Source organism: Pongo abelii, chromosome 16 (genome assembly GCF_028885655.2).
Source record: "Pongo abelii isolate AG06213 chromosome 16, NHGRI_mPonAbe1-v2.0_pri, whole genome shotgun sequence".
NCBI classification, from domain to species: domain Eukaryota; kingdom Metazoa; phylum Chordata; class Mammalia; order Primates; family Hominidae; genus Pongo; species Pongo abelii.
The window spans coordinates 13,734,152-13,805,989 of record NC_072001.2 but is presented as its reverse complement, the minus strand read 5'-3'; the positions used below and the strand labels follow the sequence as shown (position 1 = coordinate 13,805,989).

Sequence of the window (71,838 nt, the reverse complement as noted above, 5' to 3'; positions counted from 1 at the left end):
GCCGATATGGGCGGATCACAAGGTCAGGAGATCGAGACCATCCTGGCTAACAGGGTGAAACCTCGTCTCTACCAAAAATACAAAAAAATTAGCCGTGCATGGTGGCAAGTGCCTGTATTCCCAGCTACTCGGGAGGCTGAGACAGGAGAATGGCGTGAACCCGGGAGGCGGAGCTTGCAGTGAGCCGAGGTCACACCACTGCACTCCAGCCTGGGCGACAGAGCAAGACTCTGTCTGAAAAAAAAAAAAAATAAATAAAATAATAATAATAATAATAAAATAAAATAACAAGTGTTGGCAAGGATATGATGAAATTGGAACTCTGTGTACTCTTAGTGGGAATGTAAAATGGTGCCACTATGGAAAACAATATGATGAAAAAAGTTTTTAAAAGGGGAAGAAAATGGATATACAAGTAGTATTATAAAACAGATGAACCTCAAAATTATTCTGTAATTTTCCACACACAAAAGACCACGTACATATTGTGGGATTCCATCTATATGAACTTCCATGACAGACAGCACTACTCACTGGTGACAGAAGTCAGAAATTGGCCAGGTGTGGTGGTTCACCCCTGTGATCCCAGCACTTTGGGAGGCCAAGGCGGGCGGATCAGTTGAGGTCAGGAGTTCGAGACCAGCCTGACCAACATGGTGAAACCCCATCTCTACTAAAAATACAAAAAATTAGCCAGGTGTGGTGGTGGGTGCCTGTAATCCCAGCTACTCAGGGGGCGGAGGCAGAAGAATCATTTGAACCCAGGAGGCGGAGGTTGCAGTGAGCTGAGATTGCGCCACTGCACTCCAACCTGGGCAACAGAGTGAGACTCTGTCTCAAAAAAAAAAAAAAAAAGAAAAGGAAGTCAGAAATTGTTAAATCGTTTGCTTGGGTGAGGTGGTCTGCAGGGAATAGGATGAACTGAAAAGAGGCGTGTAGGAAACTTCTGGGGACTTGGAAATATTCTGCATCTTTGTCAGGCTGATATTGACACAGGCGTATTATGTCAGTCAGGTTTCAACCAGAAAAGCAGAATCAGTAGGAGATACATATTAGGAGATTTACTGCAAGGAATTGGCTTATGCACTATGGGGGCTGGCTCAGCTAGTCTGAAATCTGGAGGGCAAGCCATCAGAAAGCTACTGTCCTGTGGCTGGGGGCAGTGGCTCACGCCTGTAATCCCAGCACTTTGGGAGGCTGAGGCAGGCGGACTACCTGAGGTCAGGAGTTCGAGACCAGCCTGACCAACATGGAGAAACCCCATCTCTACTAAAAATACAAAAAATTAACTGGGCGTGGTGGCACATGCCTGCAATCCCAGCTACTTGGGAGGCTGAGGCAGGAGAATCACTTGAACGCAGGAGGTGGAGGTTGTGGTGAGCCAAGATCACTCCATTGCACTCCAGCCTGGGCAACAAGAGCAAAAACTCCATCTCAAAAAAAAAAAAAAAGAAAAGAAAAGAAATAAAGTTACTGTCCTGTTTTTAGGTTTCTGTCATGGTCACAACAAATTATTACACATTTCTGACTCTGGTAAACTGAAAAAGCATCCCCCAGCAAATACCTGTGTCAAATCCCTGGAACCTGTGGCTGTTACTACTATGTTGAAACCCCATCATCAAGATGATGGTATTAGGAGTGGGGCCTTTGGGAGGTGACAGGTCACAAAGGTAGAGTCCTCATGAGTGGGATTTGTGCTCTTATAAAAGACACCCCAGAGGGGGCCAGGCGCGGTGGCTCACGCCTGTAATCCCAGCACTTTGGGAGGTTGAGGCAGGCAAATCACGAGGTCAGGAGATGGAGACCATCCTGGCTAACACGGTGAAACCCCGTCTCTACTAAAAATGCAAAAAATTAGCCTGGCATGGTGGCAGGCGCCTGTAGTCCCAGCTACTCGGGAAGCTGAGGTGGGAGAATGGCGTGAACCCAGGAGGCAGAGTTTGCAGTGAGCCGAGATTGTGCCACCGCACTCCAGCCTGGGCGACAGAGCGAAAAAAAAAAAAAAAAAGACACCCCAGAGAACAGACTTGTCCTTTCTGCCATGTGAAGACACAGCCAGACAACAGCCACTGAGAACCAAACAGTGGGACCTCACCAGACACCGACTCTGTGGTGCCTTGATCTTGGGCACTCAGCTTCCAGAACTATGAGTAATACATTTCTTCTGTTTATAGCCACCCAGTCTATGGTGCTTTGTTATAGGAGTCCTGACAGACTAAGACAGTTACCTTATATGAAGAAAAAGAGTCTTAGCAGATCTAAGTTCTTGAGATGGGATCATCTTAGATTATCTGAAGGGGCCCTAAATCCAATAAGCAGTGTGCTTACAAGAGACACTCAGAGAGCAGACCCAGAGAAAGAGGCAGTATGAACACAGAGGCAGAGATGGGAGTGAAGCAGCCACACAGCCACAAGTCATAGAATGCTGGCAGCCCCCGAAACTGAGCAGGTAAAGAATGGTGGAGGCAAGGCCCTATTGCTGCCTTGAATTTTGGCCTTCTGGCCTCCAGAACTTCAAGATAATTAATATCTGTTTTTTCGGCTGGGCGCGGTGGCTCAAGCCTGTAATCCCAGCACTTTGGGAGGCCGAGGTGGGTGGATCACGAGGTCAGGAGATCGAGACCATCCTGGCTAACATGGTGAAATCCTGTCTCTACTAAAAAATACAAAAAAAATTAGCCGGGTGTGGTGGCGGGCGCCTGTAGTCTCAGCTACTCAGGAGGCTGAGGCAGGAGAATGGCGTGAACCTGGGAGGTAGAGCTTGCAGTGAGCCGAGATTGCGCCACTGCACTCCAGCCTGGGGGACAGAGCAAGACTCTGTCTCAAAAAAAAAAATGTTTTTTTGTTGTTTGTTTGTTTGTTTTTTGAGACGGAGTCTTGTTCTGTTGCCAGGCTGGAGTGCAGTGGCATGATCTCAGCCCACTGCAACCTCTGATTCCCTGGTTCAAGCGATTCAGGCATGCACCACCACACCTGGCTAGTTTTTGTGTTTTTAGTACAGACGGGATTTCTCCATATTGGTCTAGAGGCCACTCACATTCCTGGATCCTGCCTCCCTCCCTTGACTTTTTCCATCTTCAAAGCCCTCAGTTGGCACTGCTCTCAGGCTGCTCTGGCCTCACACCTTTCTCTGACACTGTGCTTCTGTCCCCTCTTCCACCTTTAGGAGCCCGTGTGACGACATCCCCCTCCCCCAGATAATGCAGGGTAACGTCTCTATCTCAAGTCAGTTGACTAGCAACTCTAATTCCATCTGCAATTTTAACTCTCCTCTTGCCATGTAAACTAACATAATCACACGGCCCAGGGATTAGGAAGCAGACAGCTTTGGGGCTACCATTCCGCCTTGTCTCAGGAAGCTGGAGCTCTGCCTCAAGGTCCTCCAACCCATTGAATCAGGCCCAGCTGGACTGCCTGGGATCATCTCCTTTACTTAAAGTCAACTGATATGAAATTTAATCACATCCAGTAAATACCTTCTAGCAACACGAGGTGTGTGTTTGATAGAACAGCTGGGACAGCCTCACTAGGCTGACACAATAAAAAGACCACCACAACCCACCCTGTTAACTTGGCACCCATACATATCCCCTTAAATCATACTTGTCTTGGTCTGTTTTTTTTTAATTTATTACTTATTTATCTAGAGACAGGGTCTCACTTTGTTGTCTAGGTTGGCCTTGAACTCCTGGCCTCCAGCGATCCTCCCACCTGGCCTCCCAAAGTGCTGGGATTACAGGTGCAAGCCATGTGCCCGGCCAACCAGGAGGAACTTTAATTCCTTCTTAACTGATCCCTCCATTCCACAATAGCATGATCTCAGCTCCTATATTTGTACAACCTGATGTCTTATTTCTTGCCACACCTTGTTCAAGCTGGAGTGGGCACCTGACCCAAGTTGACTTGCCGTAGGAACCTTGGTTGGGAGCTTAGAGTTGGAACTTTCTCACTCACATCACAGCCTCCTATCTTCAGGACTTTTGTTTCTTCTGCAGTGAAAACGTGGACTCCAACCAAGAACCCAACCACACATCTCCCTGGTGCCCGCCTGGATCTCTCACCTCCTGCCCTGGGGCTTCCCTGTCACCAGGAGGCATCAGAGTCCTCTGAAATCACACGTGAACCATGCAGCTGTGCACAGAGTTAACATTCCCTGCACCTTTGACTAATGAGAGGCGCTCACAGGCAGATTCCTCTCTTTCCTTCCTGATGCAGTCCACATGGCTTCTAGGGACATCCGAGAGGTGGGGCAGGCACGCTTAGCAATACCATCTTACTGAGATGGCCCCACATCCATCAGCGCTCCCCCTCCTTCTCCTCCTCCTCTTCCTCCTCCTCCTCCATCTCTCTCCTCCTCCTGCTAGGGCACTCTCTGACTCCCACTACGGGCACTGCACCCCATCTCAGAGTGGAGGCACCTACGGCTTTGTCTCAGGCTGTATTTCTGGGGAACCCAGGCCAAGGCTGGAGCCAAGAACTGGTCACGTGCATTTTGGATCTGTGAGCATCCACCTTCCAACCACTACAGGAAAAGCACAGCAAGGAAAGGTGAGAAAGCAGAAGTAACAGGTAGAAAAACAAACACCAGCGGAACAGGGAGACAACTCCCCCAGAGCAGGAAACACAGCATGCATTTCTGGATTAAAATTCCTCCATTCCCTCATCAGACACCAACCCTGTGGTGCCGTGATCTTGGGCGCTCAGCTTCCAGAACTGTAATGAATTTCTCCTGTTTAGAGCCACCCAGTCTATGCTGCTTTGTTACAGCAGCCTTCACAGACTAAGACAGTTACCTTATATGAAGACAAAGGGTCTTAGCAGATATAACTAAGTTCTTGAGATGGGATCATCTTAGATTATCTGAAGGGGCCCTAAATCCAATAAGCAGTGTGCTTACAAGAGACACTCAGAGAACAGACCCAGAAAGAGGCAGTGTGAACACAGAGGCAGAGATGGGAGTGAAGCAGCCACACAGCCACAAGTCATAGAATGCTGGCAGCCCCCAGAAACCGGGGAGGCAAAGAATGGCGGGGGCACGGCCCTATTGCTCCCTTGAATTTTGGCCTTCTGGCCTCCAGAGCTTCAAGAGAATGAGTATCTGTTGTTTTAAGCCACCAGGTTTATGGTAATGTGTTACAGCAGCCACAGGCAACAGTATAAGGACTTCCTTATAATAAATCACTTTTTTTTTTTTGAGATGGAGCGCTCACCAGGCTGGAGTGCAGTGGCGCGATGTCAGCTCACTGCAACCTCGGCCTCCCAGGCTCAAGTGATTCTACTGCCTCAGCCTCCTGAGTAGCTGAAATTACAGGCACACACCACCACGCCCAGCTAATTTTCTATATTTTTAGTAGAGACGGGGTTTCACCATGTTGGCCAGGCTGGTCTCGAACTCCTGACCTCAGGTGATCCGCCTGCCTCGGCCTCCCAAAGTGCTGGGATTACAGGTGTGAGCCACCATGCCTGGCCAAATTACTCTTTCTTAACTTAATGATGCCATGAATTGATGTGGTGGCTTTGCAGCATGTGGAGCTGGCTAAGCTGACCCACATTTACTAGAGTTCTTCTTCCTGTGTTTCTGGAAGACCATGAGGGAGGTGTTGGCGGAGGCTTGGGGAGAGGCAGGGAGCTGCGACTGTGTTGTGGCTCACACGTGTTTTTTGTGGGTCTGACAGCTTACACTGTTAACACCACCATGGCCAGGACCGCCACTACTGCCTTCTTCTTGTCAGCCTAAAATAATCAAAAGGAACAGAATCTAGTTTAGAGAGTTTATTCAAGCAAAAAGTTTGAGGATGGGCTACCTGGGAAGCACAGACTCAAAGAAAAGAAGTCAGTGTTCCAAAGTGTAGATGTTTGGGAATGCTTATTTAGACAAAGGTTAGGGAAGTGTAACAAAATTTCAACATCTTTCTGTGGAAGACTTCATGCATAGTTATGATGATCTGATTAGTCAAGTTGGTCTTTTTCTTCCAGGCAAGGCATATTTAACATTCCACACTGAGGATGTACTAGTGATAGGGTCTTGAGCACCGTCTGGTCCACATTAGGTACCGGACAGTAAAAGAGGCAGTTCATCTACAACAAAACCAGTGATTGGAAGTGGGGAGGTCTGGTCTCTGGTCTCTCTTAGTCATTTACAGAACAAGAACAATGAGGAAGAGAGTGAATCTGAGAAGAATTGCAGTCATACGACCTGACAGTCTCTAGGGCTCAACTTCCTCCCTGGCATAATAAATCCAGACAGTCCTGAAGTTTTACCTTCGTTGACTCTCTGGATCCTCTGGCTCCCGAAGGAGGCATCTGGCTCATCTTCATGATGAGAGGCCCTAGCTTCTGCAGCACCTCCACACCACCAAGGCCAGAAGCAGCAAGAACTGACGCAGGTTTGGATCCCTCCCAAACCTCCTGTGGACAGTAGGCTCCAGCGTCGGATGCAGACAACAGGCAGCCCTACGGAAACTGACTAATCAGTTTACACAATTAACTGTGTAAGAGCAAAGCCCTGCAGCAAGTCCGCGATTATCCACATGTATGGGTGTATGGGTAATATATATATACACACATGTATATGTATGTATATGTGTGTCTCACACACACACGTATATTAATGGCTCTGCTCTTGGACTGATACAGATTTTGGTACAGAGAGGGGATGCTGCTGTAGCAAAACCTAACAGGTGGGCGTGGCTCTGCAACCAGGGTTTGAGGAGAGTGTTGATGACACTAAAGTGCTTTGAACACACTGTTCTTAGACTTTGGACTTTGAGGACATTGCTGAAGAGGGTTTAAAAGAAAGTGAGAAGAATGTTATTGGAAATTGAAGGAAGACTTTTACTAAGTAGCAGCAGAAAGTTTAGCCCTGCTGTTACCTGAAGTTACATGGATAGGACAGAATATACATAATAAACGGTGACCTAGCTAATGAGATTTTCCAAGCAAAGTATTGAAGATGCTGCCTGGTTTCTTCCTGCTGGTTATAGTAAAATGTGAGAGGAGAGCATTAACTGAGAGAAAGATTTTAACCAAAAAGGAGACAGAATTAATGGTTTTGAAATGTTTTAGCCTCCCCATATGGCAAATGATGCTAAAATAAGAAAATGACTATGGAGCAAGGATAAACTATATGGCACTGCCAAGAAAATGCGTTCTAGAGACGATACTCAGGATGTGATTGGAAACTCTTTTATTTTTGAGATGGAGTCTCGCTCTGTCGCCCAGGCTGGAGTATAGTGGTGTGATCTCGGCTCACTGCAACCTCCTCCCGGCTTCAAGCGAGTCTCCTGCCTCAGTCTCCTGAGTAGCTGGGATTACAGGCGTGCGCCACCATGCCCGGCTAACTTTTGTATTTTTAGTAGAGATGGGGTTTCACCATGTTGGTCAGGCTGGTCTCGAACTCCTGACCTCGTGATTCGCCTGCCTCTGCCTCCCAAAGTGCTGGGATTACAGGTGTAAGCCACCGAGCCCAGCTGGAAACTCTTTTTGTTTTGAGACACGAACTCACTCTGCCACCCAGGCTGGAGTGCAGTGGCACGATGAAGCTCACTAGACCCTCGACCTCCAGGCTCAAATAATCCTCCCACCTCAGCCCCCGAGTAGCTGGGACTACAGGTGTGCGCTACCAGGCCTAGCTAGTTTTTTTTTTTTTTTTTTTTTTTTTTAATATGAGACGTCTTGCTCTATCGCCCAGGCTGGAGTGTAACGGTGCAATCTCGGCTCACTGCAACCTCCGCCTCCTGGGTTCAAGTGGTTCTCCTGTCTCAGCCTCCTGAGTAGCTGGGATTACAGGCACGCACCACCATGCCCAGCTAATTTTTGTATTTTTAGTAGAGATGGGGTTTCACCATGTTGGCCAGGCTGGTCTCGAACCCCTGACATCAGGTGATCTGCCCACCTTGGCCTCCCAAAGTGTTGAGATTACAGGCGTGAGCAACCACGCCCAGCTGGAAACTCATTTTGTTTTGTTTTGAGACATGAACTCACTCTGCCGCCCAGGCTGGAGTGCAATGGCATGATCAAACTCGCTAAAGCCTCGACCTCCTGGGCTCAAATAGTCCTCCCACCTCAGCCCCTGAGTTAGCTGGGACTACACGTGTGTGGTACCATGGCTGGCTATTTTTTTTTTTTAATTTTGAGACAGAGTCTCACTCTATTGTCCAGGCTGGAGTGGAATGGTATGATCTCGGCTCACTGCAACCTCCACCTCCTGGGTTCAAGTGATTCTCCTGTCTTAGCCTCCTGAGTAGCTGGGATTACAGGTGTGCGCCACCATGCCCGGCTAATTTTTGTATTTTCAGTAGAGACGGGGTTTCACCATGTTGGCCAGGCTGGTCTCGAACCCCTGACCTCAGATGATCCACCTGCCTCGGCCTCCCAAAGTGTTGGGATTACAGACATGAGCCACCGTGCCCAGACTAATTTTTGTATTTTTTGTAGAGATGTGGTTTCACCACGTTGGCCAGGCTGGTCTCGAACTCTGGGCTCAAGCGACACCTGCCTCGGCCTCCCAAAATGCTGAGATTATAGGTGTGAGCCACTGAGCATCTGATGTCAAAAAGATTAATAAATGTTGCTTCAGAGTACTCTTTAGTGACACTAAAGGCTCTGTGAATAGATTCAGGGTGTGTCTCACAGAATCTCTCCAACAATAGGGTCTTTTTTCCCTTCTTTTTTAGGATGAAGTTTTGCTCTTGTTGCCCAGGCTGGAGTGCAATGGTGCAATCTCGGCTCACTGCAACTCTGCCTCCCGGGTTCAAGCGATTCTCCTGCCTCAGCCTCCCAAGTAACTGGGATTAGAGGTGCCCACCATCACGCCTGGCTAATTGTTTTGTATTTTTAGTAGAGATGGGGTTTCACCATGTTGGCCAGGTTGGTCTCGAACTCCTGACCTCCAATGATCCGCCTGCCTTGGCCTCCCAAAATGCTGGGATTACAGGCGTAAGCCACCGTGCCTGGTCCCAGTCCATTTTACACATAGGATAGGGCGATGTGCATCACGGCCTTAGCTTTTCCACACACATGAGCAAAGGAACAGCTCTTAGATTCAGTGTAAAGATGTCTTTTCATTCAGAAAACTCAAGCAGTTTGAGACTCATCCAAGTTGTTACAAAGTCAGGTTTTCCTTTCTGTGCAGTATTCCATTGGGTAAATTGAAGCTGTTTATTCATTCACCAGCTGATGGTCATATGGACTGTTTCTAGTTTTTGGCATTTATTTGTAAAGCCACTATAAGCATTTGTGTACAGGTTTTTGTGTGAATATACATTTCATTTCTCTTGGGTAAACACCTACGAGTGGGATTGCTGGGTGATAAGTTGTTTAACATTGTAAAAATATGTTTAATAAGGATATGTTTAACAGTGTAAAAGACCGAAAAACTCTTCCAAATTGGCTGTACCAAGGCTGGGCACAGTGGCTCACGCCTATAATCCCAGCACTTTGGGAGGCCAATGCAGGATTGTGCTTGAGCCCCAAAGTTTGAGACCACCCTGGGCAACATAGCGAGACCCCATCTATATTTTAAAAATAAGGCCGGGGGCAGTGGCTCACGCCTGTAATCCCAGCACTTTGGGAGGCCCAGGTGGACGATCACTTGAGGTCGGGAGTTCAAGAACAGCCTGGCCAACATGGTGAGACCCCTGGGAGGCAGAGGTTGAGGTGAGCTGAGATTGCGCCATTGCACTCCAGCCTGGGCGACAGAGCGAGAATCTGTCTAAAATAAATAAATAAATAAATAAATAAATAAATAAATAAATAAGTAAATAAATGAAATACAAATTAAAAGATCATTCAGATGCTGTTTTACTTATTCAATTATAAAAACAGAAGTGACCCCTGGATTCTGTTGGGAAGCACCATGCTGGTGTCTGGCTCCACCTTGTTTGTGGGCCCCCATAGGAGGGCACCTGGCTCAAAGCCACCTGCAGCTTTAAAGACATTGTGTGACCTAAGAAACCTCCTGGGATGTACTGCTAGGAAAGTCATCTGCAAACACACTCCAGGTGAGATCGCACCACTGCAGTCCAGCCTAGGTGGCAGAGCAAGGCTCCATCTCAAAAAAAAAAAACAAACCAACAAAACAAAAACCAAAAAAACCCAAACTGGCTGGACCATCTGCATTTCCACCAGTAATGTAAGAAATTTCCAGTTGCTCCACACCCAGCCCCACACTTGATACAGTTCAATGAGTTTTGTCACATGCATGTACGTGTGGAACCAATGAAGACACAGAACGCACCCATCACCCCCAGAAATTTCCCCCAACCCACTTTCAGGTAACATGTCATGGCCAGAGGCAACCACTGTTGCAATTTCTATCACTGGAGACTAGTTTTACCAGTTCATTAACTTCATGTAAATGGAATAATAACGGATCCTTTTAAGTCTGGCTTTTTTTTCGGCATAAAGTTCCTGGAATTCCCTTATGTCGTTATGTGGATGAGCTGTGTGTTTTCACAGCTGAATTGCATTCCACTGCGTGCATATACTTCAGTGTTGATCCATCTACCTCTTCACGGTCATCAGGATGTTTCTAGCTTTTAGCTTTTATGAATATTCAAATACAAATCTCTGCGTGGATGCATTTAAAAATTCCTCTTGGATAAATACCTAAGGGTGAACTGCTGCTTCTCAGGGGTAGATACATGTTAACCTTTGTAAGAAAATGCCATATAGTTTCCCCAAGTGCTTGTACCATCTTGTAATTTCCAGTTGCTCTAAATCCTTGAAAATTATTTGACATGCTGGTTTTTTATTTTAGCCATGCCAGAGGCTGTGATGCTCATGTGGTTTAACTGGCCATTTTTGTGCCTTCCTGGCCTCTTTGTGCTCATTAAAAAAAAGTCTTGGGCTGGGTGCAATGGCACACGCCTGTAATCCCAGCACTTTGGGAGGCTGAGGCCAGAGGACTACTTGGGCCCAGGAATTCACATCACCCGGGGAACACAGTAAGACCTCGTCTTTTTAATTTTTATTTTCTTTAATTTTTGAATCAGAGTCTCACTCTATCACCCAGGCCGAAGTGCTATGGTGTGATCTTGGCTCACTGCCACCTCTACCTCCCAGGTTTAAGCAATTCTCATGCCTCAGCCTCCCCAGAGTAGCTGGGACTACAAGTGTCTGCCACCATATCTAGCTATTTTTTGTATTTTTAGTAGAGATGGAGTTTTACCACGTTGGCCAGGCGGGTCTCAAACTCCTGGCCTCAAGTGATCGGCCTGCCTCGGCCTCCCAAAGTGCTGAGATTACAGGCATGAGCCACTGCAGCTGGCTGAAAACCCATCTCTTCCAAAAAAATATAAAAAATTAGCTGTGTATGGTGGTGCATACCTGTAGTCTCAGCTACTCAGGAGGCTGAGGGAGGAGTGCTTGGTCCCTGGAGGTTGAGGCTTCAGTGAGCCAAGACTGTGCCAATGCACTCCAGCCTGGGCAACAGAGCAAGACCTTGCATCAGTGAAAAAAAAAAAAGCTTGTCTTACTAATTTTAAATGCCTTCATATACTCTGAACATAGTTACTTCTGGACACCCTGGGCAACAGTGTTGCCTCTGGGCATGACATGGTTCCTGAAAGGGGGTAAGGGGAAATGTTCTCTCCCAGTCTATGGCCTGTATTACCATTTTCCTAGCAATGTTTTTTGGTGATGTCAAATTCACCAATATTTCCTTTTTTTTTTGAGACGGAGTCTTGCTCTGTCACCCAGGCTGGAGCGCAGTGGCGTGATCTCGGCTCACTGCAACCTCTGCCTCCCAGGTTCAAGCGATTCTCCTGTCTCAGCCTCCTGAGTAGCTGGGACTACAGGTGTGCACCACCACCCCCGGCTGATTTTTGTATTTTTAGTAGAGATGGGGTTTCCCCATACTGGTCAGGCTGGTCTGGAACTCTTGACCTCAGGTGATCCACCCACCTTGACCTCCCAAAGTGCTGGGATTGCAGACGTGAGCCACCGTGCTCGACCCCTTTTTTGATTTTATGTAAGAAATCTTTGTCTACCCCAAGTTTGTGGTGTTACTTTCCCATGTTTGCTTTTAGAAGCTTTCTAGTTCTAACTTCCATATTTTGTTGTTTCCAGTTCTACTTTCATATTTTTTTTTTTTCTTATTTTTTTTGAGACAGTCTCGCTCTGTCGCCCAGGCTGGAGTGCAGTGGCACGATCTTGGCTCACTGCAACCTCCGCCACCCAGGTTCAAGCAATTCTCCTGCTTCAGCCTCCTGAGTAGCTAGGATTACAGGCGTGCACCACCACGCCTGGCTAATTTTTGTATTTTTAGTAAAGACGAGGTTTCACCACATTGGCCAGGCTGGTCTCAAACTCCTGACCTCATGATCCACCTACCTCAGCTTCCCAAAGTGCTGGGATTGCAGACATGAGTCACTATGTGTGGGCTTTTTTTTTTTTTTTTTAAAGACAGTCTCGCTCTATAAAAAGAAAATATGGAAATATTTAATAGCATAATTTTATTCAAAATGTAACTGGTTAGCTCACAAAAATTGCTCAGAAATATTGCCAGGCACAGTGGCTCATGCCTGTAATCCCAGCACTTTGGGAGGCTGAGGGGGGGGGGCGTGGATCACCTGAGGCCAGGAGTTCGAGACCAGTCTGGCCAACAAGGTGAAACCCTGTCTCTACTAAAAATACAAAAATTAGCTGGGCGTGGTGGTGCACGCCTGCGATCCCAGCTACTCGGGAGGCTGAGGCAGGAGAATCGCTTGAATCCAGGAGGCAGAGGTTGTAGTGAACCGAGATTGTGCCACTGCACTCCAGCCTAGGTAACAGTGAGACTCCGTTTCAAAAAACAAGGAAATACCAAACAATAATATGTACCAACAGTTGGCCCTAAGTGAAGTTGGCCTTTTACATTTATCACTATCGGTTGAAGCTATTTTCCATGTGGAACTTCTCAGGCACATAAAACATATATACATTTCTTTCTTTTTTTTTGTTGGAGACAAGGTCTTGTTCTGTTGTCCAGGCTGGAGTGCAGTGATGCAATCATGGCTCACTGCAGCCTCGACCTCCTGGTCTCAAGTGATCCTCCCACCTCAGCCTCCCAAGTAGCTGGGACCACAGGCATGTGCCACCATGCTTGGCTAATTTTTTTTTTTTTTTTGGAGTCTTCCTCTGTCACTCAGGATGGAGTGCAGTGGCATAATCTAGGCTCACTGCAACCTCTGCCTCCTGGGTTCAAGTGATTCTCCTGCCTCAGCCTCCCAAGCAGCTGGGATTACAGATGTGTACCACCACGCCTGGCTAATTTTTTTGTATTTTTAGTAGAGACGGGGTTTTACCACATTGGCCAGGCTGGTCTTGAACTCCTGACCTCAGATGATCTGCCCACCTTGGCCTCCCAAAGTGCTGGGAATACAGGGGTGAGCCACTGCGCCCAGCCCTTGGCTAATTTTTACGTTTTTTTTGTAGAGATGGGGTCTCATATGTTGCCTAGGCAGGTCTTAAACTCCTGGCCTCAAGGAAGCCTCTCACCTCAGTCTTTCAAAGTGCCGGGATTACAGGCTTGAGAGACTACACCCAGCCAAAATATAAACATTTCTAGGACAGCTAAATCTAAGACAACTTTTAGGGAAGACAACATGTAAAACTCTATATAAAAAGCTTCCGTGACTGAAGGACAGCAGCAAAAGGATAATAAAATAATTTTAAGTCCTTTAATTTATTTTGAATATCAGTAATTACATTTTCAAAATATGATATAATTTAAAGGTATCAGTACCATAAATCTGTATCTTACAGTAGGAAATATAAGAGTAAACAGCCTATATACACTTTGTACTACTGACATAATTTTATGTACACAACTCTATACAGTATCTACTAATCTCCAGAAAACCCACCTACAATCCATCTGTCTGGACTGTGGGCAAGTGGTTCTTTTTGAGTCAGGGTCTCACTCTGTCACCCAGGTTGTACTGCAGTAGTACAATCATGGCTTACTGCAGCCTTGACCTCCTGGGCTCAAGTGATCCTCCCATCTTCGCCTCCTGAGTAGCTGGGACTACAGGCACACACCACCGTGTCTGGATACATTTTGTATTTCTGGTAGACATGGGGTTTCACCATGTTGCCCAGGCTGGCCTCAAACTCCTGGGCTCAAGTGATCCGCCTGTCTTGGCCTCCCATCGTGCTGGGATTAGAGGCATGAGCGACTGTGACAGGCTGACTGTGGACAAGTTTTACAAATAAACCAAAATAAAAATATTCTCCCTTTTCAGCTGCACATGGTGGAAATGTACATGTATGATGATAAAGTCGGAGATATTTATTACACTGAAGACATTTAACTTTGTTCCATGCCAGCCATGAGTGACAGCGCTAGAGATTCCACTGTGGGAAGAATAAAAATAAGGTTAAAACAATAGGTTTAAATGTTGAAAAAAATTTTTTTTTTTGAAGACGGGTCCCATTCTGTCACCCAGGCTAGAGTGCAATGGTACGATCTTGGCTCACTGCAACCTCCACCTTCCGGATTCAAGCAATTTTCCTGCATCAGCCTGCTGTGTAGCCGGGATTTCAGGCATGTGCCACCATGCCTAGCTAATTTTTGTATTTTTAGTAGAGACGGGGTTTTGCCATGTAGGCCAGGCTGGTCTCCAACTCCTGACCTTAAGTGATTTGCTCGACCTCCCAAAAGGCTGGGATTAGAGGCATGAGCCACTGTGCCAGGCCAGGAGCTTTAAATTCCTAAAAAAAATTTTTAGGAAGTCTAGCTTTTGAAAAGAAATAAGTTACAAAAACTACACGATAGTGAAGTGTGACAGAAATCTATTCTGCCATCGACTTTATTTAATAGGAGTTTTAGAAATCTGTTGTAATAAATGGTATACCAGAAAGTAAGATCCTCAGGGCTTACAAATATTTGATATTCACTCACCTCACTGTAATGCTTAAAAAGCAATTCAAAGCATGGGACAACTGCTAAGGGACTATTCAGTTTTGAAAATGGTGAGAATTTCTAATTCTTCATGTGATCAGTAACAAAACAATGACACATACACTTAGTTACAAGGAAATACAGAGGTAGAAATATTTTAACATGATATACTCACAATGGGGAAAGGATCCTCTACAGACGGCTTTGTTTAAAATGGTTACAAGAAACATATGGCAGTTTTTAAAATCAGACTCCATTTTCTCTATAGATTCCATTCTAGGAATAAAAGTAAATTTCAATTAAGTAAGTGCATTGCGGGTATATAAGTAAGCTTCAAGATATCTGTGGAGTTAATTTCAAATGTATTTTGGTTTAATTATTTAAAATCCTAAATCTAAAGATTATAAAATAAAACACATAACGTCCTACCCTACTTCAAAATAAAAAATGTCAAAGTGTTTCAAAGGAAGTTTCATTAGGATATAAAACTGTGCTGTTTCCAGATAGTATCTAGTTCTGGAACTAGGATGACAAAGGATACTCCCTTTTCCTTTATACAGTTCTGTTTTCATTGTTTACAAGCAAACATTCTCTTTGAAATAAAGAAAACATTAAGAATATAAAACTTAAAATTTGAAATTATTTTTAAAAAGGCTTTTTTTCTTTTTGAGATGGAGTCTTGCTCTGTCGCCCATGCCGGAGTGCAGTGGCACGATGTCGGCTCACTGTAACCTCTGCCTCTTGGATTCAAGTGATTCTCCTGCCTCAGCCTCCTGAGTAGCTAGGATTACAGATGCCCACCACAATGTCTGGCTAATTTTTGTATTTTTAGTAGAGATGGGGTTTCGCCATTTTGGTCAGGCTGGTCTCGAACTCCTGACCTCGGCTGATCTGCCCCCACTGGCCTCCCAAAGTGCTGGGACTGCAGTTGTGAGCCATGGAGCCCGGCTGCCTTTTTTTTTTTTTTTAAGACAGAGTTTTGCTCTTGTTGCCCAGGCTGGAGTGCAATGTAGCGATCTTGGCTAACCACACCACAACCTCTGCCTCCTGGGTTCAGCGATTCTCCTGTCTCAGCCTACCAAGTAGCTGGGATTACAGGCATGCACCACCACGCCCGGCTAATTTTGTATTTTTAGTAGAGATGGAGTTTCTCCACGTTGGTCAGGCTGGTCTTGAACTCCTGACCTCAGGAGATCCGCCCACCTTGGCCTCTCAAAGCGTTGGGTTACAGGCGTGAGCCACTGCGCTCGGCTTTTTTTTTTTTTTAAAAAGAGAAATATCAAACACATGTAAGAGAGAACTTCAGAAGGGGTTTCCATGGCCCACTGCCCAGCCATGGCAGGTGCCACCCAGATGCCAAGCTTACACCTCCACAGCCCCACCACAATATTCAGAAGCAAACAGGAGACATCAGAGCACCACAGTCATGAATATTTCTTAAGTATAAATGTATACTTTAAAGATAAAGATTCCTTTCAAAACACAGCCACACCACCATTTGCTCAAAAATATCATCTAATAGCATTCACGCAAATTTCACATTGCTTCTACAATTTTTTCACTTTTTGGCTTTAAGTCTCAATCAGGAACAATTAACTTATCCATAAACTGCGATGGTTGATAGGCTTCTTAAGTTCCTCACCCCCGTATTTTTCTCACATCTATTTGTAAAATAAACTGAAAGAGTTGAATTTCAGCAAAGCATATGCAGCAGTGTTATTTCTCCTCCACCCCAAAGTGAGACAAAAAAAAAAAGAAGAAAAAAAAAAGCAAAATATATTTTGCACACTTTGAGCCAGCAATATAAAGCTGAAGACTTTTATTTCCATCCCTGCAGGTATGCCTTCATCTACTATCTTAGTTTCTTGATTCCGAGTACAGCCAATGGCAGATTTCGAATTATACTAGCACTCAAATGAACTCTTACCTCCCTACTGACATGGAGTAAGTAGTCAACCAAACATGCACTTTTATTTCATGGAAGTAACAGCAGAATTACTGTTGCACTGACTTTATAAACAGGACGGGTAACAAAATATTGAGTTGTACACTGGAGTTAACAGTAGAGGATGGCAGTGCTAGAGAGAACTGCTCCCCGGCCACTTCCCCTGATTCAGTGCACTTGCCTATGTGATGTGTGTGAATAACCAACACTCTCAAAACACAGCATCTTTTAGAGCTCATCCAAAATACAACTTTGGAGAATAGTCTAGCATGATGTCCAGAATTTGGTTTAAAATAATTCAGCAAGTGTGACTGGGGAGGTGGGCACAGACATGACAGAGCTGTCCTCACTGGCACAGTTGAAGCAGGTGCCATCACGGCGTTCACAACACTGTCCTTGCCACTTCAGTTTGAAGGTGTCCATGATAAAAATTTAACAAAACGTACACGATATAACATGGGTATAATCTAAAAATGTTTGCTTGTTTAAATCAGAAGACCTCAGATTTTTAAAAATGTTTTACTTCTCACAAAATACTTGCACTTCTTTTTTTTTTTTTAAAGACTGGGTCTTGCTATGTTGCCCAGGATGGTCTTGAACTCCTGGGGTCAAGCAATCCTCCCCCTCCCAGCCTCCTGAGTGGCTGGGAAGACCCTGTCTCTAAAAAAAAGGGAAGCTGAAGCTGAAGCTGAAATGGTCACAGCGCAGATGCTTCAGAAATCACATACTTACCGCCAAGTGCCCAGGCCTGCCTGCCAACCGTCTGCAAACATGAGAGCCAAGTTCAACACCTTCATGATAGCTTCTTTCACAAAGCTGACCTGGAGACCAAAGTCACAGAACACAAACTGTGTAACTAGGTTTGGACACCGATACCAACACTTTTACCTATTTTAAATGAATCACAGAAAAAGTTCATCACCACAGTGACTGCCTTCTGTGTATATGGAAGGGTACTAGGCTCTGAATCATGCCCATTTGGGACCAGGCACATGCATTCACTGAATGTAAGATACAGGTGATATTAGCAGGACAGTCAAACCAACGAAACAAACTATTAAGACCTTTTCCTGTGATGGCCATTTAAATTCACCAATGAAACTAGGACAAATAATTCCAATGGTTTTAACATTACTGAATTCTATCTATTCACATGAAGTGGACATGCTATTGCTCCACAACTGCAGACACAATTTTCCAACTGAATCCAAGAGTAACGCAGAGTAAGTGTTGACTATCACACAAAGTTCTCATGTTGCTCTTAGATACAATTTCTACGAATAGGGCACTCCTCCTTCTGGTTTTTTTAAGACACAAGGTCTTGCTCTGTTACCCAAGCTGGAGTGCAGAGTGCAGTGGGGTCAGATCATAGTTCACTGCAGCCTCAAACTCCTGGCCTCAAACAATGCTCCCACCTCAGCCTTCCAAGCAGCTGGGCCTCCAGGTATGCACCACCATGTCTGCTAATCTTTTTAATTTTTTGTAAACACAGAGTCTTGCTATGTTGCCCAGGCTGGTCTTGAACTCTTGGCCTCTTAAGATCTGCCCACCTCAGTTTCCCAATATGCTGGGATTACAGGCATGAGCCATTGTGGCCGGCCTGGGGCATTTGTTTGTAACCTCATTTGATCTGGTTCTTCCTTAAAGAATATTCTGCAGGACAGAAGCTTAATCATCATAAAATTCCAAAGCAGGCAGATAGCGCCACTCGCCCAGCAGTGGCCACATCTGCAGGAGACATCTCATGTACCTTTTCTCTCAGCAGACACCGGTCATGGATGGTTGACAGATACCTATAGTGAATTTTAATCAATTGATCTAAATCCTTGGCTTCCTCAACTTGATGTTGAAACTCCAGCCCCGTACTGTGTAGAATCTTGGAAGAGAAAGATAAAAAGCTTAATCAGCAGCCTTCTTTGAGGACTTGTGTGCTGCACACAAATCTTTTTTACTAAGCTCTTCTACTCCTCTCAAATTCTTCCTTCAATAAGCACATCTAGAAAGTTTCATAAAGTACCATTCTTCAAATGCTGGCTGGATACTCTGGCGTTCTGATCCTAAGAGGACGGCGGGGGCAATCCTGTAGGACGCCCACTTGCAGAGTGAATGAATGAACGCCAAACTCTGGACTAACAGACTTCCTGGCAGGAAGGGGCAAGTACATTAAACTGTATATAAGACACATCGATAAAAAAAAAATCAAGTAAATGTGTTACTTTTATATGAATAATTATAGTGAATTTATGTTTCTTAAGTTCCTTTTCTCATACATTGATCTTTCTCTAAAATGAGTATAAGTATACTTCAAATAAAAAACAAAGAAAAAACTTAAACTCTTATCATTTACTCTTAACAATTAGGGACTTAATGAAGGCCAACTTTGTGAAGGCAGTAATGCAGTCAGGGGAAACATGGAGCCCCTCTGCCATAGCCTTCCCATCCAAAACACAGGCTTCAGTGGCTCACTTCACCCAAGCAAGGTGGGTTTCAGAACTCACAGACCAGGTATAAACAGGTCTAAACAACAGTTCAAACCCCAAATGCATACTGTCCTCTAATAATACTGCTCTTGTTCCAATTTCTGAACGCTTCTTTCAGAACTTCCTCTAGAACTGGCTTTTAGATGTATCAGAAAAATAATTTCATTTACTTTGTAGTGAGTTCTTGTTTTTAAGAAAAAAGTCTATAACCTGGCTGCATCTTCCTCCCACACACCGTAGTGGATTTTGGCTGTTATTAAACATTGGAACCATTTTTTAGGGACAGCTGTCACCACTATTGAAACCTAAAGGACTATGCAGCACATTCTGAAGGCAATTCCAGAAGACGAGCTGTGGCTGTGCCTGTCCCCAGGGGCTGCTGGACAGGAGGGACAGCAGCCTCTGGATACACATATTCCGGTATATTTACAAAAACATTCCTCCCATTGCCATGTTATTTTATGATCAAATTTGCTACATGTCCCGTTTTCACAGTCTGTAGGTATTTTGTATTTATAAACATATTATGAGTAATTCTCTACGAATAACTGTATAGATACGACGATAGAACTGAAGCAGATGGGAGAGGCACAAACCCTGGTCATGATGTAGTTGTGCAAGCTGTTCACGAAATGCATGAGCTTCACTCTTAAGAGGAACATGCGATGAATCTGCTGTCTTACTGGTTCTTTTTGTGGTCCGAACTGAGCAACTGTGTCTTGTTCATGTATAAGGCCGCCTTTAAGTCGTGGTTTTTCCGCAGTACTAACCAGTTCTATAAAACATTGGAAGAGCAAAGTGGACAGAAAGAGCATCAACTCAAACCCCACTGCACCATGACACCTGGCAGAAACTCTGATGGATGTGGCCCTGGCACCACAGAAAGCACTGGCAGGGGTGGCAGGAAGTGAACCTCAGTGCCTCTGGAAGGTGCAGTGGGAAAAGTTTCCTGTGTCACTTTTCCTAATCAAGTTGTTGCATTTCAGATCAACTGTACACACAACTTCCTGATCTTCCTTTCAGGTATTTGATGTCCATAAAACTACTGCTAGAATACGCACCATTTTGCCATTTGTGTACACATAAAAAATGATCAACAACCACCAACTTCTTTTTTTTTTTTTCCAGATCCCCGTATGCTTCCCCGTATGCTTCCCTTTCTTTTATTAAGGGCTAAAATTAAATTAAATTACAATTTATCTGCTGAAAACAAATCTTACCACCAAAAAGTAAAACATCCAGACTATATTTTGCCCACTTTATTTGCAATAAGAGAAGAAACACTTGATTATAAATTTTTTGACATTCCAAACTTATAACAATGTCCACGGGCCATGGGACCTATGAAACAAAAACAAAATTAGAAAGTAACCCATTATTTGCATGTTTTAATGTTAGCAGAAAACACGGTTTATACAAAGAATATCAGCATATACCTTGTAGCTGAGGGTCAGACCATCTAAGATATGAACAGGCAGCTTCTTCTTAGCTGTGTCAACATTTTCAAAAGATATAGATAGACTAAAGAAAGAAATTCCAGTTTTAGTTTGTGAAAGCAGTATGTCACATAAAAATGCTCTTTTAAAATAATTGGTATTTCATTTACATAATATTCCCCAAAAGATACTGCATTTCATAAAAGAAATGCAAACATTCCAACAAATGTATCTCTTCTAACATATATTCCAGAGCAGAAATTTGGATTTAGAAATAACAGAGAGGGGAAAACTTTTAAATAATGAGTTTAGTTACAGAAGAGACACTTAACAATGGTAGTAATCAGAAAAAAGATGAAGCTGAGGAAGACAGTAAACTTCAGGCAATGGCCGGGAAGACGAAGCCTCTGCTGAGGTTGGGGGTAGGCAGGAGAGGGTGAGCAGAGCAGCTCGAGGGAGCCGAACATGCGGTGAGAGTATTGCTTCGAGCCCCATCGAGATGGGGTGGGGTCTGCTTCTACACCACAGGTGCTGTGCAGTGCTTCATTCACGAGTTCCTCAGACAGGTTTGAATGTGACTCACAGGGGAAAGCAAGCATCAAACATGGACATGAAAATGTCCAAGTGCCAGGCACTATTATGTGTCCTTAGCTCATTTAATCCTCAAAATACTCCCATCAGTGGTTCCTGAGAAATGATGTCCTCTTCCACAGTCACAGAGGCACTAAGAGGGGATGCCTGGATACATACGAAGAAGGTTTAAAGTGGGGAGTTAACTTCCCAATCAGAGATGTCACAGGGCAGTGTGTGATTATGAATTGGCTGATCCATGACACAGGCACTAGTCAGAATTTTTAGCTCTTTGCCGGGTGCGGTGGCTCACACCTGTAATCCCAGCACTTTGGGAGGCCGAGGCAGGAGGATCACGAGGTCAGGAGATCGAGACCATCCTGGCTAACCCGGTGAAACCCCGTCTCTATAAAAATATAAAAAATTCGCTGGGCGCCTGTAGTCCCAGCAACTCGGGAAGCTGAGGCAGGAGAATGGCATGAACCTGGGAGGCGGAGCTTGCAGTGAGTCGAGATTGTGCCACTGCACTCCAGCCTGGGTGACAGAGCAAGACTCCGTCTCAAAAAAAAGAATTTTTAGCTCTTAATGGCCTGATATGTATGCATTCACTCAGTGCTTAGTAGGCATCTACCAAATATTAATACTAAGGTGCTGCACTGAGCAGGCAATAGAAAGCCAATCTCTCTTCTCTCCAGGGACTCCCAGCCCAGTGCAGCACATGAAGACAAGGGGGATGTAGGAATGAGCAGACCTCTGCCGGGCCCATGAACTGGAGACTAAGTCACAGGGGGGCGGGAGGACAGCACTAGCAGACACCAGAAATATTCTGAAATCCCTGAAACGCGAAGGGAGATAGGAGAGAGAACATGGTGTGTATGTGTGCAAGACATGAGGCTGGGAAAATGGAGCCAGACAGTAAATATCTTTCTCCCTTCTGAGACAAAGCTTAGCCCATCTGTTAGGAGGCACCCACGGGGAGCACAGGGATGAGTGGTGGAAGTCACTGCTGGTGGTCTGAGGTCACCCTGGTGAGGGTCAAGTCTGTTTTGGTGGAAGGGAGTGAGGCTGAGAGACACAGAGGTCATTGGGGAGCTCTGAGCCAGTTCTGAGAGATCAGGGGCATTCTCTAGGAGGCAGGACTGAAAAACCTCATGTGTGGGAGCTCAGAGAGAGGAAGCACTGACTCCAGCCATGTGAAGGAGGCCACCAGACCCTGACAGGTTGTATGGTGGCAACTTTTTTCTTTTTTTATAGGGACGAGGTCCCACTATGTTGCCCAGGCTGGTTGCAAACTCCTGAGCTCAGGCAATCCTCCCACCTTGGCCTCCCAAAGTGCTGGGATTACTGGCATGAGCCACTGCCTCTGGCCATATGGTGGCATCTCAACGTCTTTTGTTGTTTAGCGAGAGAGTCACATAGCTAGCCTCTGCCTCAATTTTTTCTTGTTTTTTAAATGGAGTCTCATTCTTGTCACCCAGGCTGGAGTATAGTGGCATGATCTTGGCTCACTGCAACCTCTGCCTCCCAGGTTCAAGCAATTCTCTTGCTTCAGCCTCCCAAATAGCCGGGATTACAGGCGCCCACCACCATGCTGTTTGTATTTTTAGTAGAGACAGAGTTTCACCATGCTGGCCAGGCTGGTCTCGAACTCCTGACCTCAGGTGATCCACTACCTCTGCCTCCCAAAGTGCTGGGATTACAGGTGTAAGCCACCATGCCTGGCCTCCATTTTCCAAATAGTAAAATACTATTAGTAAAACTCATAGGAATAGTGAGGATAAAATAACATGTGTAATTCATAGAAGACTTATTGGCACATAGTTCATGGTACGCTAATTTAAATAAAGGTGGCGTCCATATTTTACCGTGAACTATCTTCAGGATAACGCTGTCCTACTGCTTCTTGGAGTTGGACATTAAGAAAAGACACATTCTGCCATGTTTCCTTTTCTCTTATTTTATCAAAAATTGATGTGTAGAAGTCATACATGGTATCTCCTCCTTCCATTAAGAAAAAATTCCTCATAGCTTGCAAGTATTCTACCAACCTGAATGGAGAGAAAATGAGTGACACTAAGATCTCTGGCGTTCGTAAGGCAGGATTCTGGATCAACAGCAGGTTTCGTACCCTGTTTTTAGTGAAACAAGTTTACATTCTACATTTATTAAAATTAGAAATATTAACACACCTCTTACACTTGTTCCAATAATAAAAACAGCATAGGTTTTCCTTTCATCATCAGAAAGTTTATCTTCTATAACATTATAGAAAATTGGGCAGTCACAAAAATGTAACAAAAAAAATCCAAATCCCATCATTTATGGTGGATTTCCATCATTAATATTTAATATCTGGAATGTTTCTTTCCTGTCTTCTCTTCTATGCGTTAAGAAAACCTAGTTCCTACCGTATTATATATCCTGCTTTTTAATTGCCATAATTTTTTTTTTTTTTTTGAGATGGAGTCTTGCTCTGTCGCCCAGGCTGGAGTGCAGTGTCCCGATCTTGGCTCACTGCAAGCTCTGCCTCCTGGGGTCACGCCATTCTCCTGCCTCAGCCTCCAGAGTAACTGGGACTACAGGCGCCCGGCACCACACCCGGCGAATTTTTTGTATTTTTAGTAGAGACGGGGTTTCACCGTGTTAGCCAGGATGCTCTCCATTTCCTGATCTCGTGATCCTCCCGCATCAGCCTCCCAAAGTGCTGGGATTACAGGCGTGAGCCACCGTGCTTGGCCTAATTGCCATAATTTTTATGAACTTTACAAAGTTCATATTTGGGTATGTATATGCCATATTTATGGATATGCCATAGTTTAAAAAACTAGTCATCTATCACTAAGTAATTTAGTGTTTTTCATTCTGATAACAAACTTTGTAATTTTTCTACAAACATTTTCTGTATTTCTTTTGGGAAAGATTCTCAGAAATAAAGTATTAAGTTTCAAAACATAGTTAAGAAAATATTGATGGTCAATTGATTTCTCTTAAAAAATTGTTTACTGTATATCCATTTCCTACTCTAATAAAAATTGAAATAGGTTTTAAACTAATCTCAACTGTTCTTCAAGTACAATCAACTATTTACTACTTCCAAAATTAAATTACTCTTTTACCTGTAATCTTTTTTTAGAGTTTGCATGAGATTTCCACAGCAATCTAGATACTGCTTGTCAATATGAGGATAGAGGCAGGATCTCAGCGTTAATTCAAAAGTCTGGCACGTCACAGATTCCGATGATCTATCCACACATACGTCACCACCGGCAAACTTCTCGTGAAAGTCACTCTGCTCCAAATACATCCTTCAAGATAAAAATGTGAGTCTTCTTTTTATGAGCTGCTGTCAACAGAATTTTCTTAAATCAAAACCCTGAAGTCCCATTTTTACCTTTAGTCTTGAAGTTACCAACTATTACAGAAAGAGAAAAATCTTTCTCCCAAAAATATCCTTTGAGTGAACCAGTCTCTTGAAGTTGCCACTGCCTTAGGGTCAGGTACTAGAGCTGGTCTTTCTAGTGATTAGGGATGGACACAGCAAATGCTGGCCATTAGACAACCGGGAACTGTGTGGGTATTAATGACTTACTCTAATGGACTAAGTGCCTAAAAAGCAGCTTAAGCCCAGGACATATTATATGCCAATGGGGACCCTGACTCAATGGGTGTCCAGGGCCCACTCATGGCCCAGAGTTTCAGCATCTTCTGGGTAAATGATGACATTTCTAGGGGCCCGACAGCACAGACAAAAGTTGTACCACATGATGGCAGGGCCAAGTCTGCAGACTTCCACAAACGACATGGAATCCAAACTATACACCTGAAGTAGGCGAGCACAACATCTTGTATTCTGCTTGTTATAAAGGACAGGCATGGCGCGGTGGCTCACACCTGTAATCCCAGCACTTTGGGAGGCGGAGGTGGGCAGATCACCTGGGGTCAGGAGTTCGAGACAAGCCTGGCCAACATGACGAAACCCCGTCTCTACTAAAAATACAAAAATTAGCTGGGCGTGGTGGCACATGCCTGTAGTCCCAGGTACTTGGGAGGCTGAGGTAGGAAAACTGCTTAACCTGGGAGGCGGAGGTTGCAGCAGTCAGCCAAGATCACGCCACTACACTTCAGCCTGGGTGACAGAGTGAGGCTCCATCTCAAACAAACAAAAAAAAAAAGAAAAAAGAAAAAAGAAAGGATAGCCTACAAGAGTTTTTGTTTTTGTTTTTAGGCCTGGAAAGCCCTACCTGCCAGAAATAAACAGCAAACACTGCACAAATGATGCCATTTCAATTACTGATAACCTTGCAGGTGTGTCTCACCTTGCAAAGTTAATGGCAAGCAGTGGATCATGAACATCATCCAGTTCAAGATGCCTTTCAGCAATGGACTGCATCTTCATTAGGTTCTCCTTGGTTGCCTGTTGCTCAGTAAGAACCTGTGGAGTGGAATCTTCTCCATGTCGAAGACGGGACTGTACAGATTCCAGAAAGAGAGTGTATAAACTTTTTCTTTCTGCATCTGAAACATAAAGAAATATGTAAGGTGAACTATGTTCTGTTTAATCATATAAAGTAACATTCTGTTTAATCATATTAACATCAACAGTATATTAACAAAATATATTTATATATAAATATTAAATATATATATATATAGTAACAAAATAATATATATTTTTTGAGATGGAGTTTTGCTCTTGTTGCCCAGGCTGGAGCGCAATGGCGCCATCTTGGCTCACTGCAACCTCCGCCTCCCGAGTTCAAACAATTCTCCTGCCTCAGCCTCCCAAGTAGCTGGGATTACAGGCATGTGCCACCATGCCCGGCTAATTTTATGTATTTGTTTTTTAGTACAGATGGGGTTTCACCATGTTGGTCAGGCTGGTCTCAAACTCCTGACTCAAGTGATCCACCCACCTCGGCCTCCCAAAGTGTTGGGATTACAGGCATGAGCCACTGTGCCTGGCCCAAGAAATATTAAATAATATCACATCCAGGTGCCGTGGCTCATGCCTGTAATCCCAGCACTTTAGGAGGCCGAGGCGGGTGGATCACTTAAGCTCAGGAGTTTGAGACCAGCCCGGGCAACATGGTGAAACCTCAGCTCTACAAAAAAATTAGCTGAGTGCAGTGGAATGTGCCTGTGGTTCCAGCTACTTGGGAGGCTGAGGCACGAGAACTGCTTGAGCACTGGCAGGTGAAGGTTGCAATGCGCCGAGATCACGCCACTGCACTCCAGTCCAGTTTGGGCAATAGGAGTGAAACCTGTCTCAAAAAAAAAAAAAAAAAAAGAGTAAGATCCTAATCAGGACACTTGAAATTTATTACGATACTGCATAACACTATGGTAACCCTGATAGGAGTCACAGTCTCACTGGAAAAAACACTTCTGACAGTGGCCCTGGGAAGCTCACTACATAAGAAGGAAATATTCCACAAAGTGAAAATAAGTATTGCATCTACTTATTTCAAGTAGATACAATAATATAATTAACATAACACTGAAATGATTGAGATGTATAAATAAGGTCACATCTTTATCTTCCAAGCCTTTTTAGTCAGTTGATAAAACTTTTTTTTTTGACACGGAGTCTCACTCTGTCGCCAGGCTGGAGTGCAGTGGCATGATCTCGGCTCACTGCAATCTCTGACTCCCTGGTTCAAGCGATTCTCCTGCCTCAGCCTCCTGAGTAGCGGCCCCTGCCACCATGCCCAGCTAATTTTTGTATTTTTAGTAGAGATGGGGTTTTACCATGTTGACCAGGATGGTATCGATCTCCTGACCTTGTGATCTGCCTGCCTCAGCCTCCCAAAGTGCTGGGATTACAGCATAAAACTTTGAATATATTAAATTGCATCATTTTCTTGAAATTTATGATCAAGTCTGAACTGCTCATAAGAAATTCTTATCAGCCATGGTTCATGGTCCTCAAGGGCTAAACGCTGCATTGCATTAAGAAACGCCAGAAGGGCTGGGCATGGTGGCTCACGCCTGTAATCCCAGCACTTTAAGAGGCGGGTGGATCAGCTGAGGTCAGGAGTTTGAGACCAGCTTGGCCAACATGGTGAAACCCCATCTCTACTAAAAATACAAAAAATTAGCCGGGCGTGGTGGCGGGCGCCTGTAGTCCCAGCTACTTGGGAAGCTAAGGCATGAGAAATCACTTGAACCTGTGAGGCAGAGATTGCAGTGAGCCTAGATCATGCCACTGCACTCCAGCCTGGGCAACAGAGTGAGATTCGGTCTCAAAAAAAATAAATAAATAAAATAAAACAAAATAAAATAAAAAAATGCCAGAGGGAGTGATGCCAGCAAGGTGGCTGCCTGGAGACGTCTGGTGCTCCTCTCCCAATAGCAAGAGAGGACCAAAGCAACGAATCAACAGTTAAGATCCAACTGGAGGCTGGGGGTGGTGGCTCACACCTGTAATCCCAACACTTCAGGAGGCCGAGGCGGGCGGATCATGAGGTCAGGAGATCGAGACCATCCTGGCTAGCATGGTGAAACCCCGTCTCTACTAAAAATAAAAAAAAATTAGCCGGGCATGGTGGTGTGCGCCTGTAGTCCCAGCTGCTGGGGAGGCTGAGGCAGGAGAGAACCCAGGAGGCAGAATTTGCAGTGAGCCGACATCGCGCCACTGCACTCCAGCCTGGGCGACAGGGCAAGACTCCGTCTCAAAAAAAAAAAAAAAAAAAAAAAGATCTGACTGGAGTTGAAGGGCGAGTGCTGGAGTGCAGTGGGGGAGTGTGACACAGTGTTGGTGACTGGAGGCCCAGGAGGGCAGTGTGGAGGCTTCCAGCCTCTGCAGCTTCGAAGATCAGGCTGGAGTCAAGAAGGACTTCCCATTGTTGGGTAAGGGTAAGCAGAAGAAACCCACCAGCCCCCACAAATACCTACAGTCATTACTACAGGAGGATTCCACAGTTCCCACGAGCTCTGAGCCCAGTTTGGAGAGCTGCTGGGAATTCACGCAGCTGCCTTGCCCCGAGTTAGGGGCACAAGGTGTGCCTTCCCCACCCACCCCTTTGAGCCAAGCTGTTGCAGCATGGCACCATCTTCAGACCAGAGCCACCTCTGGAGCACGCCCTCCTCTGGGCCAGTAGCCACTGCACCTCTCCTGCACCCCAGCCACTGGGGCTCCATCCTCATTCCACCAAGGCCACGGGGGTGGCTGAACACAACCCCAGCTATGTGGAGCCTGGGCCCAGGATCAGCTGTGATTCTGGTCCTGCACAGCAGAAAAACCAGCCCCTGCCACTGCACTTCCAGCCAGAGGAACAGTCTGGCAGACCCGACAGACCAAACCCATCTTTGAGCTGGCCAAATTGCTGTGCCATCTCTAGAGGGTGGGAACAGACCCCTAAGCTTCCTACCAGCTGACATGCCTCTAGGCTGGTGAAGCAGTTACAGACTTGTGCCCAGGAACTGAGAAACAGCCCCATAGCACCAACCCCTTGCAGACAGGCCCGTGACCTACCCAGTGGCCCTGGGCCAGCATTCAGGGTCTGAGAAAGAGTTTCAGAGGCTGCCCTGGCAGGCATGTACCTAGGCTTCTTCAGCGGCCTTGCACTGCATCTTTGGTTTGAGAAGAAGCCCCATAGGCAGTGCCTGGGAGTCACAGGCCAGCTGAGCAGCCACAGGCCTGCATACTGGGCCTGCCAAACAGCCCTGTGGTCTGCCTTTGGTGGGCATGTTCTGAGCCAGCTGGCACCCATATCCCAAACCTGAGAAAGAGCCTTGAAGACCACCCCCAGTAAACACACCCTCATGCCAGCCGAGCAGCCTTCCATCCACATGCTGGGCCTCAGAAGCAGCCTCATGGGCTGCCACTGGCAGATACATACCTAGGGCGGCCAACAAGCCATGTGACCATGTCCCAGGACTGAGAAAGAGCCCCTTGGACTGTGCAGGCAGACATGCACCCAGGCTAGCAAAGCAGCCTTGTACCCACATCCTGGGCCTGAGAAACAGCCTTATAGGTCACCCCCAGCAAACATACTCCCAGGCAAGCAGAGAAGCCTGTGCTCATGTCCAAGGCTTGAGAAATGACCCTGTGGGCTGTTCTCATGGAGCCCCTGGCCAGAAAACCAGTTTTGTGCCTACATCCTAGGCCTGAGAAACAGCCCCTTGGGCCATTGCTGGCAGGCAGATAAGCCTATAGGCTGGCCAAGCAACCACATGCTCATGTTCCTGGCCAGAGTAACAGCCTGTGGTCCCAAGCCGTGAGCCAGACCCCATCTTGGCCAAACCACCGTGTACATGCATGTATCCCTAATCTGAGCAACAGTCCAGCAAGCCCATCCCAGCAAAGCTGTGCTACTGTTTGTTTTTTGTTTTGGGACAGAGTATTGCTTTGTTGCCCAGGTTGGAGTACAGTGGTATAATCTTGGCTCACTGCAACCTCCGCCTTCCGGGTTCCAGTGATTCTTGTGCCTCAGCCTCCCAAGCAGCTGGGATTATAGGCATGTGCCACCACATCTAGCTAATTTTTATATTTTGGGTAGAGACAGGGTTTCACCATGTTGGCCAGGCTGGTCTCCAACTCCTGGCCTCAAGTAATCCACCTGCCTTGGCCTCCGAAAGTGCTGGGGATTGGCTGGGCGTGGTGGCTCACGCCTGCAATCCCAACATTTTGGGAGGCCGAGGTGGGTGGATTGCTTGAGGCTAGGAGTTTGAGATCAGCCTGACCAACATGGTAAAACCCCATCTCTACTAAAAATACAAAAATTAGCCAGGCGTGGTGGCACATGCCTGTAATCCCATTTACTTGAGAGGCTGAGGCAAGAGAATCACTTGAACCCAGGAGGCAGAGCTTGCAGTGAGCTGAGATCATGCCACTGCACTCCAGCCTGGGTAACAGAGCAAGACTGTCTCAAAAAAGAAAGTGCTGGGATTACAGACGTGAGCCACCACGCCCAGCCAACTGTGCCACTGTTGCCACAAACCCCCTCACTGTAGGCCACTGAGGCACTTGCAAACATCACTAAAGTGGATTACAACTGAAGAAAGTACATGGAGACTATACTACTGCATTCATCCAGAACCAAGGCCAATGCATCCCACTGAACCCACACTCCGAGACCCATTCATATGAATAACTCTTTACAAAACGTACTCCATAAAACTGGAAAAGGTGACTTTCCCACCAGATGTGTAGAAATCAATGTAGAAATACATCAAACATGAAAAAGCAAAGAAACATGACACCTCCCAAGAAAACCAATAATTCTCTAGTAAGAGACTACAATGATATAGGAAATGCCAGAAAAATAATTCAGAATTAAAATCTTAAGGAAACTCGGTGAGATACAAGAGAGTACAAATAAACATTCAACAAAATCAGGAAAAGAATGATTTGAATGAGAAATTCAACAGAAACAGATGTTTAACACACAAACAAATTTTACAGTGAAAGAATTCAATGAATGAGGCCAGGCACGGTGGCTCACGCCTGTAATCCCAGCACTTTGGGAGGCCAAGGCAGGCAGATCACCTGAGGTCAGGAGTTCGAGATCAGCCTGGCCAACGTGGTGAAACCTCGTCTCTACTAAAAACACAAAAATTAGCCGGGTGTGGTGGCGGGTGCCTATAATCCCAGCTGCTCAGGAGGCTGAAGCAGGAGAATCACTTCAGCCAGGGAGGCAGAGCTTGCAGCAGGCCCAGATTGCACCACTGCACTCCAGCCTGGGTGATGGGAGTAAAACCCTGTCTCAGGGAAAAAAAAAAAAAAAAAAAAAAAGGCAAATGATCTGAACAGACATTTTTCCAAAGAAGTAATACAAATGACCAAGAAATAGATGAAAAAATGCTCAGCATCACTAATTATTAGGGAAAATGCAAATCAAAACCACAATGAGGTATCATTTTACCCCAATCAGGATGGCTATTTATCACGAAGACAAAAAATAAATGCTGGTGACGATGTGGAGAAAAGGAAACTCTTACACGATGTTGGTGGGAATATAAACTAGTACAGACACCATGGAGAAAAGTTTGGAGGTGCCTCAAAAAACTACAAATAGAACTACTATAGGATATAGCAATCCCACTGGTGGGCATTTATCCAAAGGAAAGGAAATCAGGATATGAAAGAGACATCCGCACCCCCATGTTTACTGCAGCACTATTCACACAGCCAAGACATGGAATCGACCTAGGTGCCCAACAACAGATGAATGGGTAAAAAAATTGTGATATATATATATATATATCTATATCTCGAAGATAAAAAAGAATGAATCCTGTTGTTTGCAGGAACACTGATGGAAATGGTGGACATTAAGTGAAATAAGCCAGGAACAGAAAGTTAAACACTGCATGTTCTCACTCATGTGGTAGCTAAAAAATGTTGATCTCATATTAGTAAAAAGTAGAAGAGGATACCAGATGCTGGATTTTGTAGGGGGAAGGGAGAAAGAGGAAGATATTTGTTAAAGGATACAAACAGCTAACTAGAATAAGTTCTAGTGCTCTGTATCACTATGGGATGACTATAGTTAATAATGTATTATAGAGTTGCACATAGCAAAGAGGAGGATACTGACTGTTCCCAACATAAAGAAGTAGTAAATGTTTGAGATGCTGGAAGTGCTAATTATCCTGATCTGATCACTATATATGTATCAAAACATCACTATGTACCCCATGAATATGTACAATTATGATGTCAATTTATAAAAATAATAAAAGAAAAGAAATGGCAGGGAATTACTTTTTAAAGTTCCAGTCCTAAGGAATCTGGAGTGAGGAAAATGCATGTGGAACTTATCGTCACTGCCTTTTCAAACACAGCACTAAAAATTTTCAATGAAGACAATCTTTTAAAAAATGAAGAGCAGCACGGTTACTAATTCAACCATGATGATAATTACCACCGTAATAAGAGGGTTTGATGACTTGCAAACTGCAAAATAATTAGGTATCAAGATGACAAGAGCAAGTAGGGTCAGGTGTCCCAACACCAAGGGAGACACAGGAAGACGGAACAGGTACCTCTGGCTCCTGCCTGGCAGGTGGTGCTCTCCGCACACTGTAGGTTCTTCAGCAGCTGCATCGACTTGCCAGCCATTATGATCTGCTTCAGGACAGGTTTCAGGAAGGACACCATGGTGTGCTGCCTGCTGGAGGGCCCCTGGTCACTGCCGGAACTCGCACTAGCGTTATCACTCATTTTTTCTTCATTTTCTGTCTTTTCTGATACGCTATATAACGTGTAAGTTGCATACCAGAAGTCTCTGTGATTAACTGGAACATTTTTGTTTCTAAAGAGATTCAAAAGAATTTTAAACTCTTATTTCTCTTTCTTAAAAACAGCATACTTGTTCTAGTTTGTTGTCCAGACATTATAAAACATAGTATTAATTATTAGTAAACTGAAGCAAACTTTAGGCAAAATGGGGCAGTTTTAACCTTATCTCAGTTTAAAGAGAAAAGTGAATAAATACTTTGAATAGTATAAGTAAAATTTAAGTAGAAATAGTTTCCTGAATTGGAATTATTTAAAATATGACTAATTTGGTCCTCTTTAGAAGAATAAAAGTTTATCCATTTACCATCTGCTGTGAAACTAATTTGCAGACTTCTCTATCATTTTCCTTACAAAGATTCTTAACTGGACTACTTTTAACAATAAAATGATGGTCAATCATCACCCTAGAAGAACACTCAGAGTCCCATTTTTCACAAAAATTCTCATGTGGGATTGATGAATCCGAACAGTGACAGATATGAGACTGAGTTGAAGGAAGGGTCAGTTCACTTATGTGAGCATTGCATGCATATTGCTACCCTTCCAGAACACTAAAGACTTAAAGTTATCCTTCCTGATGAGCTCAATGGATAGCTATCAATAGAAACCATATATCTAAATATACCGCATAATTTAAAATTGGGTTAAAAGAGTACAAATAGCTCTACATTGTTTATATGATTCTGTTCAGAAAAATCAATTAACTGAAGGGAAAGTGTCATAAATGGATTAAGATTTTCCTTGTTTTGTAAAATATCATACTAAGGTAAAAGAAATCAGTAGATAATTCAGAGAAATAAATATATTAGAGGCATACTCTGTAATATTTCTGTATCTCTTTACTGATAATTTACAATGGAAATAGCTGAAACCATCTGATATTATCTAAACTCATTTTATGGAAAGCAGTGTGTACTAGCTAGCCATAAATATACTATCATCCAAAAATATAATTTGCTTAAGAAAAGTTGTGGACTGACAAAACTTGGACAAAGATATTTCTAATCAGCTGGTATTACTGATGCCTTCCGTAAAAATGAAATAGAACTTGCCTATGATGACGACAAGTGTGATGTGAACTGTGCTTTCTCAGTACTGTTTGAAACTAACGAAAGCATTTGATTTTCATGGGGAGGAAACTGGTGATGCCAGCCCCCAGTGACCTTGTGCTCTGCTGCAGCTCACCTCTGGATGATGAACTCCCTGGCGCCATCCCACAGGTGCCCGTGCACAATCCACTCGTCCACCGTCTGCAGGTAAGGCCGCACTGTTTCCACCCAGAGAGAGAACAGGAGGGAGACCTGAGGCAGAGAGTGTGCACAGTCAGCTCTCAGGGCTCCCTGGTCACTAGGATAAAAGGAGGTTTAAACATTTCTGAAATGCCTTTAAAAAAGTGATCGGATTTCTACGTTTTTTGGGGCACAAAGAAATTAAAAATCCAAAAACATACACTATAAAATCTTTATGAAAAACTCACCTAAATGCTGGGCGTGGTGGCTCACGCATGTGATCCCAGCACTTTGGGAGGCCGAGGTGGGCGGATCACCTGAGGTAAGAAATCGAGACCATTCTGGCCAACATGGTGAAACCCCCACTCTACTAAAAATACAAAAATTAGCTGGGCATGGTGACGTGCGCCTGTAGTCCTGGCTACTTGGGAGGCTGAGGGAGGAGAATTGCTTGAATCTGGCAGGCGGAGGTTGCAATGAGCCAAGATCGCGCCACTACACTCCAGCCTGGCAACAGAGTGACACTGTCTCAAAACAAAAAGAAAAAAAAAAAGAAAAAAGAAAAACTCACCTAAATATGGGATGATCATATTGTTTGTAGTCCAGACTGGGAAACTTGAGAGTGAAAGTGACACAGAGGCAGCAGGTGTATCCTGAGACAGCCCAGGCAGGCGAACAAGGTTTCCCTATCTAAATCCTATTACTAGCAAAGCATCCATTAAAAATGAGGAAATTGGCTGGGCATGGTGGCTCACACCTGTAATCCCAGCACTTTGGGAGGCTGAGGCAGGCAGATCACAAGGTCAGGAGTTTGAGACCAGCCTGGCCAATATGGTGAAACCCCGTCTCTATTAAAAAAAAATACAGCTGGGTATGGTGGCTCATGCCTGTAATCCCAGCACTTTGGAAGGCCGAGGTGGGCAGATCAGGAGGTCAGGAGCTCCAGACCAGCCTGGCCAACATGGTGAAACCCCCATCTCTATTAAAAATACAAAAATTAGATGGGCATGGTGGTGGGTGCCTGTAATCCCAGCAACTCAGGAGGCTAAGGCAGGAGAATAGTTTGAACCCAGGAGGCGGAGGTTGCAGTGAGCCAAGATCGTGACACTGCACTCCAGCCTGGGCGACAAGGCGAGACTCCATCTCAAACAAAAAGCAAAAAAAACCCCCAACAATTAGCCGGGCATGGTGATGTGCGCCTGTAGTCCCAGCTACTCAGGGGGCTGAGGAATCGCTTGAACCTGGGAGGTGGAGGTTGCAGTGAGCCAAGATCGTGCGACTGCACTCCAGCCTGGTGACAGAGCAAGACTACGTCTCAAAAAAAAAAAAAAAAGAAATATGGTATTAAATTGGTGTAAAAAAAGTTATACCAACAAACTAGAAAATACACCTAATGTACATACCCAAATAAGACTGTAGCATTCTAAACTACAGCCTCTAGTTAGATTTTTATTTTTAAATCTATATATTGTTTGAGACAGGGTCTTGCTCTGTTACCCAAGCTGGAGTGCAGTGGCGCAAACATGGCTCACTGCAGCCTTGACCTTCCACACTCAAGCAATCTTCCTGCCTTAGCCTCTCGAGTACCTGAGACCATAGGCATGTGCCTCCAGAGCTGGCTACCTTTTTTAAGACACAGTCTTGCTCTATTGCCCAGGCCGGAGTGTAGTGGTGTGATCTCGGCTCACTGCATCCTCCCTGGTTCAAGCGATTCTTCTGCTTCAGCCTCCTGAGTAGCTGGGACGACAGGTGTTCACCACCACACTAGGCTAATGTTTGTATTTTTAGCAGAGACGGGGTTTCACCATGTTGGCCAGGCTGGTCTCGAATTCCTGGTGTCAGCACACCTGGCTACTTTAAAAATTTTTTGTAGAGACAGGGTCTCAGCATGTTGCCCAGGCTGGTCTCAAATTTCTGGGCTCAAGTGATCCTCTCACCTCAGACTCATACGTAGCTGGGACTACAAGTGTGAGCCACTATGCCTGGCCTAGATTTGTATTTTTTAAAATACAATATAAAATATATAACATAAAATTTATCATCTTAACTGTATATTTTTAAAAATTTTAATTTAACTTATTTTTTAAAGACAGGGTCTCACTATGTTGCCCAGGCAACTCTCAAACTCCTGGGCTCAATCAATCCTCCCGCCTCGGCCTCCCAAAGTGTTGGGAATACAGGCATGAGCCACTGTGCCTGACCCTCACCATTTTTAAGTTCAGAGGTTTTAAGTACATTCATATCGTTGTGACAAATCTCCAGAACTTTTTCATGTTATAAAACTGAAACTCTGTACCCATTAAACAACAGTTCCCCATTCCCCAGCCCTTGGTAACCAGCATTCCACTTTGTTTCTGTGGATGTGTCTACTTCAGCTATCTCATGTCATGTTAGTTACACGTTAGTGTTTATGTAAGAAAGCGTTATTGTAAATACCTATACACATCAGGTAGGTACTTCTCACAGCTTGCCTTGTCCTTGCCTCATCCTTCTGAGGATGTTGGCAATTAGAGCTTGAAAGCCAGTTTCCTACAGCCTCAAATTTGGAAGCTAATTTAAAAACTCTGAACTGTATGATGAGTCACCATTCAAGTATCATTTAACAAAGAACTACGATCAGCTGTCTATCACTCCTGTGCTGTGCAGAATGGAGTCACACACTTCAGGCAGAAGTCTCACTTACGGTTTGCTCAGAGGCTTCTCCAACATTGTCATATTCAAGAATGGCCTTGTACAGGGTGTTGAGCAGGTGAGAGGCCCGGACGACATTTCGAGTATCAGGTGGAACTTCTGCTACTCCAGTACTAAACACTTTGTGCAGAACCTTGAGCTGAGCCAATCGAGGTGCCAACTTGTCCACCACTACTGCAAGAGTTATTGTAGTATCTGCAAATATCAATAAATCAAACTCAACAGCAAGGAAAAATACACGCATCTAAAATGTGACATAAATGCTGGCAAATCATCGGGCTTATGGACAGGCAGGGCAAAATGGAGGACGGTGGATTTTAATCTCACACCACAAGGACTTCATTTCCCTAAGGAAGAACTCCGGCAAGTCACGGAGAAAAAGACAACTCAGCAGAAAAATAATGTATAAAGGAACTGACCGTTCATAAAAAAGGAATGATGAGTGATTCTAAAACATACAGAAAGTCACTTGACCTTACTTATAATAAAAGAATGCAAATTAAAATTACACTAAGTAAAACAAAACACCTCCCAATGGGCTAATGTTACAGAGAGGGGTGAGGGAGGCTGTGCCTACAAAGGGCTGCACAAGCAAGCTCCTGCGAGGCAATGGCACAGCTGTGACCTGAACATGGAAGTGGCTATGTGGAGCTAGACATGTGATAAACTATACATGAAGATACCACACCCACCCCTGTTCAAAGCAAGTTCCTGCGACACTGGTGAAACTGTGTCAGGTCTGCAGTTTGGCTAATGTGCTGTGTCAATGTCAGTTGCCCAGTTTTGACCATGTACTGTCACTATGTAAGGTTTTGCCACTGGGGGAAGCAAGGTCATGGGAACAAGGGCCCCTCTGTACTATTTTTTGTGGTAGTTCAAAATGAAATTTAAGGGGAAAAAAGCTACATGGGTTACCATTTTACAGCTGTCATACTAGTGAAGACCAAAACGTCTGGTAACACACAGATGGCAAGAAGTGTGAGGAAACAGGTATTCATCTACATGGCTCACAACAGTAAAAATGTATTTACCTATACCTCCCCATAAAGTGGCAAAACTTAGGAAAATCACACATAACCCAGCAATTCCATTTATAAGAACCTACCCCACATGGTCGGATGCAGTAAAATCCCAGCTTACGCCTGTAATCCCAGCATTTTGGGAGGCCAAGGTGGGCGGATCACCTGAGGCCAGGAGTTAGAGGCCAGCCTGGTCAACATGGTGAAAGCCTGTCTCTACTGAAAATACAAAAATTAGCTGGGGATGGTGGCAGGTGCCTGTAATCAGTTACTCGGGAGGCTGAGGCAGGAAAATCGCTTGAACCCAGGAGGCGGAGCTTGCAGTGAGCAGAGATTGCGCCACTGCACTCCAGCCTAGGTGACAGAGCGAGACTGTCTCAAATAAAAAAAAAAAAAAAAAAGAACCTACCCTACAGATAACTCACACTGCCTGTGTACGATTACAGATACGTAGAAGTGACTATCACTGCAGCACTACTGGCAATAGCAAAAGCCTGGGAACAACCTAAATCCATTAAGGGGACTGGGCTATGATACGACCATATGATGAAACACTCAATTTGTAAAAAGGAAAACAGAAGCTCTTCACATATGTATGGTATTATCCTCAAAATTTAAACTAGAAAAATTTGAAGAGAGCCGTGTAATGACTGCTAGGTATGCGTATATGTATATGTACTGCTTGTGTATGTTGAAACTCTTTCTGGAAGGATGCGTAAGAAGCCGAGGACCTGGCTGTCTCTGGAGAGGAGAACTGACTGGCTGGGGTACTGGTGCAGGAAGAATAATTTAGATTTTTCATTCTAAATCTTCTGTAGTTTTTTGATTTTTAGAGATATGAATGGCTTAAAAATATAAATTTAAAATAATTTAAAAAATGAAGCATTCACGAGAACTACTTATTTGCTAGGCAACTTTCGAATCTTATATAATGAAAACTCTAAATGGCATTCAAATTATGAGTTATGTGTAGTATGAGTAAAGATGAAGAACATTTAATACCATTATTGATGATGCACTTCTCAATTTCTGCAAGTTCCTCTTTGAAACTAATGAAATATTTGTACAGGGCCCACATGAAAGCCTGGTAGGTTCTAAAGGGAGCTTCAGTTGACTTCTTAGGAACTGACCCACTTCCAGGCAGCATGCTGTCAGAACTGTGTCCCATGACTTCATCAATGAACTCCTGGAGTCGAAACACAACCTGGCCATACGCTGCTATTTGTTCCAGCACAGATCGTAAACAGCTCTACAACAGAAGCAAACTGCAATTATTCAAAGGTGGTCTTCTGTAAACATTCAAATTCATTTCTCTCTCGCTGTAAAATATTTCTTTTGCAATTGTTTTAAACAGTATATTTAGTAGAAGACAAAGTAATAAAATGATTAATATTTATAGTTTTATACACAAAGGAAAAAGTGTACAATAATTTCAACAGACTAGAGAATTATGGCTTATATTTTTAAAAACCATACATAAGGTAAATGTACTTAAAGCAAAACAAAATTACAGTATATAACTTTCACAATACAGAATGACAAATAAAAAGCAGAAAATGCAAATTGAAATTAAATATGTCCCAAACAATATTAAGGAATTCTCTAAGTACTATAAAGATGCATAACTCAATTTTTCTTTTTGGATATTAAATATTTTTAAGTTAGCTTTTTTTTGCATGTGAGGAAGCAAGAACGAGTTCAATGGCAATTTTAATATTGTAAAATGTTCTAAAATTATATTACTACAGTTTACATAAATCCTATTTCTTAAATTACTATAAATACAAATAACTTACATGTGTTAAATGAGTTACTATAATATTGTTTCTCACAGTTACCTTCCCATCTATCAACTGAAATATAAAGAGCTTTTTCACTCCTGAAAGTAACCTGAAATGAGAATAAAAAAAGACGAGTGTACTTTAAGTCTAGAAAAATATTCACGACAGTATGCCCAGGACATTTTTTTTTTGTGACAGGGACTCACTTTGTCACCCACCCAGGCTGGAGTGCAGCAGCATGATCATAGCTCACTGGAGCCACAACCTCCTGGGTTCAAGTGATTCTGCAGCCTCAGCCTCTCCAGTAGCTGGGACTACAGGTGCATGTCACCATGCCTGGCTAATTTTTGCATTTTTTGTAGAGATGGGGTTTCACCATGTTGCCCAGGCTGGTCTTGAACTCCTGAGCTCAAGTGATCCACCCGCCTTGGCCTCCCACAGCGCTGGGATTACAGGTGTGAGCCACCATGCCCCACCTCAGGAAATTTTTATTAAATATTCAGAATTAGGGGGCAAAAAGGTCAGATAATAAGAAAATGGAAGACCTCAATCTTTTCATCTCATTACCCTAAGACTCAAGATATTTCAACATCATCTTAGAGAGAAGTCCAAAACATGTTGTCAAAGCATCTCCCCCATATACTTGACGACCCAAAGAGATCTTCCTACTTCTAAGAATGCGAGCATGTCAATATCATACTTTATGGTGAGAGCACCAGGACTTGGAATTTCAGTAGTAATAGCACCATGTGCCGCATTAGATTCCTGGCTTCCAGGTACAGGCACAGGCCCTCATTGATATACTCTGCCTATTAAGAACAGTCAGTAGCTGCTGGCGCGGTGGCTCACTCCTGTAATCCCAGCACTTTGGGAGGCCAAGGTGAGCAGATCATGAGGTCAGGAGATCTAGGCCATCCTGGCTAACATGGTGAAACCCTGTCTCTACTAAAAAAGTAAAAATTGGCTGGGCATGGTGGTGGGTTCCTGTAGTCTCAGCTACTCGGGAGCCTGAGGCAGGAGAATGGCGTGAACCTGGGAGGTGGAGCTTGCAGTGAGCTGAGATAGAGCCACTGCACTCCAGCCTGGGCAACAGAGTGAGACTCCGTCTCAAAAAAAAAAAAAAAAAAAGTCAGTAGCAAATCTTGCTTTGAACTCAGGTGTTAAAGAAGAGATAGGCTAATCTAAGTAAATCATATGCTAAATTATTTAAAATGAAAATGAAGTAATTATATCAAACTCTCTCAATCTCCACAGTCAAATCTGGTCTGAACTTCACACTGAATGGACCGTTTCTAGTTTGCATGTGAAAATGCTTGAAAAGTTTCCTTTAATAAAGGTTTTTGCTTCTCAGTAATCAAGTCTCATAAAGACTATTAATTAAATGAATATTTCTTACCATAGGGTTTCTCGAATAACCTGAGTCTCAGTAACCAAAACCCTGTCATCTGGAACATACAATGGATCACTGCTGTACAAGTGTTGGTCCCTATGAGACAGCAAACATAAATGTCAATAGAAAGGTTTCTAAGTAAGTAAATAACTTATCTCAAAGAATATTTGCAATTTAGTGCTAACTTAAGTAGCAATCAATTAGCAAGCACACATAATAAATGGCTTAAATGCCCCCTATATTTTCATGTCAATTAGAATACTCTGAGAAACACTTTCAGAACAATTACAATTGTTATGTTTATTGCTGATTTAGGCAAACAGTTACAACTATGTAATGTTGTTTTCTGGAAAACAAGATGTGTATTTTTGCAGTTAAGTATACCAAAACAGAAATCAAATAATGCACTAATATATACCAATCCATTTACATTGAAATTAACAACAAAAAATGGAAACAGAGACTATAATTAAATAATACTATAATTTAATGATTTTCAATAACAAATAACTAAAAACTATTCAACTAAAATTTTCAACACTGGCAAGGTGTGCTGGCTCACGCCTGTAATTCCAGCACTTTGGGAGGCCGAGGCAGGTGGATCACTTGAGGACAGGAGTTTGAGACCAGCCTGGCCAACATGGTAAAACTCCATCTCCACTAAAAATATAAAAATTAGCTGGGCATGGTGGCATGCACCTATAATCCCAGCTACTTGGGAGGCTGAAGGACGACAATTGCTGGAACCCGGGAGGCAGAGGTTACAGTGAGCCATGATTACACCACTGCACTCCAGCCAGGGTGACAGAGCGAGACTTTGTCTCCCCCTGCAAAAAAAAGTAAAATAAAAAATAAAAAATCAGTTGGGTGAGGTCAAGACTGCAGTGAGCTGAGATCTCACCACTGCACTGCAGTCTGGGCAACTAGAGTGAGATCTGCCTCCAAAAAAAAAAGAATTGTCAAAACAAAAACAAGTTTAAATTTCAGGGAAAAACTTGATTTAAGTCACAAATCAAAGCCAAATGTTTAAACATCAAAGTTTCTTCTATCATCACATTAAATGAAAACTTTAGCTTCTTACCAGACAGCAGCTAAATTAGAGTGCAAATGTAAACTATGAGGAAACTGGGAGGGCCTGGCTGTCCAGTACTGATGGACCACATGATGTTCCAGCCAGCTTCGGTCATCTGGCTCATCTGCTTGAAAGAAATGTAATCAGTTTGAGTTAACAACAACAACAAAATACTGGGTCACAATACCTGGACTTACAGCTCCATTCAAACGTATAGTTGAAAATGGCTTTTTAAAAATAACAGCTACCTAACATTTATGTATATATGATCATTTATTTTAAACCACATATATCTGCTGGGTTCTATGGCTCACACATATAATGCCAGCCCTTTGGGAAGCCAGGGCGGGATGACCACTTGAACCCAGGAGTTCAAGACCAGCCTGGGCAACAAAGTATGACCCCCATCTCCACAAAAAATACAAAAAAATTAGCCAGGGATGGTGGCATGTGTTTGTTCTCGGGAGGCTGACACGAGGGGGGATTGGTTGAGCCAAGAGGTTGAGGCTGCAGTGAGCTGAGATCATGCCACTACGCTCCAGCCTGGGTAACACAGTGAGACCTTATCTCAAAAAACAAAGTAAAATAAAATAAAACCACACATATAGAAACACATACTAAATTTAATTAAATGTAACTGACTACAAAGTAAAAAAAAAATTGCCACATACATAAAAAGATATAAATGGTATATGTTAATTGTCCAATAACCATTAAGGAAATTGAAACGGTAACCGAAGACCTTCCCAACCACTCCCAAAGTCTCGGGACTGGTGCTAAATTTTGAAGGATTAGATAACCTCTATCGTACACAAGTTGTTTGAAAAAGCAGAAAAAGAGAAAGCCACCTAATATTTTATGAGGCTAATATAACAGTGATGCTTTAAACTAGACAAAGACAGGATACATGTAATTCATCAAAGAATAAAGATGAAAAATCCTACATTAAAAAAGAGCTAACCTGCTGGGCTCGGTGGCTCACACCTGCAATCCCAGCCTGGGCTGGTCTCAAACATAGTGAGACCTCATCTCTACAAAAAAGTAACAAAGTTAGCTGGGTGTGGTGGCATGCACTGGAAGTCCCAGCTTCTTAGGAGGCTGAGGTGGGAGGATACCTTGAGCCCAGGAGGTTGAGGCTGGAGTGAGCTGTGATCATGCTACTGCACTCCAGCCTGGGTGACAGAGCAGGACCCGGTCTTAAAAAAAAAAAAAAAAAAAAAAGCGAATCCAAAATTGAATCCGATCTAAAAATGTACTAAAAAATAACATGATCAAGTAAGTTTAGGTGAAGAATTCAAGGATAATTCAATATCAGAAAATCTATCAATGCATTATTAGGATAAAAGAGAAAAGTTATGAGATTATCTCACGGATAAATAATAGCATTTAATAAAAATTCGACATTTATTTACGATTAAAGACGTCTAGAAAAAAAAAAGGAATAGAAGGAAATTGTCTTAATTTGATAAAGGCCACATACCCTGAACTGACACCAAACAACCATCACACTTAACGGAGGAGTTTCAGGTATAACCCCCCTTAGGATGAGACCTAGTCATCCAGGAAGCCCACTCCCATGAGCTGTTGCTTCTGCTAAGGACTAGAGGGTTGGGCTGCTGGGCCAGAAAAGAGATTTGATCATCATGTCACAGAGAAGATACAGGCATAAGACCTAGCAGGAAGAATAAAACCATCAATATTTGCAGATGATACTAATCATCTATATAAGAAACCAAATGAATCAACAAACTATTATGAGAATTCAGCAAAAATGCTGCATATAAGGACAACTTACAGAAAGCAGTATTATTTCTTCTACATCAGGAATAAACAAAAGAGGCAACATTCACAAAAATAAAAACTATAACATATGTAGAAATTAACAAATGAACACTCGAGATGTTTTAAAAAAAATTTCCAAACTCTAGTAAAAGATAAAAAATTACGATAAATGTAGCTATTATTATGTTAAGGCAATCAAGCCTCCCCAACCAAATTAGATCTACAAATTCTCTGCAATCCCAATAAAAACTCCAGCTGGATTATTTTTTATTTATTTATTTTTTTGAGATAAAGTTTTGCTCTTGTTGCCCAGGCTGGAGTGCAATGGTGTGATCTTGGCTCTCTGCAACCTCCACCTGCTGGGTTCAAGCGATTCTCCTGCTTCAGCCTCCCAAGTAGCTGGGATTACAGGCATGCACCACTATGCCCAGCTAATTTTGTATTTTTAGTAGATGTGGGGTTTCACCATGTTGGTCAGGCTGGTCTTGAACTCCTGACCTCAAGTGATCCACCCAGCTCGGCCTCCCAAAGTGCTGGGATTACAGGCGTAAGCCACTGCGTCTGGCCTTTTTTTTTTCTTTAAAGTTTACCATCCTGCTTCTAAAATGTCTATAGAAGAATAAAAGTTCACAAATAGCTAAGCCAATTTTGAAAAAGAGCAGTGATTCGTATCTGTAATCCCCGCACTTTGGGAGGCAGAGGCGGGTGGATGAGTTAAGGTCAGGAATTCGAGACCAGCCTGGCCAATATGGTGAAACCCTGTCTCTACTAAAAATACAAAAATTAGCTGAGTGTGGTACACGCCTGTAACCCCAGCTACTTCGGAAGCTGAGGCAGGAGAATTGTTTGAACCTGGGAGACGGAGTTTGCAGTGAGGTGAGATCATGCTACTGTACTGTAGCCTGGGCGACAGAGTGAGACTCCGTCTCAAAAAAAAGGGTTGGACGGGAAGAGCAAAGTGGGCTGGGCATGGTGGCTCACACCTGTAATCCCAGCACTTTGGGAGACAGAGGCGGGGTAATTGCTTGAGTCTAGGAGTTTGAGACTAGCCTGGACAACATGGTGAAACCCTGTCTCTACAAAAAATACAAAAATTAGCTGGGTATGGTGGCACTCACCTGTAGTTCCAGCTACTCAGGAGACTGAGGTGGGAGGATCCCTTGAGGCCAGGAGGCAGAGGTTGCAGTGAGCTAAGATTGTGCCACTGTACTCTAGCCTGGGAAACAGAGTGAGACCCTTGTCTCCAAAAAAAAAGAAAAGGAGCCAAGTGATTCTCCTGCCTCAGCCTCCCAAGTAGCTGAAAGGAAACTTGCCATCTATGTATTAAGACATAATACTACAAAGCCACACAAATAAAAAAGTCTGTCTGTTTCTGGGTCACACTGACACCAAAAGCACAGATTGGAAAGTCCGGAATAAATGCAGCTGTCCCTCAGTATCCAATGGGGATTGGTTGCAGGAATGCTGCAGACACCAAAATCTGCAGGTGCTCAAGTCCCTGATATAAAATGGCATAGTATTTGCATATAACCTATGCATATCCTCCCTTATACTTTTTTATTTTAATTTTTTTTTGAGACAGGGTCTCGCTCTGTTGCAAGAGCTGGAGTGCAGTGGCACAATCTTAGCAAAATCAGTCCTCCAATTAAAAAAAAAAAAGGAAACATTTACAGCTGAGAAGTTCTCAGAAGTATAGGAAAAAAATTACAAAATTACACTCTACATGTATGAATTCAACATTAATTCTATAGTACTACTACTTAAGCATCATAGAAAACATTACTAATGGTTTTAAAAATTGGTTTTATAAGGATGGTAGAGCTTAGCCAATACCTTGATTACATGGAACTGATCTCAAAGCTTGCCTTTCCTTCTAGGGAATTCGTCTATTAGAAAACGCCAGCACCTCGTAACACATAATACCTTTCCAACTGATACAAGGATCCAGTTTTCTGTTTTGATCTTGTTCTTCTAACGGTGTCCTGTCTACCTGAATTCCAGAGTCCTCTCTGCTTAAGGGCTGTTGATCATTTTCCTCTTCACTTTCTTCAGACCAATTCTGATTTTAAAAAGAGATACACTTTAGCTTTACAGAGTATAACACTTAAAGCTATTTACATTAAAAGACTAAGAAAACTTTGAAGAAAAGCAAAAACTTTGAAGCAACATGGAACAGAAAAACAATTTTTTTTTTCCTAAATCTCTTGGAAATGCCTATTATAGGAATGGAAATATGATTTTTTTTTCTTTTCTTCTATAATGTTGAAATAATAAGGAATGGAATTATTTTTTGTGGCAAAAAGTCCCAAGATCACAGGTCCTTAAGGGATACTTGTACTCACCCCTTTTAACTTCTTTTTTTTTTGAGACAGAGTCTCTCGCTTTGTCATCCAGGTTGGAGTGCAATAGCACAATCTCAGCTCATTGCAACCTCCACCTCCTGTGTTCAAGAGATTCTTGTGCCTGAGCCTCCTGAGTAGCTGGGATTACAGGCGTGTACCACCACACCCAGCTGATTTTTTGTATTCTTAGTTGATAGGGAAGTTTCACTATGTTGCCCAGGCTGCTCTCGAACTCCTGGCCTCAAGTGATCCGCCTACCTCAGCCTCCCACAATGCTGGGATTACAGGTGTGAGCCACCAAGCCCAGACAACTTTTTTAGAATTTATTTTTTAAAAACAGACACAGGATCTTGCTATGTTGCCCAGGCTGGTCTCAAATTCCTAGGCTCAAGCAATCCTCCTGCCTCTCGAAAGTGCTGAGATTACAGATGTGAGCCACCATGCCCGGCCCCTTTTAACTTCTTACTACTAATGATTTGGTGTGAAATCCTAATCAGGCGTCCATAATAAATGACTCTAGCTTAGTGAAGAGTGTTCCTGTTTTAGCTAAGTTGACCTAGGGTGGAAAGACCCATGAAAATCATCTATATCACCTGGCGTGTATTTCAATTTTCAATAGCAAAACTACTACCACTTACTGGTGTGTCCATGTACTGACCAATGTCCATTTCTTCACCTTCCATCAAGTATTTTCCCCAGTCGAAATCATCTTTCTTTTCTAAAATGTAACAGAAGAATTTCATCAGCTTTATTATATCTATCTTTGAAAAAAAACCTCAAAACTAAGGAAAAAAGACTAACAAGACTCAAAATAAAATACTCAGGAAATAAAAATTTAAAAATATTGAAACATTTCATAAATTGATATTCTAAAACATTTTACATTTTAATTAACTCATTCTCAAAGGTGAGTGTTCTCTTTCTACAGCTGAAGATAGTTTGTAAAGTTAGAACGAATACAGTCATCCCTCAATATCTGAGGGGAATTGGTTCCAGGAGGTACACCACCCTCCGCAATGCTCAAGGCTGACAGAAAATGGTGTAGTATGTGCACATAACCTAAATACATCCTGCTGTATACTTTAAATAATCTCTAGATTACTTATAATACCTAATACCATGTAAATGCTATGTAAATAGTTTTTTAAAAAATTGTATTTTAGATTGTTGTATTATTATTATTTATTTATTTTGAATATTTTTGATCTGTAGTTGATTGAATCTGTCGGTCTGGAACCTGAGAATATAGAGGGCTGACAGCATTTTAAATAAAATTTTACAATTGTGATAGCATCTAAAGCAATAGAAATACTTAAGTTTCACAGATTTTTATAAGTTTCAATAAAACTCAATGTTTAGTAACTAAGTAATCAAATAATTTCTCTTTTACTTCTCATATGTTAAGGCATCTAGTAACATACCCACTTCTTTATTTCTTGGTGTCTCCACATAACTGCTGTTTGAAGGAGAGTCTGACAGACACAGAAGAAGTGACAGTATGGAATAATGTGCATCTGTCTTTAAAACAAAAAAATGAACATAAATCTCTGAGGTTGGGAAATGCTTTCTACACTAGATTGAGTAAAGATAACTCCATGACAGTTATGTCCCCAATTTTTTTCCTGGTTTGAGAAAACATGAGTTATACCTAAATAATTCCTAACCTTCAAACTTCCTCATAGCTCAAATGCATACACATAAGGAACCTCAAAGCCATCTGAAATCTGAGTTCTGTATTTCTAACAAGTATAAGATCTGAGTGGATGACAGCTTTTTATTTCTAAAACGACGGAAATGTCTTTAGAGTATAAGATTATGGTTAAAAATTATTCTCCTGTGGCAATATGTAGCATGAAGCTTAAACATGCCTGATAGTTTAACTAAGATGTACCATATTTTATTTAACCAGTCCCCCATTAATGAAATTTAGATTTTTTCCCAATCTTTTGCTATCACAAACTTATGTTGTTTCATATTTCTTTCTCCCCCCGAGATGGATTTTCGCTCTGTCGCCCAGGCTGGAGTGCAATAGTGCGATCTCAGCTCACCGCAACCTCCGCCTCCCCTGGTTCAAGTGATTCTCCTGCCTCAGCCTCCTGAGTAGCTGGGATTACAGGTACGCGCCACCATGCCCGGGTAACTTTTGTATTTTTAGTAGAGATGGAGTTTCACCATGTTGGCCAGGATGGTCTCGAACTCCTGACCTCGTGATCCGCCCACCTTGGCCTCCCAAAGTGCTGGGATTACAGGCATGGGCCACCGCACTCGGCTGTTGTTTCATAATTATGAGAGTTTATCTGTATAATAAATTCCTAAAAAGTGAAACGCTAAGTCAAAGAGTGTTTGCATTTGGAATTTTGAGAAATAATGTCAAAATATCTTCCATACAGGTAATACAAATATACATACGTATAGAATTACCTGTTTCCCACACCTTTTATTAATCAGATCAGTGAAAAACGTTATCTCAGTGTTGCTTTAATTTGCATTTATCTTATCTTATGAAATGGTAGGCACTTTTCCATAAGCTTAAAATTACTGATTTTCCTTTATTGGGTATTACTCTCCTTTGTTCAAGTTTCTATTTGATTGCCAGTCTTTTCTTATTTATATGATTGATTTTTAAATTGGGATATTAGCTGTGTGGGAACGCATTAATTCAGCAAGCCTGAATTGCCAAAGCCTTCAGCATCCCCCAAAAGGGCTTATTTTCATGAATAAGCCTTGGCCAGCTTGTGGTAACTGAGCTCTTGAAATATCTGAACTGGCAAATGTGTTCTGTATGCTCAGATCTTGAACCATGTTGTACTAGTCTGTTTAGTTTGTGCAAACAGTGTGACCGAAGGTGAACACCTGCTTTCCTTTGAAGGCTCTGGAACTTCAGTAATTGTGGTCAGTCACACAGGTCCTATGCCTAAGAGATAAGCCCCCAATAAAAGCCTCAGAGTCCTGGGCTCAGGTGTCCAGGTAGACAACACTGGCCACCTGACAGTATGTCAGAAGAGACAGAGCAAGCATCCAAACCAGACTCAAATACGGCAGGGATGTTGGAATTATCAGACCGGGAATTGAAAACAACTATGATGAATATGCTAAAAGTGCTAACGAAAAATGCGGATAACATGGAAGAACAGATCAGAAATATAAGTGGTGAGATGGAAACTCTAAGAAAGAATCGAAGTGTTCCAAATGAAAAACAAAGTGTCAGAAATGAAGAATGCTTTTGATGGGCTCCCCAGTAGACTGGCATGAGCTTGAAAATATATCAACAGAGCAGGCCGGGGTGGCTCACGCCTGTAATCCCAGCACTTTTGGAACCAAGGTGGGCATATCACTTGAGGTCAGGAGTTAGAGACCACCCTGCAACATGGTGAAACCTCGTCTCTACTAAAAATACAAAAATTAGCCGGGCGTGGTGGCGTACGCTTGTAATCCCAGTTACTTGGGAGGCTGAGGCTGCAGTGAGCCAAGATTGCACCATTACATTCCAGCCTGGGCAACAGAGCAAGATTCTGTCTCAAAAAAAAAAAAAGACATTGAAAACAGGAAACAATAATAAAAACAGCAAAACCAAAAACTGATTCGCTGAAGAGATTAATAACATTAATAAATCTCTGGACATACTAACCACAAAAAAAAAGAATATATACATTACTAAAATCAGAAAATAAAGAGGGGTCATCACTACTGATCCCACAGACATTAAAAGGATAATAAAGAAGCTGGGCATGGTGGCTCATGCCTGTAATCCCAGCACTTTGGGAGGCCAAGGCAGGTGGAGTGCTTGAGGTCAAGAGTTCGGGACCAGCCTGGCCAACATGGTGAAACCCGTCTCTACTAAAAACACAAAAAATTAGCTGGGCATGGTGGTGGGCACCTGTAATCCCAGCTACTCGGGAGGCTGAGGCAGGAGAATCACTTGAATCTGGGAAGTGGGGTTGCAATGAGTTGAGACTGCGCCACTGCACTCCAAGCCTGGGCGACAAAGTGACACTCGGTCTTAAAAAACAAAAAAAGAAAAAAAGTGTGAAGTTATTGCTACACTACACAGCAATCCCCAACCGTTTTGGCACCAGGGATTGGTTTTGTGGAAGACAATTTTTCCATGGACTGTTGGGCAGGGGTTGGTTTCAGGATGAAACTGTTCCACCTCAGATCATTAGGCATTAGATTGTCATAAGGAGCGTGCAACCTAGATCCCTCAAATGTGCAGTTCACAATGGGGTTTGCTCTCCTATGAGAATCTAATGGCACCGCTGATCTGACAGGAGGTGGAGCTCAGGCACTCATCCTCACTCACCCCACTGCACCTCCTGCCACGCAGCCCGGTTCCTAGCAGGGACATATTGGTACTCGTCCACCATGTGGGGGTTGGGGACCTCTGCTATAACAAACAAACCTAAGATGCCACATAGCAAGAGAAAAGGATAACCAATCCCACCTTGTGTAAGTGGGTGGGGGCTGTGGACAGAGAGGGGATAGTGAAGCAGACAAGACTGCACAGCCTTACTGATTGCCTCAACAAACATGCACTGTCCACTGTGCTCTAGGTGTCCGGGAACAAATCAGACACAGAGCCCTATGCCTGTAAAATGTGCATTTTAAAGGGAGAGACAAGAAAGGAACTATAAAGAATTGAAATACATAACATGTGTGGAGACAGTGCTTGAGTTTAATATTAAAACGTGAGTTTCCTCAGGCAGGAGAAAGGGAAAGAACTATGTAGGCACAAGATGTGTCACAGCAGAGCTAGGGAATGTGGTCCCACTGTGTTCAGGGAACCCACAGCTGTTTCCATATGCTTGCCATCCTTGGTTTGACCTCTAGGGGGCTAGAGACTCAGCAGCTAAGGTCAGCCATGTGGGCTCTGCTTGCTTATGTGACCCACCCCCAATAAAAATGCTGGTCACCAAGGCTCAGCTGAGTGGCCCTGGGGGGAGTGGAGGGTAACACTTTGCACATGTTGCCATATACTGTTACTGAGAGAATTAACTGCATCCCCAGGTGACTCCACTGGGAAGGAACATTTGGACATGTGTGCCTAGCTTCTCCTAGACTTTGCTCTAAGCACCTTTTCCCTCTGGTGATTTTAATCTGTATCCTTTCACTGTAATAAACTATTAACAGTCAGGATAACAGCTTTTTTTTTTTTTAAGTTCTGTGAATCCTTTGAGCAAATCATTATGCCAAAAGGTGGTCTTGGGGAATCCCCCAAACAATATGAAAGTATACCAGGCATCTAGTAAGCATCTACAGACAGTCACTGCCAAGTGCTGAGAAACCATCTGAAAGTTTTGAGATACCCAAACAATGCTACTATTTGTATCAATCTCTGATCTCTCTTTCCTTAGTAGGACTGAGGTGAAAAAATGATTAAAAACAAGCTCTTTCTTTCATCACAAACTGAGGCATATCTGGTTTGATGGCAATATTTAAGTAAATTTCCAAGAGATCCTGTTAGTCAGTAGATAATACTAAAATAGAATGTTTAAATAGTAACAGAAACAAATTGACAATAATCAGATAGGAAACAGTAAAATACACAATGCAGATCTCATAATTGAAGGCATACCTTTATTTCCTTTATACTGGGAAGTGGTGCATTTAGAAATTCCTCCGTTAATCTCTTCCAACTAGCAGCTTTGCTAAGATCAGAATGAATGATAAATTTTTCATAAATTCTAAAATATAAAAAAACACAATGATTATAAAGCTATCTTAAAAAGATCTATAAGAAAATACATATATTTCTGGATGTGTACATATACACACTGACTTACCCTTCGATTGTTTTTTCTATTTTGTGGCTGTTGACATCCAAGAAACGATGAAATCTATTAAAGACAAAATGCAATTCTTATGCCAACTCTGTCACACAGGTAAGTGAACTCATCTCATGGCCCTCCACATCCCCCATATGCTCTGTACTCAGCTACACATTTCCAAAATGGAGTGTACCTTGTCCTCCGTTACCTCCACCATCAGGCAGGCAAATAATCACCGTGTCCGAGACTGTGCAAGCATCCTTTCTCCAGCACACAGGTCCTTCCTGACCCTCCCAACCTTGTCCTCTGGCTCCTCTGTCTTCCCATAAGCCCCTGTATCTAAGTCCAGCTGAACACATTCTACATCAGGTGGTCCCAATCTTTTTATGCCATAGTGAGGCCCAGTGAAGCCTAAGGACCCCTTCTCTGAATAACATTTTTAAAGCCAAAAAATAAATACAAAGGAATCCCATTATACTGAGATACAGTTGTCAAATATTTCAAGAAGTTTATGATATGGCAAGAAATGTTATTTATGAAAGTATTAAATAACAAGGTTTAGCAGTAGGTTCAATTAACTACCATTAAAGTAACAGTAAACAACATTTACAAATATCTACAACTCTGATGTGAAAACAGTATGCGATTTCTACTGGTGATAAAATCATAGGTAGGCTAATACTGCTATGGTTTGCTGCGTCCATTCATAATAGAAGGAAATGCTACTTTTCAGTTACAGAAAAGTGAGCTTGCTCACTGCAAGGTCCGCCTCCTGAGTTCACGCCATTCTCCTGCCACAGCCTCCTGAGCAGCTGGGACTACAGGCGCCCGCCACCACACCCGGCTAATTTTTTGTATTTTTAGTAGAGACCGGGTTTCACCATGTTAGCCAGGATGGTCTCGATCTCCTGACCTCGTGATCCACCCACCTCGGCCTCCTAAAGTGCTGGGATTACAGGCGTGAGCCACCGCGCCCAGCCCACAATTTTCAAGAATGTAAACATGAACTATTCATTTTTCTGATGGTTTAAAGCATCATAAAATTACAGCACAGCCTATGCAACTAATGTATATGTACATAGCATAGCCTATGCAAAAAATGTTTTCCATTTTTTAGTATCAAAGCGAGCAATCTGTAGTTAAAAGAAATAAAATTACACTACTGAAAAACACATGACTCTAGTCCAGTAAATGGGTGAGTGGAACACCACTTTACCTATAATTTAGTTCCTGAAATCTGTGAATGGAAATAGTAACCTCCAACATCTCTCCCAGCTCTAACATGATGACAATCTGCCTACTGTCATTTAGAAATATTAGTAGAAAAACAACTTGGAATTCAGCATTTAAGTTTCTGTATTGTATAACCTATTTCACACATTGTTTATTTTTATAAGTTACATTTTAGAATTCAGTTTATTACTTCAGAAACTTGGCATGCTTTAAAAGAATCTGAAAGCCCCGTATTCCTATTATAAGCCAACTAGACACTTTATGGCTATGATCATTAAGGTAACTAAGATAACGGATTTTGAAAAACTGTTCATTATTCAAGAAGATTTTTACTTAAATTAAACAGGTAGAATATTGACATTAACATTCTTTTAGTAACAATTTCATTATGGGTAATGACTATAAAAGTATTGTTTAATTTACATCTCCCATAAAGAAAAACAGGAGATCTCACTCTACGTAAATATTTAAATTCTGTAAGTCTTTAAAAATTAGTTACAAGAGAAACTGCATTAGAAATTGTATTAGGTGACTTAGCGTGCTACGTGCCAGGAGCTGTGCAGAGATGCAGCATTCCAGCTGGAGTGGAAGAGACAGTAACGACAGGTTAAATCAGTGTCATGACACGCGTTTTGGAAAAAGGAGAGCAGGGTGAGAGAGATCTTACACTGGGCTGACCAGGGAGCAGGAGTCAGTGAGAATACAATTTCTTTAATTAAAAAAAAAAAAATTATAAAGATGGAGTTGCTACGTTGCCCAAGCTGGCCTGGAGTCCCGCCTGGGCCTCCCAGAGCGCTGGGGTTGCAGGCGCGCGCCCCGGCCGGCAAGAAACCCAGTTCACGCTTTCCCCGTGACGATCACGACGCGTCCCGGGTAACACGCCGTGGGGTGCGCAGGGCACCGCGCCGAGAGCGCTGGCCGGCGGGGAGCAGGCGGCGGCATGGCCTGTGAAGGTTCCCTGAGGCCGCGCCCGCCTCCGCCCCATGCCCTGCCCCAGCGCGCCCCGACCCCGGGCTGCGTCAGACCCACGCGCGGGCTCCGGGCTGTGGCCGGGAACCCGCCCGCGCGCCGTGCCCCACACCTGAAGTTGGACCAGGCGAAGTTTAGGGCGAGCTGGAAGTTGGGGTCTGCTTCGTCCTGGAGGCCGGCGACACCTCGGACGAGCTCCCGCACGTCGCGCTCCTGCTGCGCGTCCACCCGACTCCACGGTGGCCCGTGCCGCGCCATGTTCCGCGCTCCTGCAGCGCGCGTCTAACGAATTGATGCCTGTCGCGCGAGAGTTCGGGCTCCTGCGGCAGTAGCCTCCGGAGCTGGCGGCTTTCTCGCGAGAGTTCGCGCTCCCGTGCCCGGCGACTTGCAAGCTGGCAGCTATTCTCGCGACAGTTCGAGCTCCCGCTGTGGAGGGTACTCCTTGGGGCTGTCCCGTGGTGGAGACTGGAGTGCGCGTTTTCTGGTTGCTCGACGGTACGTTTTCTACTGTACTCAGAGTTAGCTGGTGTCATCGTGAATCAGATACATAAGGATCTCTGGCGGGCCTCGGTGATAGTCAGTGATTTTGAGAGCAGCCCGTTAGGTGCCCGGTCAGCAAATGCATTGGGACCCGCCTTTCCAGGAACCCTGAACTGCTTAGCTGCTGAATCCTCCCGGCCCTGTAGCTTCTCCCTCCAGTGATGGTCCCTGCGGATCTCGGTGCCCCATCCACACAACACAGTCACGCTGCACACATCCATGCTACACAACCAGCATCAGCGAAGCAGCTGTCCCGACCCGCTAGCAGTCCCGGCTGGCTCTTGCCCCGCCTGTTCCCTCAGGGGCGGCTTGGGGGACTTCATAACCGCCCCCCGGCCGGAGGTGCTAGGGGGCGGGGGGAACTTCATAACCCCATCTGGCCAGAGGTGCTGGGGGTTTGTATTGTGCAGTATACAATAGAAGTAATTATTGCTAACATTTGAGTGCTTATGATTAAAATGGACCTGGTACTCGTCTAATTCCTTTACATATGTTGATCCATTTAATCCTCACAAGACATCCTGTGACAAGCAGTATTATTATTCTTACCCTAACAATAAAGAAGAAAACAAACCTTAGGTACAGAGATGTTATAAAACTTGTCCAATTTTATTAAGTGGTGGCAGAAATAGAAGTAAGAATAAGGAAATTATCACTAAGACAGTATCTGTCTTTTCTTGGTTGGAGTGGGGATGTGATCAGGAACAGGAATGTGGCACAGAGCTGAGGTCTGGAGCATGGCGAGGGCTTTGGCACGCAGGGCAGGATGGGGCCAGAATCAGCTAGTAGATATTCAGGAATTTTATGAGCTGGTTGTTCAACCATTGGTAGCTTGAACTTGAAATCAGATTATTATTAATATGATAGAAATCAGAAATATGTAAATGCTCAAAATCAGGACCTCCACTCTGCAGATAATTCCTTTACCAGCATACCAAGAGTTGATGGGTTTCCCTGTCAGGCTACTGTCAGTGTTCAATTTCTTGGTCAAAGAACCGTTTATACAGGTGTTCATTTTATGATAATTCATTAAGTTGTTTATGTATGCTTTCTGTACATAGGCAATATTTTACAATGAAAAGTTTTTTATAAAGTAATACCAAGTGTCAATAGGAGGGAAAGAGTACTCTGTGCATCTTGGTGGGAGTGGGACAATAAAAGGTGGAGAGCAGTCTGGGAAATAGGGAATATATTTCTTTTATTATAATAGGCAGGATGGATTTTTTGGATAATAACTTGCTTGCAGATGTAATAATCTTCATGTAAATATTAAGTGAATAAGCAGATGCTATAAATTATACATGAAGGGCACATGTACCCTAAAACTTAAAGTATAATAATAATAAAATTAAAACAAAAAAACTTGTAAAGCAGTAGATAAATACTGGTTGCTACAAGAAAGGCTTAATGTTAAAGGATTTTTATGAATCTAGCTACATTTCTTAAAAGTATACTTTATTGTGTATTATGCATATTACATATATTTTATATTTTCATTTTTATTAGTAATTATTTTGAAATTATTTTCAAACTTGTACATTGTGATAGAACTGATATGCACATTTTAATATTTTATGCTCATTTTCACTTATTGACGCATTTATTAAATGCCCACCATAATATTATTTTCTTTATACAAGTGACATAGAGGAAATAGGCGGCAAAACAAATAATTAAAATAAAACAGAGTGTCACTTTTTCTGAGCTTTGTTAAATAATATGTGGGGTGCAAATGGAGAGAGTCCTTAAATGAAGACAAGTTTAATTGAGAATGGAAAACATATTGGGAAACCTATTAATGTAATAAAAACAGAAGAAAGTATTCAAGTATTAATGTAAATACTGGGGGATCATACATTTATAAATGCATACTAATATATTAGAACTTTTTAAAAAATTCTTTTTTCCACAAAATCAGACATTCAGTAAATAATTTGAAATTGCTAAAAATTTGAAAGTTAATTTTTGGATACCCATATATTATTAAAATTTTATGGCATTAATATAAATATTGTAATTTTAATAAATATAATTATTCAAGAATGACATAGTATCCCAACATAACTGCATTAAGCTTATTTAATATCTTATATTTTTTATTTTTACTTTTTCTGTTTTGTTCTAGATGGTCCCCAGCCATCACAAAAAGAAATGATATCACTGAGGGCATTTATGCTACTTTTTCTGAAACAGCTCTAGTATACTAAAAGTAAAATAATTTTATATAATTTAGAATTACAGTATATAGAGTAGAAAGGAATTTCTGGCATGTTTTAAAATTATTGTTGTTAAATTAGTAATAGCTACCTTTAATTAATGAATTGCTTCCAAAATTCTGCACATCTTAGTATTAACTTTTATTGAACTTAACTAACTTCTGGTTAAATGCTCTCTGAAATCTTCCCTATTAAGGGATGTGACAGAAATGGACAAGGAACATATGAATAAGAATTGAGCCGGAGGTGGAGCCAAGATGGCTGAATACGAACAGCTCCGGTGGTCTACAGCTCCCAGCGTGAGCGACGCAGAAGACGGGTGATTTCTGCATTTCCATATGAGGTACCGGGTTCATCTCACTAGGGAGTGCCAGACAGTGGGGCGCAGGTCAGTGGGTGCGCGCACCGTGCTCAAGCCGAGGAAGGGCGAGGCATTGCCTCACTTGGGAAGCGCAAAGGGTCAGGGAGTTCCCTTTCCTAGTCAAAGAAAGGGGTGACAGACGGCACCTGGAAAATCGGGTCACTCCTACCCGAATACTGCGCTTTTCCGACGGGCTTAAAAAACGGCGCACCAGGAGATTAATGTCCTGCACCTGGCTCAGAGGGTCCCACGCCCACGGAGTCTCACTGATTGCTAGCACAGCAGTCTGAGATCAACCTGCAAGGCCGCAGCGAGGCTGGGGGAGGGGTACCCGCCATTGCCCAGGCTTGCTTAGGTAAACAAAGCAGCTGGGAAGCTCGAACTGGGAGGAGCCCACCACAGCTCAAGGAGGCCTGCCTGCCTCTGTAGGCTCCACCTCTGGGGGCAGGGCACAGGCAAACAAAAAGACAGCAGTAATCTCTGCAGACTTAAATGTCCCTGTCTGACAGCTTTGAAAAGAGCAGTGGTTCTCCCAGCACGCAGCTGGAGATGTGAGAACGGGCAGACTGCCTCCTCAAGTGGGTCCCTGACCCCTGACCCCCGAGCAGCCTAACTGGGAGGCACCCCCCAGCAGGGGCAGACTGACACCTCACATGGCCGGTACTCGAACAGACCTGCAGCTGAGGGTCCTGTCTGTTAGAAGGAAAACTAACAAACAGAAAGGATATCCACACCAATAAACCCATCTGTACTTCACCATCATCAAAGACCAAAAGTAGATAAAACCACAAAGATGGGGCAAAAACAGAGCAGAAAAACTGGAAACTCTTAAAAGCAGAGCACCTCTCCTGCTTCAAAGGAACGCAGTTCCTCACCAGCAACAGAACAAAGCTGGACGGAGAATGACTTTGATGAGCTGAGAGAAGAAGGCTTCAGACGATCAAACTACTCCGAGCTATGGGAGGATATTCAAACCAAAGGCAAAGAAGTTGAAAACTTTGAAAAAAATTTAGATGAATGTATAACTAGAATAACCAATACAGAGAAGTGCTTAAAGGAGCTGATGGAGCTGAAAACCAAGGCTCGAGAACTACGTGAAGAATGCAGAAGCCTCAGGAGCCGATGCGATCAAATGGAAGAAAGGGTATCAGTGATGGAAGATGAAATGAATGAAATGAAGCAAGAAGGGAAGTTTAGAGAAAAAATAATAAAAAGAAACGAGCAAAGCCTCCAAGAAATATGGGACTATGTGAAAAGACCAAATCTACGTCTGATTGGTGTACCTGAAAGTGACGGGGAGAATGGAACCAAGTTGGAAAACACTCTGCAGGATATTATCCAGGAGAACTTCCCCGATCTAGCAAGGCAGGCCATCATTCAGATTCAGGAAATAGAGAGAACGCCACAAAGATACTCCTCAAGAAGAGCAACTCCAAGACACATAATTGTCAGATTCACCAAAGTTGAAATGAAGGAAAAAATGTTAAGGGCAGCCAGAGAGAAAGGTCGGGTTACCCTCAAAGGGAAGCCCATCAGACTAACAGTGGATCTCTCAGCAGAAACTCTACAAGCCAGAAGAGAGTGGGGGCCAATATTCAACAGTCTTAAAGAAAAGAATTTTCAACCCAGAATTTCATATCCAGCCAAACTAAGCTTCATAAGTGAAGGAGAAATAAAATACTTTACAGACAAGCAAATGCTGAGAGATTTTGTCACCAGCAGGCCTGCCCTAAAAGAGCTCCTGAAGGAAGTGCTAAACATGGAAAGGCACAACCGGTACCAGCTGCTGCAAAATCATGCCAAAATGTAAAGACCATCGAGACTAGGAAGAGACTGCATCAACTAACGAGCAAAATAACCAGCTAACATCATAATGACAGGATCAAATTCACACATAACAATATTAACTTTAAATGTAAATGGACTAAATGCTCCAATTAAAAGACACAGACTGGCAAATTGGATAAAGAGTCAAGACCCATCAGTGTGCTGTATTCAGGAAACCCATCTCACGTGCAGAGACACACATAGGCTCAAAATAAAAGGATGGAGGAAGATCTACCAAGCAAATGGAAAGCAAAAAAAGGCAGAGGTTGCAATCCTAGTCTCTGATAAAACAGACTTTAAACCAGCAAAGATCAAAAGAGACAAAGAAGGCCATTACATAACGGTAAAGGGATCAATTCAACAAGAAGAGCTAACTATCCTAAATATATATGCACCCAATACAGGAGCACCCAGATTCATAAAGCAAGTCCTGAGTGACCTACAAAGAGACTTAGACTCCCACACATTAATAATGGGAGACTTTAACACCCCACTGTCAACATTAGACAGATCAACGAGACAGAAAGTCAACAAGGATACCCAGGAATTGAACTCAGCTCTCCACCAAGCGGACCTAATAGACATCTACAGAACTCTCCACCCCAAATCAACAGAATATACATTTTTTTCAGCACCACACCACACCTATTCCAAAATTGACCACATAGTTGGAAGGAAAGCTCTCCTCAGCAAATGTAAAAGAACAGAAATTATAACAAACTATCTCTCAGATCACAGTGCAATCAAGCTAGAACTCAGGATTAAGAATCTCACTCAAAACCGCTCAACTACATGGAAACTGAACAACCTGCTCCTGAATGACTACTGGGTACATAACGAAATGAAGGCAGAAATAAAGATGTTCTTTGAAACCAACGAGAACCAAGACACAACATACCAGAATCTCTGGGATGCATTCAAAGCAGTGTGTAGAGGGAAATTTATAGCACTAAATGCCCACAAGAGAAAGCAGGAAAGATCCAAAATTGACACCCTAACATCACAATTAAAAGAACTAGAAAAGCAAGAGCAAACACGTTAAAAAACTAGCAGAAGGCAAGAAATAACTAAAATCAGAGCAGAAATGAAGGAAATAGAGACACAAAAAACCCTTCAAAAAATTAATGAATCCAGGAGCTGGTTTTTTGAAAGGATCAACAAAATTGATAGACCGCTAGCAAGACTAATAAAGAAGAAAAGAGAGAAGAATCAAATAGACGCAATAAAAAATGATAAAGGGGATATCACCACCGATCCCACAGAAATACAAACTACCATCAGAGAATACTACAAACACCTCTACGCAAATAAACTAGAAAATCTAGAAGAAATGGATAAATTCCTTGACACATACACTCTCCCAAGACTAAACCAGGAAGAAGTTGAATCTCTGAATAGACCAATAACAGGAGCTGAAATTGTGGCAATAATCAATAGCTTACCAACCAAAAAGAGTCCAGGACCAGATGGATTCACAGCCGAATTCTACCAGAGGTACAAGGAGGAACTGGTACCATTCCTTCTGAAACTGTTCCAATTAATAGAAAGAGGGAATCCTCCCTAACTCATTTTATGAGGCCAGCATCATCCTGATACCAAAGCCGGGCAGAGACACAACCAAAAAGGAGAATTTTAGACCAATATCCTTGATGAACACTGATGCAAAAATCCTCAATAAAATACTGGCAAACTGAATCCAGCAGCACATCAAAAAGCTTATCCACCATGATCAAGTGGGCTTCATCCCTGGGATGCAAGGCTGGTTCAATATACGCAAATCAATAAATGTAATCCAGCATATAAACAGAACCAAAGACAAAAACCACATGATTATCTCAATAGATGCAGAAAAGGCCTTTGACAAAATTCAACAACCCTTCATGCTAAAAACTCTCAATAAATTAGGTATTGATGGGATGTATCTCAAAATAATAAGAGCTATTTATGACAAACCCACAGCCAATATCATACTGAATGGGCAAAAACTGGAAGCATTCCCTTTGAAAACTGGCACAAGACAGGGATGCCCTCTCTCACCACTTCTATTCAACATAGTGTTGGAAGTTCTGGCCAGGGCAATTAGGCAAGAGAAGGAAATCAAGGGTATTCAATTAGGAAAAGAGGAAGTCAAATTGTCCCTGTTTGCAGATGACATGATAGTATATCTAGAAAACCCCACTGTCTCAGCCCAAAATCTCCTTAAGCTGATAAGCAACTTCAGCAAAGTCTCAGGATACAAAATCAATGTACAAAAATCACAAGCATTCTTATACATCAATAACAGACAAACAGAGAGCCAAATCATGAGTGAACTCCCATTCACAATTGCTTCAAAGAGAATAAAATACCTAGGAATCCAACTTACAAGGGATGTGAAGGACCTCTTCAAGGAGAACTTCAAACCACTGCTCAAGGAAATAAAAGAGGATACAAACAAATGGAAGAACATTCCATGCTCATGGGTAGGAAGAATCAATATCATGAAAATGGCCATCCTTCCCAAGGTAATTTACAGATTCAATGCCATCCCCATCAAGTTACCAATGACTTTCTTCACAGAATTGGAAAAAACTACTTTAAAGTTCATATGGAACCAAAAAAGAGCCCGCATCGCCAAGTCAATCCTAAGCCAAAAGAACAAAGCTGGAGGCATCACACTACCTGACTTCAAACTATACTACAAGGCTACAGTAACCAAAACAGCATGGTACTGGTACCAAAATAGAGATATAGATCAATGGAACAGAACAGAGCCCTCAGAAATAATGCCACATATCTACAACTATCTGATCTTTGACAAACCTGACAAAAACAAGAAATGGGGAAAGGATTCCCTATTTAATAAATGGTGCTGGGAAAACTGGCTAGCCATACATAGAAAGCTGAAACTGGATCCCTTCCTTACACCTTATACAAAAATCAATTCAAGATGGATTAAAGACTTAAATGTTAGACCTAAAACCATAAAAACCCTAGAAGAAAACCTAGGCATTACCATTCAGGACACAGGCATGGGCAAGGACTTCATGTCTAAAACACCAAAAGCAATGGCAACAAAAGCCAAAATTGACAAATGGGATCTAATTAAACTAAAGAGCTTCTGCACAGCAAAGGAAACTACCATCAGAGTGAACAGGCAACCTACAAAATGGGAGAAAATTTTCACAACCTACTCATCTGACAAAGGGCTAATATCCAGAATCTACAATGAACTCCAACAAATTTACAAGAAAAAAACAAACAACCCCATCAAAAAGTGGGCGAAGGACATGAACAGACACTTCTCAAAAGAAGACATTTATGCAGCCAAAAACCACATGAAAAAATGCTCACCATCACTGGGCATCAGAGAAATGCAAATCAAAACCACAATGAGATACCATCTCACACCAGTTAGAATGGCAATCATTAAAAAGTCAGGAAACAACAGGTGCTGGAGAGGATGTGGAGAAATAGGAACACTTTTACACTGTTGGTGGGACTGTAAACTAGTTCAACCCTTGTGGAAGTCAGTGTGGCGATTCCTCAGGGATCTAGAACTAGAAATTCCATTTGACCCAGCCATCCCATTACTGGGTATATACCCAAAGGATTATAAATCATGCTGCTATAAAGACACATGCACACGTATGTTTATTGCGGCATTATTCACAATAGCAAAGACTTGGAACCAACCCAAATGTCCAACAATGATAGACTGGATTAAGAAAATGTGGCACATATACACCATGGAATACTATGCAGCCATAAAAAACGATGAGTTCATGTCCTTTGTAGGGACATGGATGAAATTGGAAATCATCATTCTCAGTAAACTATCGCAAGAACAAAAAACCAAACACCGCATATTCTCACTCATAGGTGGGAATTGAACAATGAGAACACGTGGACACAGGAAGGGGAACATCACACTTCGGGGACTGTTGTGGGGTGGGGGGAGGGGGGAGGGATAGCATTGGGAGATATACCTAATGCTAGATGACGAGTTGGTGGGTGCAGCGCACCAGCATGGCACATGTATACATATGTAACTTACCTGCACGTTGCGCACATGTACCATAGAGCCTAAAGTATAATAGTAATAATAATAATAATAATAATAATAATAAAAAGAAAAAATTATCAAACGTGATATATATAAATAGGATTTCGCTTGACTACATCATAGCATTAAGTTTAATTTTTCTTGTTAACACTTTGAAAAGTATTTATGGAAATAAACAGTGCCTGACACATGAATTACTTATAGAGAAAAATGACTATCATTTGAGGGTATAAAAAGTTAATATGCAAAATATTCATATCTTTACTAAAAAGTTAATATGCAAAAATATTCATCTTTACTAAAAAACAAATCAACCTATGAAATACCAATGCTACTCAACAATATCACAATATACATACTAAACTCAGAAGAGAAGTTCGTTAAAACATGTTATTACTTTTTATGAAAGACAACTAAACATATGCCATCTATAACATGAAAGGTATTGTTAGACGCGGTTAAAATTGCTCTGCAGATATGAGTCTAATAATGATAAATGATATTTAACCTTTGCAATAATCACATATCAATATTACTATTACTTTCAACTTACAACTATGAAAACTGAATGTTACGGAAATTAAGATGTAGAAGGGAAGGGGCCAGCATGTAATTCTAAGTCTTCTGATTTATAGTCCATATTCAATGTATCGCCAGTGAAATCATCTTAAAATCCTGACTTTGCCACTAATTATCTTTTTCAAGCTTAGGAAATCATTTAGCTGATGTGGCTCAAATTTTCTCACTCAATGTTATAATAAGATTAAATCAAATGTCCCAAACTCAAGTTTTCACAGGAGGCACACAGATACACATGTAAGTGAATTGGGCCAGGTGGGGACTTCCTCAAACTAGAGAATGTTTGTCCTTTCTAAAAGTGGCCCCTACTCCTCAGCTCAAGTCAATTGTTCAATGTTGCTACTTCTTCCGTATTTTTCAAGAGAAACATGAAATCTGAACTTTTATCTAAAATCACTATATTTTAAAATTTAATTCCAACATTTTAACACTGTGAAGACCAAACATGTCAGTTTTTACTTCTGGACTAGTGTGTAGAGACTAATATGAAACTGGATGCAAACCATTAACTATTAGGCATGTGCCAAGAGAAGAGCAATATGAATAATTAAAAATTTGTGTATGCTGTAGTCTGAGGTATTTCATTGATAACACTTTTTTTTTGAATGAGGAGGGTAGTGTTATCACTAGAATGCTTAAGAACTCAGCATATCTGCATTAAAAAAAAATGACTGAATTAAAACACATAAGATATGTTAAACACTGAAATCAGCTTTCTGTGTCTGCATTTTACCACTGCTGAAACGTTTGTACATCCCGTTGTCTAGAACAAAAAACTCTTGCTTTCATTTTGTTCATACTGCTTACACTGGAATTAAGTTTTAATATATTGTCTTAAAAGATTTAAAATCATTTTGTGGAAATGTAAGATGTCTAATAAAACCTATTCTTATTTGGAAAAACATTGGTCTTAGTTTTTCTGAGTCCATGATACATACCATACCCTATTTTGGTTTGTAGGAGGAAAACAAGTTTATGTGATTAAATCTAACACTTTTGGGTTAAAAAAGTGTATAATGTAATTTAAATATAAACATAGAATCCATTAAATAAAGATAATTTTCTTATCTTCCCTTATTCGTAGTATTAGGTTATTTCTATGTCTCTAAATTTATATATAAAGGTGGACATGCGCAATGGCTCACACCTGTGATCTTAGCACTTTGAGAGGCCAAGGTGGGAGGATCACTTGGGGCCAGGAGTTTGAGATCAACCTGAGCAACACAGAGAGAGACCCCATCTCTACCAAAAAATTAAAAATTAGCCGAGTGTGGTGTCACATACCTGCAGTCCCAGCTTTTCAGGAGGTGAAGTGGAAGGATCACTGAGCCCAGGATTTTGAGGCCACAATAAGCCATGATCAAACCACAGCACTCCACCTTGGGTGACACAGTGAGACCCCGACTCTAAAAAAAATTTAAAAAGAAAAAATATTACATAAAAGTGTAAGCCTTTATATAAATATCAATATTTATTGTATTGTTTCTTTCAGAAGGATTTTCAGAGGAAGAATTCTTATATAAAACTGTATGAATAGGACATGGATGAGAATGAGGAGTGATTGCAAATAGGCAGGTGAGATCCTTCTGGGGTGATAAAAATGTTCTAAAATTAATTTGTAGTGATGTCTGCACAACTTTGTAAGTTTATAAAAAATTGACTTGTACATTTAACATTAATGAGTTGTATGACATGTAAATTAAACCTCAATAAAACTGTTATAATTATTTTAAAAGAAGAAAAGAAGGTATGAATATATTTTGTACTAATTATACTCAAATGAGTAGAGTATGATGCATACTTTTCAATAGGGATCACTTCAGCATAACAAAGAAGGTGGGTGGAAGCAAAGTTATACTGAGCTAAGGAAATGACTCCAAGTGGTAACTGAATCCACAGAAACAAATGAAGAGATTCATAAATGATAAATCAGAAGATCAATATAACAAAATCTACAAACATATACTGTATCTCCTCCTCTCAGCTTCTTTAAAAGACACAATTATATGAAGTAATAATTATGTCATGTTGGGTTTGTAACATACAGATGTTACATGTATAACAATAATGTCACAAAAAACAGAGAAAACAAATAGAGCTATATAGAAGTGACATTTATATAACTCACTAGGATAAAATTAGTATAAATCTGAGGCTGATTCCAACCAGTTAAGATGTACAGGTAAACCCTAGTGCAATCACTAAGGAAATTTATTTTAAGTGAAAAAAATTATGTAAAAATCGAAAATGCTATGTAAGAAAATAAGCACATAATCCAAAGAAAGCAGTAAAGAAGAAAGAAATAAAAAGAACACGAGACACATAGCTAACAAAAAGTAAAATGACAGATGGAAACCTAGCTATCAATAATCACATTAAAGATGAATGAAACAACCAATCACATCAAAAGGCAGAGATTGTCAGACTGGATAATAAAGATTCAATAACATACTGTTTATAGAATATTCAAAGATAAAAACATATTTAAAGTAAATAAAATGGGAAAAATATCAATGAATCCCAAGAAAGCTGGAATGGCTGTGCTAATATCAGACAAAATAGACTTTAAAACAAGATATATTACCAGATATTAAAAAGACATTGGATAATGATAAAAGGGCCAATCATGAGGAGGATATAGCAATTGTAAACATATGTGCACCTAACAGCAGAGTGTCAAAATACATGAAGGAACATCTGAAGAAATGAAGGGAGAAATAGACGAGTTAACAATAATAATTGGGCACTTCAATACTCAACTTTCCATTCATAAGATCAAGAAAGAAACTGAAGATTTGAACAAAAACCAAACAGAACTAACAGACAACTCTAGAACACGCCATCCCAAAACAGCACAATACACATTCTTCTAAAGTACACATAGCTGGGCTCAGTGGCTCATGCCTGTAATCCCAACACTTTGGGAGGCTGAGATAGGAGGATCACTTGAGGCCAGGAGTTCAAAACTAGCCTGAGCTAGCAAGACCCTGTCTCTATAAAAAACTGAAAAATTAGTCAGGCACAGTGGCTTGTGCCTACAGACCCAGCTACTCAGGAGGCTGAGGCAGGAGGATTGCTTGAGCCCAGGAGTCTAAGACTCCAGTGTGCTAGGACTGCACCACTGCACTCCAGCTTAGGTGACAGAAGGAGAGACCCTGTTTCCAAAAAAAATGTACACACAAAACATTCTCCTGGATAGACCAAACTCAGGTCATGAAACAATCCTCAATAAATTCACGAAGACAGATATAATACAAAGTATATTATCTGTCCAAAATGGAATGTCAGAAATCAGTAATATAAGGGAGTTTGAGGAATTCACAAATATGTGGAAATAAACACATTCCTAAATAACCGATGTGTCAAGGAAGAAATTATCAAAAGGGAAATTACAAAATATTTTGAGATGAATAAAGGCACAAATACCAAAATATAAGCAGTTAAGGCACTTAGAAACTTATACCTGTAAATGTTTGTATTTAAAAAGAGGTCTTCAAATCAACAAACCTCCCACCTTATGACCCTGGAAGCAAAAAAGCAAACTAAACATAAAACAAGCAGAAAGAAAAAAATAAAAAGAATTATAGAAGAACTTAATGAAATAGAGAATAAGAAAACTGTGAAAACACAGTAAAATCAAAAGCCAGTTCTTTGAAAAGATCAACACTACTAACAAGCCTGTACCTAGACTGATTAACATATTAATATTATTATCTCAACAGATACACAAAACATATTTGACAGAATCTAACACTTTTTATAAGAAGCACTGAACAAACTAGGAATAGAATGGAACTTCTAACTACCAAAAAAAGCATCTATAAAAAACTTATAGCCAACAACATAGTGCGATTTGTTGCAGGATGTCAGAGCATAAGAAGGGTAGCAAGCATAGGTAGGAGAGCTGCCCAGTTCATGATGTCAGAATTCTAAAAAAGTGATAAGGCGTCTATCTGAAACAACAAGGAAGAGGCAAGTGGGTTGTGCCTTGACATAAAGTTTCTGAGTATGTGCAAGGTAAGGAAGGTTAGATACACTAAGGGCTTCTCTGTGTAGAGAGTCAGAGCCTGAAAAGGATGAGAAGGCATCTGCCTGAGAGGAGACGGCAAACCATGGGAGGCAGCTGGGTCTAGAGTGGGGGTTGAAAATCATTCATTCAGTGTGTGGCTTGGCATGTTGGAGCTTGGGCAGGCAGAGGAGGGCATCCTCACAGGGGGGTGCTTGGCTCAGGTTGTTGTAGCCTGAGGAAGATGAGAAAATATGCACAAAGGGAAGCAACCAGGCAAGGGAAGGCACACCACCAGCAGTGCAGGGAGCACATTGCCTAAAGAAGTAAGCCAGGATGGGGTGTCAAGAGTTCTAGAGAGAGGGTAGCATCTGAATAAGAGGGCTGCCCAGCAGGAGGTAAAGAAACCTGGGGCTCCAGAGGGATATAGGAAAGGCATCAGCTCAACAGCCGAGCTCAGTGTATTGTGCTAGAACTGAGGAAGGGTTAAGAGGGCATCCATGATTTAAGGTAACCAGAAAAGAAGCCAACACCTGCCTCAGGTGAAGAGGGCATCCATATGGAAAATGAAGGAAAGACTGAGAAGCTGTTTGATGCGTTATAATGTAAATGCAGTAAACTGGACCTTTTTACTACAAAAGATATTATACAACAATTAGCAAAATTTTAATGGGGTCTGAGAATTAAATGGTAGCAACAAATCAATGCTAATCTCTCGATTTTATGTTACAGAATAATTATGTGAAAGAATGTTCTTGTTTGTAGGAACATAACATTCAGGAATGATGGAGCATCATGTCAGTAGTTACTCTCATGGTTCAGGAAAAAAACTGACTGGCATAGTGCTTGTAGCTTTTCTGTAATTTTTATTTTACTTTTAAATTTTAAAATGAGGAAGAAATAAAGAGATAAAGATATAAGAGCAAGTGAAATAAAATAAGTGATTTAAGAGAAATATTAAAGATAAGCAAAGTAAATAAACATGCATAGTCAAGTCTCTGGAGAAGAAAACCAAAGCAAGGAAATAGAAGAAATTTTAAAAGTACAGTATAAGAACAATTTCTTAAAATATGAAAAGATGCAAACTACATATGAAAGGGCACACCACATACCTGAGAAATTAACTCAGAATGACCAACACCAAGACATATCTACCAAAATTACTAGATTTAAGGAAAAAGAAAAAAAATCCTTTGAACATCTAACAAGACTAAGTGCCTTGTAATGGAGAAGATATACATTGTCAACAGACTTTCAATACTAATACCTCATGCTAGAGAAAAATTAGTAACATATTTAAGACATCCAAAGAAAGAAAAGTCAAGGATTTTATAGCCAGGCAAAATGACTTTCAAGTAAAGAGTATAAAGCCCCTTACAAACTAGTATCAAAATGCATTTCTCAAGAAATACTGTTTCCATGAACTCTTCGTGAGGCATCTACTACAGAAAGAGCTAAAACACACCCAAAACACATCAATATAAGGAAATAATATAAGCCTTAAACACACAGGTACTTATGGGACTATGATTAAATAAGAGTTAAGAGAGAATGGTATGTAGTAACTGTGCGTGCTCACAATGTAGATAAGACCTTGTATTAGCTTGCTGGGTCTGCTATGACAAAGTACCACAGTCTGGATGGCTTAAATAAAAGAAGTCTATTTTTTCATAGTTCTGGAGGCTGGAAGTCTGACATATGGGTATAAGCAGGGTATTCTTCTGAAGACTCTCTCCCTTGCTTTGAAGACAGCCTGACTATCTTTTCTTCCCTGTGTCTTCACATGGTCTTCTTTTGCATGTGTCTGAGTCCTAATTTCCTCCTCTTTATAAGGATACTAGGTACATTGGATTAGGACCCAATAACCAAAATGACCTCACTTAATCTTAATTACCTCTTTAAAGACCCTGTCTCCAAAAACAGTCAAATTTCAGGCTACTGAGGGTGGGAATTTTAATGAATTTTAGGGGAACATAATTCACCTTGTAACATGCCTCAAGTATTTTTAAAATAGCAAGAGAATGAAGAGAACACATGCAAAAACAAATTAACTGTACTTTCAGTAATTATAACAATTGGGCATTATTGGTATTATGTATAATTGGCATTATGTATAATTATGAGATTTTCTAATCCATTATCCTGTGTAATTGACAATCAGTATCCTCAATGAAGAAAGGAGATTTAACTTCAAGTAGGTCAAGCTGAAACGCCACACTCTCCTGCTTTTTCTCCTTATTCCCTTGCTCTCCTCTTTCTCCTTTGCTGGTTCCTCTGCATCTCCTCAACCTACAAACACTGGCTTTCCCAAGGACTCATTTCTCGGTTATCTTTTTCTCTGAACTCACTTCATTGGTACCTAAATCCAGTCCTTTACCTTAAAATCCTGTCCATATCCTGCCATCACCATATTTCTATCTCTAACCTAGATGTCACCTCTAAACTCCAGACTGACTTCATTTTTCCATTTAGATGTTTATCAGGCATCTCAAACAACTATGCCCATAACCTACGTCCATAACCAAATATTTGATCCCCTCTGCCAAAACTTATTTCTTCATAGTCCTCCCATCTCAGTAAATGACAACTCCATCAGCTCAGTTGTTCAGGCTAAAATTCATGGGGTTACTTGTGCCTCTCAATCCTCTCTTGCTCCATTACCCCATGTTCACAGTGACAGAAAATCCTACTGGCACTACCTCCAAAGTACATCCAAAAGCTGACCTTTTAGAGTCTTAGATATTTTAGATATGCTTTATCAAAAATCTAATCAAGTCTCAATACTTTCCAGAGCTCTTTCACTAAATAACTGCAACAGCCCCCTAACTAGTCTCCCTATTTCCACCTTTTCTCCCTATTTGCCATAGTAACCAGGGTGATCCTTTTCAAATTGGTATCAGGCCAGGACACTCAAACTTTTCAAGGGCTGTCCCTCTCACTCAAGAGCAAAAATGAAGTCATAACAATCCTCTGAAAGCATATAGTTGTTCTCTGAATTAATCTTTGATTCTCCCCTTTGCTCCTTCTGTGACATAGAAGGAAAACATAGTCACAGTGTTCTTCAATCTGTGAAGTAAGCTTTTGCTAATGGCCTTCATTCTTGCTCTGGCATTTACCCTTAAAGTTCTTCCCTGGATATCCACTTGGCTAGCATCAACTTCCATCTTTTTTACCTGCTTTGTGAGTCTCATAGCTCTTATCACCATATAGACACTATATATTTTCCTTTTGTTTTGTTATGTCTTCTCCCATGATACTGCACACCCTACTTCTCCAAAATACAGGCATGTGGTTTTTGTTGGTTTGGTTTAACTGTTACGTCCCTAGCATCTAGAACAGTGCCCAACTGTTTAATAAAAGAATGAATGGATGAATTAGTGAAGGCTAATTATTTATATTTAGTTAGCATTGATTTATTTTGTTTTTCCTTTCAATTGGGCTTTTGTTATCTTTAATTTGAAAGAGAGGTCTACAGCATATGCTGTGGGTAAATGAAATACTGGATACATACCTATCATTCAAGAAAAGACATGCAATTTTGACTTTGTTAATTTTGTTTTAGCCATTGAATTGTAGTCAACATCATTCTATCAAGACAGTTGCAAAACACGTAACTTTTCAACTACATAGGTGCATTTATAGCCTCTCCTCAAATCTTTCTGTTAGTTATCATATGTATTACATGTATATACTCCTAATCATCCAGGTTTTCTTTTTCTGTCAGTAATGAGAGTCAAATAACAAGAATTTTTTAAAATTTTCTTTCAAGACTTAAAGAATATTCTCACTGGATAAAAAATTCTAGGTTGACAGACTTTTTTTCTTTCAGAACTTTAAAGATTTTGTTCCACCTCTGTGGCTTCCCTGCTTTCTGATGAGATGTGTACAGAAATTCAAATTATTGTTCCCTTATCAGTATCTAGTTTTCCTCTGCCTGCTTTCAAGATTTTCTCTTTATCTTTGGTTTTCCACACTTTGTAATGTGCCTACTTTGGTTCTCTTTGCATTTATTTTGGTTGGAGTTTTCAGAGTTTCTTCAATCTATAAATGTAAGCCTTTTACCAAACCTGAGAAGTTTTCTATCATCATTTATTCAAATATTTTTTCTGACTCTTTCTCTTACACTGTGCCTATTAAACCTTTCAAAACTGCCCCCACAGATCTCTAGGGTTCTATTTTTTCACCCCAATCTTTCATAACTCTCTTCAGATTTTCTATCAATCTATATTCAAGTTCATTTACTTCTCTATAATATTAATTCTGCTAATAAGCCCATACAGCTTATTTTTAATTCTGATATATTTTTCAGTTCTAGAATTGCCATCTGATTTTGTTTTATTTCATGGCTGCTACTTCCTATCTTTTAATGCATTATAAGTAAATTTTTCTCTACCTCGCTAGTTACAATAGACCTCGTGATATCTCCAACAT

At 42.0% G+C, this 71,838-nt stretch overlaps 1 protein-coding gene across 6 annotated transcripts; it reads right to left on the bottom strand.

The window, feature by feature from the left end:
• Nucleotides 1-13,647: 13,647 nt before the first annotated feature.
• On the bottom strand, nucleotides 13,648-54,188 carry TUBGCP5 (tubulin gamma complex component 5). Of its 6 annotated transcripts, none has more exons than XM_002825197.3 (23): nucleotides 53,946-54,188; nucleotides 51,647-51,700; nucleotides 51,439-51,547; nucleotides 47,288-47,384; nucleotides 46,505-46,584; nucleotides 45,448-45,583; nucleotides 41,752-41,866; nucleotides 40,677-40,766; nucleotides 39,296-39,389; nucleotides 38,502-38,748; nucleotides 36,473-36,675; nucleotides 33,746-33,861; nucleotides 32,305-32,573; nucleotides 25,632-25,830; nucleotides 24,432-24,620; nucleotides 23,181-23,363; nucleotides 20,746-20,830; nucleotides 20,530-20,650; nucleotides 19,906-20,084; nucleotides 18,580-18,705; nucleotides 17,562-17,650; nucleotides 15,060-15,160; nucleotides 13,648-14,337 (listed from the first exon to the last, which is right to left on the bottom strand). In XM_002825197.3, the coding sequence occupies exons 1-23, from the start codon at nucleotides 54,089-54,091 to the stop codon at nucleotides 14,291-14,293; spliced, it is 3,075 nt and encodes a 1,024-aa protein (XP_002825243.1). In that variant the 5' UTR covers nucleotides 54,092-54,188; the 3' UTR covers nucleotides 13,648-14,290. The 6 variants fall into 6 exon arrangements, with proteins under 6 accessions (XP_002825243.1, XP_009247872.1, XP_063572411.1 ...); XM_009249597.3 differs by having other exon boundaries at nucleotides 41,752-41,869; nucleotides 53,946-54,094; XM_063716341.1 differs by lacking the exon at nucleotides 53,946-54,188 and adding an exon at nucleotides 53,532-53,848.
• Nucleotides 54,189-71,838: the final 17,650 nt, after the last annotated feature.

Excerpts from the sequence above, each read along its gene's own strand:
- TUBGCP5 (XM_009249597.3), bottom strand. The coding sequence starts at position 54,091 with ATGGCGCGGCACGGGCCACCGTGGAGTCGGGTGGACGCGCAGCAGGAG. Across the intron at positions 45,584-46,504 it reads GTCAGTACATGGACACACCA|AATTGGTCTGAAGAAAGTGA; the intron begins GTAAGTGGTAGT and ends TTTTAAAATCAG. Across the intron at positions 32,574-33,745 it reads AGGGAGTTCATCATCCAGAG|AAACAAAAATGTTCCAGTTA; the intron begins GTGAGCTGCAGC and ends GAATCTCTTTAG.